The 70,552-nt window shown below is 47.0% G+C and overlaps 5 protein-coding genes across 5 annotated transcripts; 1 reads left to right on the forward strand and 4 right to left on the reverse strand.

Annotated features, from left to right (window-relative positions):
- Nucleotides 1-17,209: 17,209 nt before the first annotated feature.
- LOC136549541 (transcription factor bHLH74-like) lies at nt 17,210-19,397 on the reverse strand. Its single transcript, XM_066540848.1, has 10 exons — nt 19,115-19,397; nt 18,851-19,022; nt 18,663-18,757; nt 18,417-18,563; nt 18,264-18,329; nt 18,103-18,171; nt 17,942-18,004; nt 17,693-17,863; nt 17,544-17,613; nt 17,210-17,428 (listed from the first exon to the last, which is right to left on the reverse strand). Exons 1-10 carry the CDS (start codon nt 19,115-19,117, stop codon nt 17,409-17,411), a joined length of 876 nt encoding a protein of 291 aa, XP_066396945.1. The 5' UTR covers nt 19,118-19,397; the 3' UTR covers nt 17,210-17,408.
- Nucleotides 19,398-30,626: 11,229 nt separating this feature from the next.
- On the reverse strand, nt 30,627-32,518 carry LOC136549531 (F-box protein SKIP22-like). Its single transcript, XM_066540839.1, has one exon. It carries the CDS (start codon nt 32,433-32,435, stop codon nt 30,852-30,854), a length of 1,584 nt encoding a protein of 527 aa, XP_066396936.1. The 5' UTR covers nt 32,436-32,518; the 3' UTR covers nt 30,627-30,851.
- A 2,492-nt stretch (nt 32,519-35,010) lies between these two features.
- LOC136467532 (zinc finger BED domain-containing protein RICESLEEPER 2-like) lies at nt 35,011-37,879 on the forward strand. Its single transcript, XM_066466278.1, has 2 exons — nt 35,011-35,446; nt 35,592-37,879. Exon 2 carries the CDS (start codon nt 35,669-35,671, stop codon nt 37,877-37,879), a length of 2,211 nt encoding a protein of 736 aa, XP_066322375.1. The 5' UTR covers nt 35,011-35,446; nt 35,592-35,668.
- Nucleotides 37,880-48,326: 10,447 nt separating this feature from the next.
- LOC136467539 (uncharacterized) lies at nt 48,327-50,045 on the reverse strand. The gene is made up of 5 exons (XM_066466290.1): nt 49,713-50,045; nt 49,480-49,568; nt 48,726-49,020; nt 48,455-48,538; nt 48,327-48,410 (listed from the first exon to the last, which is right to left on the reverse strand). The coding sequence occupies exons 1-5, from the start codon at nt 50,043-50,045 to the stop codon at nt 48,327-48,329; spliced, it is 885 nt and encodes a 294-aa protein (XP_066322387.1).
- Nucleotides 50,046-61,909: 11,864 nt separating this feature from the next.
- LOC136503426 (AP2-like ethylene-responsive transcription factor CRL5) lies at nt 61,910-65,804 on the reverse strand. Its single transcript, XM_066498511.1, has 9 exons — nt 65,496-65,804; nt 64,865-65,408; nt 64,244-64,326; nt 64,087-64,095; nt 63,884-63,972; nt 63,718-63,791; nt 63,589-63,639; nt 63,408-63,484; nt 61,910-62,803 (listed from the first exon to the last, which is right to left on the reverse strand). The coding sequence occupies exons 1-9, from the start codon at nt 65,797-65,799 to the stop codon at nt 62,169-62,171; spliced, it is 1,866 nt and encodes a 621-aa protein (XP_066354608.1). The 5' UTR covers nt 65,800-65,804; the 3' UTR covers nt 61,910-62,168.
- Nucleotides 65,805-70,552: the final 4,748 nt, after the last annotated feature.

A 70,552-nucleotide genomic window follows, 5' to 3' on the forward strand; every position in this document is an offset into this window, starting at 1 on the left:
CACTCCTATTTTCCCTAGCCTGCATGCACCGGATGATATCCTGCTCATTCTGGTACCTCCACTGAGCCTCCTTAGCTTTTGTCTTCTTCTTGGCATCCACCACCTCCTTTGGGGCGGCTTGCTGAGCCACGCCCTCCGGCCCCTTTGGAAGGTGCGACCGGGACTTGTAAACTCCAAGTCCCCACGAAACAGGCGACTCAATCAAAAAATAGGAAAGCAAAGGGAAAAGAACATGGGGTAAATAGAGGGGAGCATACCAGTTTGGATACCATCATGGAGTTGAGAGGTTCGGGCTTTCCATCAAGGGTCTCTCTAGGCTTCAGCTGCAGCACCCGATCAAGGCGACTCTAAACCTCGTCGTTCGGTAGCCCTTCCGACGACGTACGATCAGGGTCCGTTGGGCCATTGTACTTCCACATCGGCCGCATCCTCTCTGCCATCGGAGTGACCCGACGGCGGAAGAGGGTATGGAACACCCGCACCCCATCAAGGCCACGCCGCATGAGCTTCTAGAGCTCTGCCTCAATAATCTCCACCTTCGTTTTCTACCAGTTGGCGGGGCCCCATGACCAGCTCTCTAGCTTCTTCGGCCTCCCACCAGTGAAAGGCGGGAACAGCGCCTCCGTCGGGTTCCTGATGTAGAACCATTCCCCATGCCATCCCCGATTGGAATCATAGGGGGTATACATGGGGTACGAGCCCGACACGCTCGATTTCTTCTACAGCGTGAAGCCGCCCACCGGTGCGATCATGAGTGGCTTCCCCTCCGACAAAGCTCGCCCAAAGAACATCCACCAGAAAAGTCCATGTGCGGGTCCATCCCAAAGAAGGCCTCGTACACGATGATGAATCCGGTGATATGCAGCACCCTAGTCGGATTGAGGTGATGTAGCTCTAGACCCCACTCATTGAGGAGCCTGCATAGGAACCAATGCGTGGGATATCCTAACCCACGCTCATGGAAGGCGAGGAAGGAGACAACCTCATTGGCCTGAGTTTGCAGGAAATCCTCCCTCCTAGGAGCCCTCCAGTGCGCCACCTCCTTCGGCGGTAGAAACCCCTTCTCGGCAAAAGCATCAAGCACTGACTCCCTCACGACGGATGACCTCCAGCTTGACATTGCACTCTAGGTTCGCAAATGGATCTATGAGTTTTCTCCTCTCCCTCGCTCTCCCCTTTTCTCTCCTAGGAACCGCCATGGCACTCAAACGCTCTTGGCAAGAAGGAAGATGAGAAGAGGTGGCAGATGAGGAATAGGCGAAGGAACAGAACATAAGCCCTCTCAATTCCCCTACTTAAAGAAAGAGGCACAGCAGGTGCAACGATTGGGGAAAGGTGAAATGACAGGGGTGAAAACCCCTCTCCCATCCCCCATTAAATGCAGATAGGATACAATGGGACGCACCCTGACCGATGGGACGCACCCCACCCAATGGAACGGTGCCTAGTCAGACGAGACGTAGTCTGGGTATGGCCCACCACTACCGCATGCTGGGCGCAAGAAACAAGGTGCCACTGCGCGCAGGCGGCCCTCCGCCTTCCTAGGCAGGACTTGGAAAAGCCCAATGATGGGATCTCCGCCAGGAGAGACCAATGGGCTTCCTGAGTCGATCGGATGGCTCAGGAGAACACTGAGAGACAGGTAAGGAGCAGAGGGACGTCCCATGTGGGTCATGCCGACTCTATCACAAACGATAAGCGTGGATCCCGATCGGACATATCTGATAGGAGCTCCTCAAAACCCGTCACTCCAAAACATCAAGGTAACATTGCCAACACCTACTATTTCTTTATATGAGCATTGATTCATCCATGCACGCATTCATTCATTCCATACATCCAAAGCATTGCATATGTAGTTAAATGCATCACAACCCTCCGTGTTGCGTCACGAAGTAGTAGTTGCCTCATTCAACATGAGCAATGACCAACTAGGGTTCGAAGGCTGGCCCGCGAAGGGCTTGAGGCCGCCTCATGTCAAATAGAGTCACGGGAGAAAATGTAGATGGGCCCCGAGCAGCCCTTGCCCAGTTTGCCCCAAAGCAGACAGGGTCATCTTGACCTTCTCGTTCGATCCTAACCTCGCCAAATCCACAGAATCTCCATCAAGGGGAGGCCAGCGGGCCACCCGAGTCGGTCTCCGGAATGACCTAGGCATCTGTCGGGTTGCAGGTTAAGGAGCAGTGGAGTGCCACTTGAGGGCTATGCCGACCCCGTCACGAACAACGGACCCAAACTTCACCCCAACATACCCATTAGCAAGCTCACCGAGTGCGTCACTCGAGCCATCGAGGCAAGCGACGTTAGCTCAGCCCCTCCGGTTGTGAGAAACCATGGACGAGGTAACGCACAAAAACTCAACCGACCCCTACCAAGCCCAACGGGGTTCAGGGGCTCAAGATGCCCAATGCCTTGGCCGCGTCTGAATCCGTGACTCCGACTCGCCCGATCCCTCGGCGCACCTGATGCCTCGATGACACGTCTGACACCTGGATTCAAAGCTTCGACTCACCCGATCCCTCAGCACACCCAACGCCTGGATCTGCGACTTCGACTCACCTGATCCCATGATGCACCCGACGCCTGGGTCCGTGAGTCCATCTCATTCGATCCCCTGGCGCGCCCAACGCCCCGGTAAACAAAACTCCGTCTCACCCAGTCCCTCGGTCATGACCAAAACGCCCGGGACCACGCTCTTGGAAATGATGGAACTGGAAAAGGGAGGCTACACCCACCAAAACAACACATACTCACGCCCGCTGACAAAACCCCCAGACGATTCTACCCGAATCACCCAGGGGCTCGGGGGCTACACCCGCTGACGAAACAAAAACTTCCTCCGCTGGCAATACAAAAACCCCCAGACGATTCTACCCGAATCACCCAGGGGCTACACCCACGGGTACGCTCGCACGCACCTACCGTTAAGACAAAAATCTCCTAGACAATTCTATATGAATCGTCCGGGGGCTCGGGGGCTCCTGTTGGGTTCATAAACCCGGGGTCTCTCATGGACCGGCTTCCCTGCAAAAGCTCAACCCAGCAGACGACATTGCGAAGGACGCGCAACTTCTAGGCCAGCCCAAAAACCTAACAAACATGACAGAAGGGCGAACCGGCCTCTGACCGAAAGGCCTGGCCAAAGAGGAATGACGTCCGCTTCTGACTCTGGCCCTCCTTTCCGACCGGAAGGCATCGCTTCTGACTCCGACCCGCCTCTCCGACCGGAAGGCCTAGCCAAAACACCGCTTCCTACTCTGGCCCGCCTCTTCCATCGAGGATACACCTAACCTCTGCTTACAGCTCTTCTCCAACTGGCATAGTTGTAGCTGACTGGGACCAACCGACCGGGGACGCCCACTCGGTAAGGACCAGAAAACGGGCGGAGCAAGTAAAGCAGGATGCTCAAAAGTCAACAACAATACCGAGGACCGTACCCTACACACCTACAGGATAGTACCAACAGGTATGTCAGAACCCAAGCAGTGTTGTGGGCACCGATATTTGCCCTACAGTGTTGTGGGCGCCCGCAAAACTCCCATACCAAATGAGCACATTAAAACCCCTTGCATACCTCTAGGCATCAACAGTATGACAAGCACCGACGTTTGCCATACTAGAAGAAGACGACGCAACCTCCCACATGCATCTGACATTAACAGTGTTATGTGCGCCTACAATCATCTTGTACCCGATGGCGTGGGCAACAAGACTTAGCATAGGTACACTCCATCTCTCTCACTTGTAAGACCATCCCCTTCATCTATAAAAGGAGATGCGCTCTCTCCCAACAGATAGCTCTATCAGTTCACTCACACACAACAACAGAACCACTAGATTCAAACACTCGAGCACACGCTCGAACACTTAGCGCATAGCGGAGCTCCCGTAACTCTCGGCCCTTTAGTCCGGAGTTCGACCGGGCCGCTTGCACCCCCCATCTTTCTTCCTTCCGTTTGTAACCCCACAGCAAACTTCGAGCACCTAGGCTCAGGAATAAAGTCACCGACCGACTCAAACTGGACGTAGGGCACGTTGCCTGAATCAATATAAACCCTGTGTCATTGAGTGTTAGGCCACATCCGATCACAACGTACGACAAAACTACAAATATTTACGTGTTGGTCACTTTATGCACCGACAATGGTTCTAGTACAAATAGAAAACATGTTCTAGGTATTATTAGTTTTAATTTATGGAATTCAAATAGAAGAGGAGAAATAGTCACAATAAGAAATACAGAAATATCTCACACAATTGACATCAGTTTAATTAATATGTATATTTGTCTAGGATACCGCTATCTATACAGTAACAAAGCCAGAAGTTTTTCGAGCTACAGATGATCCTCACTACAAAAAATATTTAATGCTTCCTCAGTTCCGACCAATCTGCATAATATATATATATTCGATGTAGTTTTTACATCATATATACATGGCCCCGTTCGCTTGTCTTAAAATTCAGCTTGTTCGGCTTCTTTTTTCAGCTGGAACAGTGTTTTTTCTCACAACAATTCAGCCAGAATAGTGTTTTGGCTTGTTTTTTCAGCCAAGCTCCGGGTCAACTTGATCGGCACGGGTGTTCCTTAGCATCATTTGGTGTGGCTCAGCATGACTTGATGTCTCATAGTACCACTTAGTGTCACTTAGGTACCACATAGGACCATGAATCATTGAAATAAGTGGATACACAAAATCTGTTAAGATGTTGCATTGGTGTATTAGGTTGTGTATTGTGTTGGAGTAATAGGGGACACATCCAGGGTCTATGACCATCCCTAACACAATATATTCATTAGTTGTCATCGTTCAAGTTAGGGTTTGAGGTTTTGCTTAGAATTATCTTTTATTGGACAATTTGTCGTTCATCGGATTGTGGAACCGTGACTTGTGAGTTTAATCTATATTAGCAATATTTCAAATTGTGTTCTTTATTGTTCTTGCTTGTGCTATTCAATTTATATTAGCCTTCATGGCAAGGTTAATCAGACGATGCATGGTTAATAACTAGAGGAGGCGTGGTGTTGCGATTGCAGGGTTTGAGTCTTTGTAATCCAAAGCCAGATTGTGTATGTCAAGTTTTCATCAAATCCAGTTACCTCCACCTGAAGATCGAGCATCCCATTCCCGTCAATTAAGTTGACACAAAGTTAAAATGACCTGTTTTCTTTTTGAGTGATTAATGAACACAAGTTACTGTTAGGCATGTTACTTTATTTAGTCACGATATCTGCCGCAATGATTTTCTTGGCCTCGGTTATGAATTCTATGTATTGATTGCAAAGGATATTTTTTGAAGTTTAAGGATTCTACGGAACTCAACTTTGTTGGCCAATGTTTTTTTTTATTTAACCAATTTAACTTCATTGTCACGGCAAGTTGAACTCACGACAGGGAGTTGCTAGCCTTTTTTTTTAACAAAAGCAGGAGCTCTGCCGCTCAATTAAGACGAAAAAAATATTATGTTCAAGAAGGCTAGCCTGACGAGATACCAAACAAGCCACTTAGGGGCTAATCACCCATGTGACGCGGCCGAGCACAATTGCACAAACACGACACACTGCCATAGGTCATCATTACCGAGCATGGAAGCAATGCTGCCAACGGCTCCGATTTCCCATGGCAGGCCACCCCTACTGCCCCACCGACGGGGCCGAAGCAAACGGCCGCAACCGGTTATCGTTGCTAAGCTCAAACCCCACAAAGAGCAGCTCCGACTTCCAGACACGAACCTGCACCTCACCATCAACGGTTCGAAGCTGCAACGATCATCCAAATGCAACGCCTTCAGCAAGGAAGGGGCGACGGTAATTTTTGCCGTCACACGTCCAAAGTGGACCGGGTTTTTACCCTTGGATGACAGTACTAGAGGGGGAAACGCGACGCCCCCAACAAGGAAGTGGCACCCACCGGCGTTACCGACGCCAAGGCTTTCGCCCAAGAACCCTCTAACACGAACGTCGGGCCAAGAGCCGGACCCCTGCCAGCCATCACCACCTTCGCCGTTGTCCTGCCACCCCCACTGAAGCCCCTTCAGAGTTGCTACGCTGCAACTACTAAAATGAACATAGTTCTCTCCTGAGTCTGGACTCGACAATTTATATTTGGGGATACAAGTAGTTATAGAGCTCTATGCGAACACAAGGTTGACAAGTACCCTTGTATGTTCGTTTTGTGATGAGTGATTGTCAATGTGATCCACGAAGTAGGTTGAGTGGTGACTAACCCTACCATGACGAAAGCTATGTGTGCGACATGTCTTTTGGCTTGTGTTTGTGCAGGTGTGGAGCTCGGATGCGGTGGTCGATGGCGAGGTGAAGGTCAAGGAGGACGTGCCGTGCCGATAGACCGGGAGCGATGAAGGACGGACGTGAGGCTTAGACCGAGGGACCCAGAGGCCGGGTGACTAGCTGCGGTGGCTGACACTTGGGACATCGACAAGTGCAAGAAGACATGGAGTGACGGTGTTGACCGGGTCAAGACAGCAGATGCGTGAGTCGAGTGAGGCTCAGGAGGACTTGGCGGGCCGGCCGGTCGAGGACGGCGGTGACACGCGTCGGATGGCGGGGGACGCGTATGGAGTACGCTACTCGCGGACGGTTTGATGGTTTGGACCTCAAAACCATCGGATGGACGGTTTACGGGTTTGGGCCTCAAAACCCGAGTGGAGGTTCCGAGGAGGGACGGACGGCACGTGGCGGCATCGGGGAGTTCGCGTCGAGGCGAAGCTACCGATGAGAAGGCGCGGTGGCCGTCGGATCAAGATTACACCGGGTTGGACAACAACGCCCTTGGGCTTAGCGGTTCAACTCATTTGTATCCAGGGGCAAAACTGGGAATGTGTAATAGCCCTGTTAAATAGGATGAGGGAGCCCCCATCTCCCTCACCTCCTCCAGTTTTCATTTTCTCCTTTAGGGTTTCTTCCTCTAGTTTGCTTCCATGTATGAGAGAGGTCCACAACTCAAATTGTGACTTGGTTTTGAAGGAATCGGTGGCCGTAACCACCGTATGCCCTCCGGGATTCATGATTTAGTTGTGTTCTTGATGTGATTTTGGTGTTCTTCACGAGCTCCTTTTGTCCCTTCTTGTTTCCCCTCTCGTTTCTTTGTTTTGGGATGGTTTTGGTTCATTCTTGTTGCCTTGGATCGATCAATGACATGAGTAGAAGCTTTCCACCGAAGGAAATCCACTAATTCATCACGAGATCGCAGATCCGAGCAATTTTAGTTCTTGACCTATTTTTTGGGGGATTCTTCAATTCCTTCGATTCATGGAGCTAGAGTTTGTCTCAGGCTATGATCCTTTAGAGGTTGCCTTTCTACTCGCTTGTGAACCCTTGTGCAAAGTTTCAAGTCATTTGGAGTTGATTTGATCAAGTTATGGCTTGATTTGATTTTTCCCGAGAAACTGCTCGCTCATACCGGACGCGTCCGATATGATCTAGGACGTGTCCGATATTTCTCACTTTGGAGTTTTGAGCTGAAATTTGATGGAGATCTTCCCTTGGTGTCTAAAGAGCTATGGTTAAAATTTCATGATTTTTGGACACCGTTTGACGGGGTTTTGGATTTTTCTCTTTTGGTCAGCTTGCTGCTGAAAATACCTGACGTGTCCGAGATCATACCGGACATGTCCGAAAATACCGGACGTGTCCGACATAATACCGGACGTGTCTGATATTTGCAGGGGTAGTGCTGTTCTTTGCTCGTTTGGGCTCCGATCTGTGTTCCGTTTGCTTTGTGGTGACCCACTGTATTCTGAGGGAGCATCCACCCTTCTCTAGGGTCGTGGTCATCAAGTCTATCGTGTATGTTTTTTGGGGATTGAAATTGGGACAGTGGTCGAAGATTTCGAAAGAAATTTGAGGCTCCCATTCACCCCCCCCTCTGGTCGCCGTTTCCGGTCCTTCAATTGGTATCAGAGCCGGTTAAGGATCATTCCACCTTAATCGGTCCGTGATCCACGAAGGCGACATGGAGCGTGGTTCTGGCAAACCATCGCACTTTGATGGGTCCAACTATCCTTATTGGAAGATCCGCATGTCTGCGCATCTCAAGGGGATTGATTGGCTTATCTGGGAAATTTGCGAGGATGCTACTTACGTTGTGCTCCCTGTTGCGGCCCGTACCACCCAGGATCATAAGGATCGGCACAATGCAAATAGCAAAGCTCGCAGTGTGCTTTTCTCGAGTCTTTCGCTTTCTGAGTTCGAGCGTGTCTCTGATTGTACTACAGCTTGAGAGATCTGGGTGAGGCTTCAGAGCTATCACGAGGGGACCGCATAGGTCAAGACCAGACTCTACGAGACGTACAAGCGCGAGTACGAGAACTTCTCTCAGTTTGATGGCGAGTCCATCGATGCCATGTTTTCTCGCTTTCAGACTATCGTCAACAAAATGAAAGCGAACAAGGCCAACCTACCTTATAGTGATCATGAGAGGGCGCTCAAGCTTCTCTATGCCCTTGATCGAAAGTTATGGGATGTGAAGGTGTCGGCGATCATCGAGTCGGCCAACTATGACACCCTCACCGTCGATGAGCTTTTCAGCAAGCTCAAGTTCACAGAGATCGACTACCAAACCCAAGCCAAGCTCAAGAATCCTTCTGCACCAACCATGGCTTTGGTCTCAGGTAGTGGTTCAAGTTCATTGACTAACCCTTCACAAGCTTCTTTCTCTTTGTCGTGCTTGATGTCAGTCACAGAGGAGCAGCTAGAGTCTCTTGGGGATGATGAGTTGGCACTCGTCATCAGTCGGTTCTCTCGGTTTCACAACAACCGTTTGAACCGCCGACGCAGTGGTGGCCTAAAGGAGGGATGCTATGGATGTGGAGATCCAGACCACTTTGTCGTGCACTGCCCCAAGAAGAAGCCCTTCACCAAGAAGTACGACTCCGGCAAGCGCAAGGATAAGCGCGACTACACCTCCGGCAAGCACAAGGCCAAGGGTGGCTTTGACAAGGAGGCGATCAAGAAGGCATACCGCAGGAAGGCCAAAGCTCAAGAATGTGCCTTCCTCGCCTCCCTCAGCGACCTCGACGATGACTCCGACGATGATCACTCTTCTTCTCCCTCGACCGACGATGAGTCCGAGAAGAAGCGCGAGGACAAGCTCAACGGTCTCTGCTTTGTTGCCGGTGCAAACCGTGGTGGGTTTTGCACTATGGCGGTTGACGGTGGAGCAAAGCTCAAAAAGGACGTCGACGACAATGAAAATGAGGTACCGCCCACACTTGACTCACTTATGCTTGAGCTTGATACTATGAATGATACATTGAAGAGTCAAGATAAGTTGCTTAAGCGTGCTGCCTGCGAGAGAAAAGAGTTTAAGGACCAGCTAGAGGTTGCTTTGAAGGAGTTGGAGCTTGCCAAGAGTGGTGTAGTGGTGTTAGAGGAGGAGGAGTGCTATGAGTGCGCTATACACATGTCTAACCTCTCTGACTTGCAATCCAAGTATGCTGTTTTGCTTGATGAATGTGATGAGCTGAAGTCTCGTTCTGGGTTGCTCGGTGCATGCAAGTCCTGCTCAGGCTTGCAATCTGAGTTGGTAGAGAAGGTTGCCAAACTTGCTGAGTTTGAGAAGGCCAACTCAGATAGCACCACCACTACATGTGTTCGATGTGAAGCTTTGGTGTTGGAGCTTGAGTCCTGCAGGCACGACAAGATGGGAACCAAGGAAGAAAACACACAACTTCGGTCCATCTTGAGATGGGTGTCGTGCAGTGAGCCTTAGTTGGGCATGATGGTGAGCCAGTTTAGGCGGGGAACTAACTCATCGAGAGTAGGCTTTGCTATAGGTGGGAAGGGTGAGCATGTCTATGGCAAGGTTGGTGAACATAGTGGTTTGAACCCAAGTGAGAAACCCACCAACACTCCCAAATTGATCAAGATCCCTCCACCAGAGTCTACCAAGCCTATGATCAAAGATGGTGTGTTTGAAGAACCACCAAAAGCTCCACCATCCAAGCAAGTTTGGGTTCCCAAACCGAATCACTTTCGGAACTCACTCGATACTCTACCCAACATCTCTAGTGCACCCCTTCCTAAAGCCAAAAAGCCTCAGAGAGTGAACCACATCCACAAGAGAGTGAGTCAACCACCATCCAAGAGAGAGGTGAGGTACCACTATGACTATTGCCATAGAGATGGTCATTTGGCTGAGTTTTGCTTTAGGAGGAAGAGAGATGAGCGGCGCGAGAACGAGTTGAACAACCGGAACATGTACCATCCTCCCCATGGCGTACATGTACCGCCTGTTCAGAGGCACAGTGTTAGGCCTAGAGGTGCAATGCCTCAAGGTGCTAGGCCTCAGGTGGCGAGACCACGTGGTGGTCATGCCCGGCGTGGCCCAAGTCATGATCTATATGACTCTGGACCTCGCGACGGTGGCTTTCAGTCCCACACTCCTAGAGGACCATGTTTTCCCCCATGTGGTGATCACTTCTCTCCAATGGGACATGGCATGTATGGTGTTTTTCCTAACACTTTTCCAGGGCAAATGACTCAACACTGGTATTCTCCTCATTTCACTAACCCCAGTGTTGTGCCATTTGCTCACCCCCTGTCTTTCTATTGATGCAGAGCGGAGGCCTGGAGAACACGTGGCTTGTTGATTCCGGCTGTTCGCGCCACATGACCGGAAGTTCCAAATGGTTCTCTAGCCTCGACCCCATGCAATACAAGGAGTACATCATATTTGGGGACAATAGCAAAGGTAAGGTGCTGTCTCGTGGGACCATTCGGGTCAATGAGTCTTTTATCTTGAAGGACGTTGCTTTGGTTTCAAGCCTGCATTTCAATTTGCTCTTTGTTTCGCAACTCCTTCAAGATGGGTTTGAGGTGCGCTTTAAGACTGGACTTTCTCATGTGCTCGATTCTCAGGGACATCTAGTTTGTCAGATCGTTCCTTTCGGTCGAGTTTTCAGAGCTGATTTCTCTTAGTCTTTCGGTTCTTCTCACTGTTTGGTTGCTGGATCTTCTTCTGATTTGTGGAAGTGGCATAGGAGACTTGGTCACTTGAGCTTCGATCTCCTAGTGAGGTTGAGTTCTCTTGACATGATCCGAGGATTGCCCAAACTTAAGTTTGAGAAGGATCTGATATGCCATCCCTGTCGCCATGGAAAGATGGTGGCTGCTTCCCATCCTCCAGTGACTCAGGTCATGACCACGAGACCCGGTGAGCTACTCCATATGGACACTGTTGGTCCGGCTCGGGTTCGGTCAGAGGGAGGGAAGTGGTACGTTCTTGTGATCGTGGATGATTTTTCTCGCTATTCTTGGGTGTTTTTCATGGAGGGCAAGGACGAAGCGTTTTCTCATGCTCGTGACTTGATCTTGAGGTTGCAAACTGAGTTACCAAAGAATGCCATACGAGCTATCCGTAGTGACAATGTCACTGAGTTCAAAAACTCTCAGTTTGACACCTTCTGTGCTTCCTTGGGTCTTGAACATCAATTTTCTTCGCCCTATGTCCCTCAGCAGAATGGTGTTGTTGAGCGCAAAAATCGGACTTTGGTTGAAATGGCCAGGACGATGCTCGATGAGCATAGGACTCCTAGGCGTTACTGGGCCAAAGCCATCAACACCGCCTGCCATGTTTCAAACCGCATTTTTCTTCGTGCTTTCTTAAAGAAGACATCCTACGAGTTGCAGTTTGGGCGTCCACCCAAGGTGAGTCATTTTTGAGTCTTTGGTTGCAGGTGCTTCATTCTTAAGCAAGGTAATCTTGACAAGTTTGAATCTAGATCTTCGGATGGTATATTCCTCGGTTACGCTTCTCATTCACATGCGTACCGTGTGCTTAATCTTGAGACTAACCGTGTCGTGGAGACTTGTGAAGTCACCTTCGACGAAACCATGCCCTCTTCTATTTCTGTCTTTGAACGTGAAGGTGATGAAGAGATGGGTGACAGCATTTTCGTTAAGGATGACGATGACATCGATTGGGATGATCCCAAGCCATCTCAACCAGCTGACCCGATCGAGCCAGCTTCGACCACTTCGGCTCACGGCCCCGAGCCCTCCACCTCTACTTCATGGGGTCCGTGCGAGCCGCTTCCTCAATCGACTAAGGAGGCCCCATCTATGGATGAGGGGGAGGCGACTTCATCTTTGGGTGCACCTCGACATATCCAGCGACGCCATCCTCCTCAGACCATGATCGGTGACATCGACGAAAGGGTAACGCGTTCCAAGTCTTATCATATTTCCCATTTCGCTCATTCTGCTTTTGTAGCTTCTTTTGAGCCTTGAGATATTGGACACGCACTATCTAATGCCGATTGGGTTAATGCTATGCACGAGGAGTTAGAGAACTTTGAGCAGAACCAAGTGTGGGTTTTAGTTCCACCTCCACCAGAGTGCCACCCCATAGGTACAAAGTGGGTTTACAAGAACAAGCAGAGTGAGGATGGGGTGGTGGTGAGAAACAAGGCGAGATTAGTGGCTCAGGGTTTTTGCCAAAAAGAGGGAATAGACTATGAAGAAACCTTTGCTCCTGTTGCCCATCTAGAAGCCATTAGGATTCTTTTAGCATTTGCAGCTTCGAAAGGGTTCAAGCTATATCAGATGGATGTAAAGAGTGCCTTCTTGAATGGGTACATAGAGGAAGAGGTTTATGTGAGGCAACCCCCTGGCTTTGAAAATCCAAAGTACCCCAACCATGTTTTTAAACTCCACAAAGCCTTGTATGGTTTGAAACAAGCCCCGAGAGCCTGGTATGAGCGTTTAAAAGCTTTTTTGCTTGATAAGGGTTTTAGGATGGGTTCCGTAGATAAGACTTTGTTCCTCCTCAAGCAAGTCACAGATATCCTTTTGGTTCAGATATACGTGGATGATATAATCTTTGGTGGCTCTTCTCATGCTCTTGTTGCCAAGTTTTCAGATACTATGAGCAGGGAATTTGAGATGAGCATGATGGGTGAATTGACTTTCTTCCTCGGGCTGCAAATCAAGCAAACTCGTGAGGGGACGTTCGTGCACCAAGGCAAGTACACCAAGGACGTGCTCAAGAAATTTGATATGGGTGAGGCCAAGCCTCTTTCGACGCCCATGTCAACCACGACGGCCCTAGATGAGGACAAGGAGGGAGAAGCCGTGGACCAGAAGGAATACCGAAGCATGATCGGGTCCCTGCTGTACCTAACGGCGACGAGACCAGACATCTAGTTCGTAGTCTGCTTATGCGCGCACTTTCAGTCTTCACCGCGCACGTCTCATCGTCAAGCCATCAAGCGGATCCTCAGGTACCTTCGTTTCACACCCGAGTTTGGTCTTTGGTTTTTAGCCTCCTCTCTTTCTCTTTGTGGGTATTCTGATGCGGATTATGCTGGTTGTCGTGTTGAGAGGAAGTCCACTTCGGGGACTTGTCAGTTTCTTGGATCTTCTCTTGTGTCTTGGTCTTCTCGCAAGCAGTCTAGCGTCGCCCAATCCACCACAGAAGCTGAGTATGTTGCTGCTGCTGCTTGTTGTTCCCAGTTGCTTTGGATGATAGCTACTCTGAGAGACTTTGGGTTAGAGTTTAGGTGAGTGCCTTTGTTTTGTGACAGCACCAGTGCCATAAGTGTAGCCAAAAACCCAGTCCTTCACTCAAAGACAAAGCACATAGAAGTTCGCTTTCACTTCTTGCGTGACCACTATGAGAAAGGTGATATCGATCTGCACCACATTGATACCCAAAACCAGCTCGTAGATATCTTCACCAAACCACTTGACCAAGCCCAGTTTGCTCGCTTGCGAGGGGAGCTTGGAGTTTGTTTCCCTTTTTAGAGGAGGGAAACTTTGGTTGTTGTATTCTAGTTTTGCTTTTCTTTGTAGTTTAGCCTTGGTTTTTGTTTTTATATCATACTTGCATATCATATCATCATGTATCATATTGCATCCTGAGCTTCATCCTTATAGTAGCTAGATTGACACTATGCTCTTGTTGGGGATGTTATGGATATACATGATGTGCTTTTGGCTTAGGCTCCTCTTGATCAATCGATGCATATTATGAGCTAAGCTTGTTTTCCAAACTGTGAACTTGATTAAAACTTATTGAAACATGAAATGTGTTCACCACTACTTGTGGCACTAGCATGTGTAGAATGTGTCGAGATCTTTTTCTTGCTTCATATATATGCTTAGTTGCTACGGTTCATACCTTGAGTTACACACTTGCTTGAGAAACTTGAATTTGTGCGAAAACTTGAAAATCAAACTAAGTGATTTGAAAAGATCGGGATGGGTCTGTACTATCCTATGTCAGAGTATCGAGACAGCTCCAAATTGCACTCATTGGTGAACTTGAGCTCTGTAATGGATACCGAGATCATTGTCTTAAGCTTCTGATTGCCTTTGGCATAGGCTTGACATGGTCGCTAAGTCAGGTTTTGATAGCACAGATAACCTCCCGCACACACTTGTCTGACAAACTTTGGTAATAAGCTGCATAACTCCGATAAATTTCAATTGGTGTCTAAAATTTGATCAAACCACAAGTTTGTCTCATGACATGATGTGTGAACTTTGTTTAGGGTAGTTCACTTTGCATACATGTGTAGCACAAGGTCGATCTCCTGTCTATTTTTGCTATGTGCTCCTTTGGTGGTGAACCCTCTTTTAAAATTGCTCAAACTTGATCAAAATTGCTTAAATGCCATATTTCGTCTCATTTGGTCACTTTGAGCATTTGCTAGCACTTGTATGTGTTGCTATATATACATGACAGCATCAACTAGAGCCTCTTTTCAATCTACTTACTATAATCTTGAAGCTTCTGCATTCATGCATTTCTGCATTCATAGCATGATTTGAGGGGGAGATGCAATCTTTGGGCTCTAGCTTGATAAGTGCATGTGTCAACAAGGGGGAGAAGTTTTCCACACTCACAATGACACAAGGGGAGAAATATTCAGAAAAGGGGAAGAAACTTCCAATTTCACCTAAAGTTGAGATATATGCATTCATTTGAGAGAGATTGCACTTGTTCAGGGGGAGTTGCATTTGAGGTGTTTTGCTAGATGTGTTGAGCCTTTGCCTCTTCTGGAGGGTCTAGCAGTTTTTTGGTTTTTCGAGCTTTGCTAGTGGTGTTGAGCCCGTTGCCTCTTCTTGAGGGCTAGCTTTGTTTTACTTGGTTGCGTCGAGCCGTTGCCCATGTCTTTGGGGACCAAGTTTTGCTTATTTTCAAATGACCCGGTTCTTGGCTTTTCTTTGGCTTTTGGTCATTTGGGTGAGTTCTTTCTTTTCTCTTCTTCTTCTTTTTCTTTTGCTCAAGTTGTTCGTGTATTAGTGTTGACAATGCACTCATCAAGGGGGAGATTGCGAATACAAGGTTGACAAGTACCCTTGTGTGTTTGTTTTGTGATGAGTGATTGTCAATGTGATCCACGAAGTAGGTTGAGTGGTGACTAACCCTACCATGGCGAAAGCTATGTGTGCGACATGTCTTTTGGCTTGTGTTTGTGCAGGTGTGGAGCTCGGATGTGGTGGTCGACGGCGAGGTGAAGGTCAAGGAGGACGTGCCGTGCCGACAGACCGGGAACGATGAAGGACGGACGTGAGGCTTGGACCGAGGGACTCAGAGGCCGGGTGACTAGCCGCGGTGGCTGACACTTGGGACATCGACAAGTGCAAGAAGACATAGAGTGACGGTGTTGACCGGGTCAAGATGGCGGACGCGTGAGTCGAGCGAGGCTCAGGAGGACTTGGTGGGCCGGCCGGTCGAGGACGGCGGTGACACGTGTCGGATGGCGGGGGACACGTATGGAGTACGCTACTCGCGGACGGTTTGATGGTTTGGACCTCAAAACCATCGGATGGACGGTTTACGGGTTTGGGCCTCAAAACCCGGGTGGAGGTTCCGAGGAGGGACGGACGGCACGTGGCGGCATCGGGGAGTTCGCGTCGAGGCGAAGCTACCGATGAGAAGGCGTGGTGGCCGTCGGATCAAGATTACACCGGGTTGGACAACAACGCCCTTGGGCTTAGCGGTTCAACTCATTTGTATCCAGGGGCAAAACTGGGAATGTGTAATAGCCCTGTTAAATAGGATGAGGGAGCCCCCATCTCCCTCACCTTCTCCAGTTTTCATTTTCTCCTTTAGGGTTTCTTCCTCTAGTTTGCTTCCATGTATGAGAGAGGTCCACAACTCAAATTGTGACTTGGTTTTGAAGGAATCGGTGGCCGTAACCACCGTATGCCCTCCGGGATTCATGATTTAGTTGTGTTCTTGATGTGATTTTGGTGTTCTTCACGAGCTCCTTTTGTCCCTTCTTGTTTCCCCTCTCGTTTCTTCGTTTTGGGATGGTTTTGGTTCATTCTTGTTGCCTTGGATCGATCAATGACATGAGTAGAAGCTTTCCACCGAAGGAAATCCACTAATTCCTCACGAGATCGCAGATCCGGGCAATTTTAGTTCTTGACCTATTTTTTGGGGATTCTTCAATTCCTTCGATTCACGGAGCTAGAGTTTGTCTCGGGCCATGATCCTTTAGAGGTTGCCTTTCTACTCGCTTGTAAACCCTTGTGCAAAGTTTCAAGTCATTTGGAGTTGATTTGATCAAGTTATGGCTTGATTTGATTTTTCCCGAGAAACTGCTCGCTTATACCGGACGCGTCCGATATGATCTAGGACGTGTCCGATATTTCTCACTTTGGAGTTTTGAGCTGAAATTTGGTGGAGATCTTCCCTTGGTGTCTAAAGAGCTATGGTTAAAATTTCATGATTTTTGGACACCGTTTGACGGGGTTTTGGATTTTTCTCTTTTGGTCAGCTTGCTGCTGAAAATACCTGACGTGTCCGAGATCATACCGGACGTGTCCGAAAATACCGGATGTGTCCGACATAATACCGGATGTGTCCGATATTTACAGGGGCAGTGCTGTTCTTTGCTCGTTTGGGCTCCGATCTGTGTTCCGTTTGCTTTGTGGTGACCCGCTGTGTTCTGAGGGAGTATCCACCCTTCTTTAGGGTCGTGATCATCAAGTCTATCGTGTATGTTTTTTGGGGATTGAAATTGGGACAGTGGTCGAAGATTTCGAAAGAAATTTGAGGCTCCCTTTCACCCTCCTCTGGTCGCCGTTTCCGGTCCTTCACTCTACCAGCTATTACAACCAAATAATCAGGTGGAACCACACGCCACCAAAGCACTAACTCAGTTGTGTCAGGAATTCCAGACGATCATTGTACATTATTTTCTCCACCAGATCGCAAAAATTTCACCGAACTCCTTTGATTAGTTATTAGTTATTATAACTGTACATATGACGGGTGGACACCAGAATTCCTCTCCAAAGACCAAAGTTAACTAGCTCATCCCAAGAGAAGCCGTGCCACCATTGCAACTTGAAAAGGCACACCAGTAGCAACCCAACAGACTAACGTGTCAAGATTTTCAGAGTTGTTCACCATTAAACTGCCGACTTGTCACTCCACTTTCATCGAATCTGCAATGTCAAAATGGATCTTGAGAAATCTCACAAAATTTTGCACAGCTGCAGGAGAAATGCAAAACATAGCAATGAATGAGAAGCTGAAAAGGCACGAAAAATTCTATGCTACCAGCAATGGTATCTGAAGCGAAAGCATTTGGAGCAATGCTGCGAAGTTCCTCGTTCCAGATAACTCCTCTCTGCCATGGTAGAAAGTAGAAACTACTATTAATCGCATAGGAAAGCATTTGAAGCTGTTCAAGGACGTCGAATGCAAACCTGAGGAAATGCAGATAACTGGGCGTTCCTTGTCACATGAACATTTGCTGGATTAGGGATGATCCTGTGTGAGTAACCTTCTTCAGATGCTCTGTACAGATTAAGATGCACATTGCTCGCTTGCAGGTTGTATCCTGGAAAAGCAGAGCTGGCATCTTGCGTGCAAAGGATCTGTAGTGACAAGGATTGAGGAAAGATCAATCTAAAGGCATTTTCTTCGTCAACCCGAGTTGAGCTTTGCAATCTTACATCTTGCAGGTCGAGGTCACAGTTGAGCTCTGGGCTCATCGCTGAGAGTTTCATCGAAAGGAACTGAACAATCCAACACAAACATGAAAATGAAGATTCAGCCATTGGCCTAGAGAAACCATTGAGTAAACCTCCAAATCATAGGTTTTCAATACACTAACCTCAACCTGCCGCTGCAGAGATTGCACATAGTTTATGATCTCATCAAGCATCATGGCCTTGCCTGTAATCTGCCTTGTCATAGGAAACATGTCCCTATTGGTTAGAACACACCATAACCACATCAGTATGAGCATAAGCATCTGCTTGATGTCATTCATACCTTGTTGCAACCCGGGACAAGGTCTTGAAGAAGCTTCATCCTTTCATTTATCTTTTCCCTTCGAAACTGCATTTCGAATGGGCATGCTACTGTAAGCAAGAGACCTGGGCATTGCAGGAGCATTGACTATGTTGCTCAAGAGATAAAAAATACTCTTTCTGCAAGGCTGTGGCTGTTGGTGGCTTGACCACGCTTTGCCCGGACATGCACGTAGTCCTCTCTCTTGGCTCCAGCATCACCCGCCTTCTCATCAGCGCACTCCATGCTGACTTCTCGCTGCAACAATGCACTGGCTTCATCCTGCAGTAATACATTTACAAGTACAGTAGAATGAAATAGAGGGAATGAGATATGGCGCAACCAATGAGACAAAGGAATCATAGCTTCTAGCTTCCTTACTAGAGAATGTAGTGATGAACTGTCCTCTCCAGAACCCTTCCTTTTGCCATCCTTTAAACACTTCCCTGTGTTCATATTTCTACTTGGTTGAGCATCTGGGAAGAGTTGGAATGTGGAATGTTATAAGTCAGAAGCTTCACAGATTAACAGCTATTGTTGTTAAGAAAATGAATTGAGAATAACTATACCTCCAGTAGAATTGTACAGCTGACCCCCCTCTTGCATGCCTACATTGTTCACTGGAAAGACGATAGGCTCATCAAAATTCATGGTATGGTCTAGTGAAGCAAGCAGATTAGTTCCGATTGCGAAGCACTGCTCTTCCTCTCTGTCAGGGTCGGTGCGTGGAGGGGAATACATCTGCCAAAGAATCAATGATTGATCTTGTCACATTGCAAACCGAAGTGGCTGAACGGACATATATAGATCTTGCCATGAACGTATGTACTCACCATCCTGCTCTGATACTTGAACTCAGTGCGATGTTGCAATCATTTTTGGGAATGACTAGTGATCTTCTAACTTGCCAGGTCTGCCAACTGAAGGAGCTTTACTTAAAGGGTGGAGTAGATCGGGAGCTGGACACAGTCAATTCCTTGCAAGGCTCAACAAGGAACAACTAACCCGTGCAGCCTTACATAAAGATTGTCCAAAGTGAAAAGGCTAACTAAGCCTGGTGCAATAGACAAACGCAAGGGCAAAAGCGGAAACCGATTCCTGGAATAGACTTGCTGGTACTAGTACTACTAACAACCATGCACCAGCTGGATCACATCCAGAGGTCAGAATAAAGAGTGTTCTGGGTGAAGATCGATTGCAGTAGGTGCTGCAAAACTGAAGACCTAGCAACCAACCCAAGGATCAGATGCTAATGCCATCCAGTGTATGTATGGGCCAGCCCAGAATAAGGTTAATTATTAGGCAATCAACCGGGCCCATTTGAGTTTAAACCCTCTGAAACATTGCCTCTATTAAAGTTCTGTCCTCCAGATTTTTTTACCAACCCAACTCATGAGCGTAAAGTTTGAGAAAGTACTCAATTTACTTGCTGAAGGATATAAAGAACTCTTCAAGAATTTACTTGAAGCATGGACTAGTTCTAGTATAAGAAGGTGAAATGGATTCCACAATTCGGCATAATTGCATAGATGCTGAATGCAAATTCGAGCTAATATAGTTACTAGTGGTTGGACACCAATAAGAACTCCAATTTCTCTCTCTTTCTTTTTTCCTCATATTTGCAAGTACCAATGTACAATGCCTAAACAAAGTTAGGTAATTGCTGTTGCACACACACACCTACAGAACGAAAATGTGAGAATTCAGAGACCGTAGAATCAGATCCACAGAACAAGAAAGAGGACAACAGCTAAGAAAGTGTGACCTTCAAATCACAAGGGGAACCACTGAAGCAGTTTAGGGACTAAGATCCAGTTATCAGAAAACGAAAAAGTTAGCTGGTTGTACTCCTGGGGCCAAGCCACCAAGGTAGGGGATTGCTCAAAACTTAACAGCGCGTACTGTCCCTCCAATCACAACCATCAAAATTTAATGCTGGAATCATAAATGATGGGTTTACAAAGGTTAAAGTCATAACTCACTAGTTCATATCCTATTGTATAGCATGGCGCTGTAAGAATCACCAGGTGATTCAGAAACAAGTTCGGCCAAGATGAAAGGGGTCAAGAAATGCTGGTGCTTGTCCCTTTTCTCTGAAGCAAAGACCAAACAAAATATGAGGCAAAAACACTCGGACGCAGAGCAGAAATCATTTGGTAGAAGGTTATTGTCACTTAATGAGTTAATAGTTCTCTTGACATAATTCCTTAAAAAGAATGGGTGAGACAGAGAGAAGTGCTTGGACTGTTAAAAAAAGACAGAGTACTCACGAAGAGATGAAAGCAATTTGCTATCTTCAAAGAGAACATCATACTGCAGTGGTAGTAGCAAAGAAAGAAAAAAAAAAGATGAAATAAGGTACTATGCACCTGTACTAAATGCAAATGAGATGTTCGGTTGGCTGATTTTTTTTTTTTAGCTGAAGCAGTATTTTTCTAAAAAAAAAAAACCGATATAAACAGCGAAAACTAGTATGAACAGTACTTTTTTTTTTTTTAGTCCAGCAGCCGAACAAGCTGAAAACTTCCCAAAGAACATGCCACAGTACATATAAAGTACTACTAATAATAAAGGAAGATTTCTTGTTACCAGAGGTGAGAGCTGCAGCTCCCAGCTCCCTTCGATCACGTACCGTTTAGTTCCACTTTATGTTGCAAAAATTTTCCCGTCACATCAAATCTTTGGAACGCATATATGAAGCATTAAATATAAATAAAAAATAAAACTAATTACATAGTTTAGATGAAATTCACGAGACGAATCTTTTAAGTCTAATTAGACTATGATTAAACACTAATTATCAAAATAACAACAAAATGCTACAGTACCCTTTCGCCAAAAATCTTACAAACTTCACTGTTACTCAGCAACCCTTTGCTAGAGTGAATAGCGTTCACCATGAATGGGCGTGCGTACATGTGGATGTGGCCACAACTGAAAACAATGAATAGCTGGAGTTGGGGACCCCACCCCCCCCCCCACCCCCCACCCCAACACGCATTCACACCCGTCTCCAGTTCTCGGCCAGATTTTCACCGTCTTTTTTTTTAAATAAACACCCAGTAAACATAGCAGCAACAGCAAGCTCACAAATACTTTTCCCGTTGTATTATTGCTCGTTCTACTGCTCAGTGTCCTGAAGGTGAGGGCACAAGCAGTTCATCAGTGTCCTGTTTCACTGAAAGGCCCCTCAGAATATGGATGGTGCCATCGCTGCTAGAATTGGCCCGCTTCGCTGAAAAACAAACCGAAACACGGTTTCAACTAATTTGATGTGAGAGAAAAATACTGTTCCGACTAAAAAACAAGTTGTAAAGTACGAATTATAAGACAAGCGAACAGAGCCGTTAACCGAGCAATTGTAGTCCGGAGATGGGGGAGCTGGTAGGGGGCTGGACGCCGAATAATACAGTCAAAGCGAAGACCTGCACGGAGCAGGGCCGCAGGGGCATCCGATTTTTTTTTGTTTTCCAACACTTTTTTTTTTGAAAGATTTTCATAAATACGCTTCTGACAGTATCCTTTCAAAAAATAGGCATTGACCTCGGCGCCATGACAATTAGCGTCGAGTTTACACGTCTTTGGCACCAATTGATTTGGCGTCGAGGTCCAGGGTCATTTTCTTCATGTCGTTGACGTGGTTGCTTGTGTGGCGTGGACGTGGCATGAGCTCAGCGCCGTGGATCTTGGCGCCGTAGATCTTGACGCCGAGCTCGGCGCCAATTACTACGGCGCCGAGCTATGGAAATTGATAAATTTTAATTTTTACCATGACTTAGATATTGAGAAATGTGGCTAACTCTAGATTTTTTACAGTGACTTGTTTGATCACTTAAAACAATCTAGAAATACTTAAGATAAAAAATAATCTAGGGTTTATGTTCATGAACTAGCCTAAAAATACTTCTAAGTGTTGGATCAATAGTTAACTCTTTTTTCATGATGTTGTTTTGACCAAGGTAAAACTATAGTTTCTTTTTTAGATATGAAGTTTGACCTTTAATAGAAGTTGTAGTTTGAGTTGAGTACAACAAACTTTGCTTTTGGACCTAAACCTAAATCAGTCTTTAACACCGGTAGCGAATTGACGCTGTTTTTGCCCCTCTAAATCTTTCTAATTCCTTTATCGCCGGTAGCGAATTGACATGTTTGCGACATTTTATCTTCTAAATTTGTATAACAACTTAATTTGATACCGTACTACGAGTTTGAATACTCTCTGAGGAGATAACAACAAAAACAAGTCTCGTTAAGTTTGGACTTAGCCACATTAAAAAAATTAGACTTAGCCACGATCATAAAATCTAGATTTAACCATATTTCGACGTGCTTACAGGTGAGGTGTGTTGCGTCCGTGCTTGCATGTCTACACATGCACATACGGTTCGTTGCATGCACCAATGCATCTCCGGTTAGCAATGCAATAGAGGCATAGAGCCGAGCCCTGCATCGCCTCGTCGTACTGCAGGAGCCGAGCTCTGTACTGTGTCGTCCGGACGTGCTGTAGTTCCATTTGGTCAGGCAAATTTTTTTATCTTAAGTATTTCTAGATTGTTTTAAGTGATTAAACAGCAAGTCACTGTAAAAACTCTACTGTTAGCCACATTTCTCAATATCCAACCTGGACAACATCCATGAGTTCTTTTCTGCCATCTCGTGTCTCAACCATCTGGAGTCCTTGTCAGTGTGACTCGATAAGAACATGGATGGTCTGTTTCCTTCTCTGGATGACACAATTGCTCGGCCGCCAAAGACCCTCAGTTATTGCTTTAAGCTGCACGGGCATATACGCATACTACCATCATGCAGCTGGATCAAGGAGTTTGTCAACGTCCAAAACTTGGACCTTGAGGTAACCTTACAGGAATAGCATGACATGCAGGTCATCCTGTATCATTTAGTACATCGTACCAATGGGCCCATGAAATGTCTATGTATCAAGCCAGTTCAAGATGATGCGCTCCATATAGGCATTAATGATGAGCGAAAGTTCGCTGGGTTACGACTTGAGGTCCTTGAAATTGTTTGCACCACAAACTTACAGGCAACTATTGGAAATATACAAATTTGGAAGATAAAATGTCGCAAACATGTCAATTCACTACCGGCGATAAGGGAATTGGAAAGATTTAGAGGGGCCAAAACAGCATCACAATTCGGCCATGTTAAAGATTGATTTAGGTTTAGGTCCAAAAGCAAAGTTTGTTGTACTCAACTCAAACTATAACTTCTATTAAAGGTCAAACGTCATATCTAGAAAAAAAAACTATAATTTTACCCTGGTCAAAACAGCGTCATGAAAAAAGGAGTTAACTAACACTTAGAAGTTTTTTTAGGCTAGTTCATGAACATAACCCGTAGATTATTTTTTTTATCTTAGGCATTTCTAGACTGTTTTAAGTGATAAAAAAACAAGTCACTGTAAAAAAATCTAGAGTTAGCCACATTTCTCAATATCCAAGTCATGGTAAAAATTAAAATTTATCAATTTTCATAGCTCGGCGCCGTAGTAATTGGCGTCGAGCTCATACCACGTTCGCGCCACGCAAGCAGTTACGTCAACGACACGCAGAAAATGAACATAGACCTCGGCGTCAAAGCAATTGGCGCCAAGACGTGTAAGCTCGGCGTTAATTGTCGCAGCGTCGAGGTCAGGGTCTATTTTTTAAAAGGATATTGTCAGGGAGTATCTGTGAAAATCTTTCAAAGAAAAAAAGACTGAAAAACAAAAAATTCGGCAGGGGCATCCTGCTTGACAGAGTTAGCCGGAAGAGGCCTATCGTCACCGAATTGGATTCTGGTTCCCACTGTCCGGGAACCCGTAGTGTTTGTTGGTGCTCATGCAGGACTGCAGGTGCAGCACCGCGCAGCATCCATCGTACTTGTTCCAAAATTAATCCAAATGAATATATCCAACTGAAGGAATATAGATTCTACCTGGCTGCTTGTTCGCTTGTCTTATATTACGTACTTTTTAGCTTGTTTTTTTTAGCCGAAACAGTGTTTTTCTCTAACAACAAATCAGCCGGAACAATATTTTGGCCGAACGAGCATCAGGAATGTGTTTGTATTTTATTGTCAAGTAAGATTTCCACAAGTATTGGTATTTTACACAAGATAATAGAAGTGGGGAATCACATAGTACATATCCAAATGGTTCAGATTTGTCACTGAAACAAAGAACGCTTATCAGCTTCCATTTGTCCTCTAGAAATCACATATCCACTTGACTAATGATTCGTGTTTTTCCTAAACGTCGACCTAGCGATCCAGCAATCACCGTTGAGACTAACAGTGCAAATATATAGAAGGTACAGTAGATTAAAACAATAAATTGTCCATGCAGACAATGATGTAACACCAACATAATACACAGTTACTCCCCTCACTCTCTGAATAAATCAATTACTCAAGTTGTCCCAAACTTTTAAGTTTGATTAAATCTATAAAAGAGTTATGACACCAAATTAGTATCATTAAATACACCATAGATTATATTTCTATAATATGCTCATTTGGTGTCATAAATATGTATACTCTTTTCTATAGATTCGGTCAGACTTTAAAAAAATTGATTTAAGACAACCCTAACAATTTATTTATTCATGGACAAAGAGATACTTTTGTATAGCTGCCACACCTAGTGCAATTTTGTGTGCAAGCAACTGCTGCTGCTTAAAGCATATTATACACCAACTAGAAATGAGAATCATAAACCAGATCAACAATCATAGAAATGAGATCTCATGGCAGTAAAACATTTACCCAATCCAGATTTATAAAGTGTTTCCTCCCATGCCCTCCCCCACAATCTTTTCAGTGCACCAAACCAAAAGCAAAGAGTTCTCACTGAAAACTGAAGCCTTTCTTGGGCTCCGAGACGCCCCGTACATCTCTGATTTTAGTACTGGCGACGGTGGCTCAGAGTCCCAGTTAAGATAAGTGATCAGAAAGCTAAATCTCATGACAGTCATTTCACGGTTTAATTAATAACATAATAGAAAAGGGCAAATGAGGCCAATAGTCAATAGGACATGTGCAAACAATGCAGAGTAGATGCACGCGTACAGCAAAAGAAGTGTCCTTTCTTCCTGTGGTCAATGTAAAGTTCACCTTAAAGAATTTTGCAATCTTTGGTCCCCCAATGGTGGAGGATGATCTATGTAACATGGTACAAAAGCATCAAGCAGAAATGCTTCACAAGTTCAACAAATTATGATCAACCCACGCTATCCCCAGTCTGATATGACTGAATTGCATAATAAAATGGATAAGCCACAACTCATAAGCACCTGCAAGTTCAGATTAACTTTACATTATCTTGGAACTCAGTAACACAAAAATAAACCTGTAGCATCAAAGTGAAAATTTCGCTCAAATGAATATACAAGACCATACTTCCACAGTCAAGACAGTATCTTCAAAATTTGCCTTGACCAGTTCAAACAATAAATAAACGTATTATCAACTTTCTGAATCATCCAAGTGAGAACCATGAGGAGAACAAGGACATGGAGGTTATAGTTTCATAAAGGAAATAAGAGGCCAGTCTCATATGCATATGTCACAAACATGCATCTACGACCCAGAAAATAGACAAATAAATAAGTATACAAGGATAAGAAACCATACTAACCATGACAACACAAGTGAAGGCAACACAACAACAACAACAACAACAACAAAGCCTTTAAGTCCCAAACAAGTTGGGGTAGGCTAGAGTTGAAACCCATCAGAAGCAATCAAGGTTCAGGCACATGAATAGCTGTCTTCCAAGCACTCCTATCTAAGGCTAAGTCTTTGGGTATATTCCATCCTTTCAAGTCTCCTTTTATTGCCTCTACCCAAGTCAACTTCGGTCTTCCTCTGCCTCTCTTCACGTTACTATCCTGACTTAGGATTCCGCTACGCACCGGTGCATCTGGAGGTCTCCGTTGCACATGTCCAAACCATCTCAACCGGTGTTGGACAAGCTTTTCTTCAATTGGCGCTACCCCTAATCTCTCACGTATATCATCGTTCCGAACTCGATCCCTTCTTGTATGACCGCAAATCCAACGCAACATACGCATTTCCGCGACACTTAGCTGTTGAACATGTCGTCTTTTCGTAGGCCAACATTCTGCACCATACAACATAGCAGGTCTAATCGCCGTCCTATAAAACTTGCCTTTTAGCTTCTGTGGTACCCTTTTGTCACATAGGACACCAGACGCTTGCCGCCACTTCATCCACCCTGCTTTGATTCTATGGCTAACATCTTCATCAATATCCCCGTCCCTCTGTAGCATTGATCCTAAATATCGAAAGGTATCCTTCCTAGGCACTACTTGACCTTCCAAACTAACATCTTCCTCCTCCCGAGTAGTAGTACCGAAGTCACATCTCATATACTCAGTTTTAGTTCTACTGAGTCTAAAACCTTTGGACTCCAAAGTCTCCCGCCATAACTCCAGTTTCTGGTTCACTCCTGTCCGGCTTTCATCAACTAGTACTACATCGTCCGCGAAAAGCATACACCAAGGGATGTCCCCTTGTATGTCCCTTGTGACCTCATCCATCACTAAAGCAAACAAATAAGGGCTCAAAGCTGACCCTTGATGTAGTCCTATCCTAATCGGGAAGTCATCCGTGTCTCCATCACTTGTTCGAACTCTAGTCACAACATTGTTATACATGTCCTTAATGAGCCCGACGTACTTCGTTGGGACTTTATGTTTGTCCAAAGCCCACCACATAACATTCCTTGGTATTTTATCATAAGCCTTCTCCAAGTCAATAAAAACCATGTGTAGATCCTTCTTCTTCTCCCTATATCGCTCCATAACTTGTCTTAGTAAGAAAATGGCTTCCATGGTTGACCTTCCGGGCATGAAACCAAATTGGTTCATAGAGACCCGCGTTATTGCTCTCAAGCGATGCTCGATAACTCTCTCCCATAGCTTCATAGTATGGCTCATCAACTTAATTCCCCGGTAATTCGTACAACTTTGAATATCCCCTTTATTCTTGTAGATCGGTACCAATATACTTCTCCTCCACTCATCAGGCATCTTGTTCGATCGAAAAATATGGTTGAACAGCTTGGTTAGCCATACTATAGCTATGTCCCCGAGGCATCTCCACACCTCGATTGGGATACCATCCGGTCCCATCGCCTTACCTCCTTTCATTCCTTTTCAACGCCTCTCTGACCTCAGATTCTTGGATTCTCCGCACAAAGCGCCTATTGGTGTCATCAAAAGAGTCATCCAACTGAAAGGTTGTGTCCATATTCTCACTATTGAACAATTTGTCAAAATACTCTTGCCATCGATGTCGGATCTCATCCTCCTTCACCAAGAGATGCTCCCTTTCATCCTTAATGCACTTAACTTGGTTGAAGTCCCGTGTCTTTCTCTCACGAACCCTAGCCATCCTATAAATGTCCTTCTCTCCTTCCTTCGTACTCAAATGTTGGTAAAGATCCTCGTACGCTTTACCCTTTGCCACACTTACAGCTTGCTTTGCAGTCTTCTTTGCCACCTTGTACTTCTCTATGTTGTCCACACTCCTGTCATGGTACAAGCGTCTATAGCATTCTTTCTTCTCCTTAATAGCCCTTTGGACTTCCTCGTTCCACCACCAAGTATCTTTAGCCTCGCGTCCCCTTCCTTTGGTTACTCCACACACCTCTGAGGCTACCTTTCGAATGTTGGTTGCCATCTTGTCCCACATGTTGTTTATGTCGTCTTCTTCCTTCCAAGAGCCCTCTTTGATAACCATTTCCCTAAATACCTCTGACGTCTCCCCTTTCAGTTTCCACCACTTTGTTCTTTCAATCTTAGCTTGTTTATCCCTACGGGCACGCACCTGAAAACGAAAATCTGCCACCAAAAGCTTATGTTGAGAAACAACACACTCTCCTGGTATCACCTTACAATCCAAGCATGCTCGTTTGTCCTTTCTTCTTGCAAGGACAAAGTCAATCTGGCTACAGTGTTGTCCGCTACTGAAGGTCACTAGATGAGATTCTCTCTTTCTAAAGAAAGTGTTGGCTATCATCAGGTCAAAAGCTACCGCGAAGTCTAGAACTTCCTCTCCCTCCTGATTCCTACTACCATACCCAAAACCTCCATGAACTGCCTCGAAACCTGCGCTTGTAGTACCTACATGCCCATTAAGATCTCCTCCTATAAAAAGCTTCTCACTACTAGGTATAGCTCTAACCAGGCCATCTAAGTCTTCCCAGAACTGTCTCTTAGCACTCTCATCGAGGCCTACTTGGGGGGCATACGCACTAATTACGTTCAAGACCATATCACCAACGACAAGCTTGACTAAGATAATCCTATCTCCTTGCCTTCTCACTCCCACCACACCATTCTTAAGGCTCTTATCAATCAAAACTCCTACTCCATTTCTATTCGCGACTGTCCCTGTGTACCAAAGCTTGAAACCTGTATTGTCCACCTCCTTCGCCTTCTGACCCTTCCATTTAGTCTCTTGAACGCATAATATATTTACACGCCTCCTAGTCGCGGTATCAACTAACTCTCTTAACTTACCTGTAAGTGACCCTACATTCCAACTACCTAAACGGATCCTAGTTGGTTCGACTAGCTTCCTTACCCTTCGCACCCGTCGACTCAGATGCAAAGACCCTTGCTCATTTTTCACTACACCCGGGCGTCGATGTAGCGCGCCACTAAGGAAGCGACGACCCGATCTTTGGTCACTTGACACCATGCCCAGATCACGACACGGCGCGTCACGGGGGTGACGACCCGGCCCTTGCCCATTTAACACCATACCCGGGTTCCGATATGGCGCGTCGCTAAGAGGGTTACGCCCCAACGATTTTCTTTCGGGTTTCATCTCCATTAAAGTGGCTAAGTTTTTACATTGGCTCGCCACGCCTAACACAACCCTCCTCCTTTACCAGGGCTTGGGACCTGCTATGCTGAGACACCGTAGGCGCCCCACCATAGGCAACACAACAGCCCATAATTTCTAGAAAGAAAAGAGATAACCATCCAGTACTTGCAAGAATCATCTATGACGGCAGCAAAACTGTTCCCCAGTGAGATGTGTATCATACCAACTGTAACAAAACGAAATAATTTTACAACTCATTGGAATTGTATTTAGTTTTGGTTGGGGTTTTGTAAAACACACATGACGAAGACTCACAAGTGGTCCTCATCCTGTCACATAAACTTGCACTGTAGGTGTTGTGTGTGTGTGTGTGTGTGTTTTGTGTGTGTGTGGGGAGGGGGGAGGCTGCACCAGGGCGCAGGGCGACAAAAAAGGTCCAGCATCTCATAAGCCAATTACATAAGTGGGCACGATTTGTTTTCCCATTAAGTTAGGTGATAAGTATGTTAGTACTAAATTTTGGCTTTTAGGAGTACGTATGTTTAATCCAGCCATCCCTATATAGAGAGAGGCAGCATTCAGGAATAAGGGGGACAAAAGAAGTTACCTCCTCTCTATCGCTATATTCCCTCAACCCACCGCCACTATGGATAGATGAGGCTTGTACCTTCTCCCGTTGAGCAATTCACATCCACCAGACAACAGTACGCCAAATAAACAATTGTGTTCAATCATAAATTAATACAACATCACCCAGGTACACTCGACTAGTTACATAAACATACTCCTAGTATGTTACATACCACCCTCTGTCCCAAACTATAGGTCGTTTTGGCTTTTCTAAGTACATACCTTTTGCCATGCACCTAGATATATGATATGATACATAATAGAAGTTGTGTATCTAGAAAACCCAAAACGACCTACAAATTGGAAGGGAGGGAGTACATCCCAAATGATCCACAAGTCATTTATTAAAGGCTGTAGTAGTTGTCATTATCACGATGATTCTTCCAGGCATAGAATTTTTTTTTAAAAAAAAGACATGCATACACCATGTAGTGGTACATATTACCAATAAAAGAAAACTTAAAGTGTATCAGGTTGTTTGATGTTTTTAGCTCTAATGTCTTTATTATTACAAGAAGGCAGTTCTCGACACCAGAGATATTTCACTGTTTTAAATAAAATAAAAGGGCACCATAATAACAGACTAACAGTATGCTTCCATTATTTCATACAAGACTGATAACATAATACTATAATAGAAGAACCTGATTATTCTATTATCACTGTGCAGTAACCTGTATGTCAAAGGAAAATACCTGATATGTGGGTGAGGTGTAAAATTAAGGTATCAATGCTGTAGATTGCACATTTAATGCAAATAAATTTAAGCAGCATATTGAAGTTTAAAGCTATTATTATCTTAGCTAAAAATACATCTACCTATACATTCAACCAATAACTACGTCTAGATGATAAATCTGAGGATAGAACAAGGGTACTTTATTACTTGGGCATTGGATTACATTGGCGCAAAAAGAGACAGAAAAGATAGGATCTAAGATACTAAGGGGATATATGAGGATAAGAGTGCTGTGCACATGCATAAGTGTGTGACTTGATGATATGAACAAGACGGTCTAACCGTCTACGCACCCCTTCTTACCAAATACTCTTAACATATAAGTAAAACTCATTGACATGGCTTCAAAGGAAGTTATGGCGGTGACCATCAAGTATGCAGTTCGGGGAGATGTTCCTTCGTTGATTTCCAAAGTGACGCCCCACAGAACCAGGATTCCCAATAAAAGGAAGTCTGTCTGAGTCCCCACCAATCAATGGCAGCCTAAGTGGGCGGCTATAAGGACTATTTCCCCAGCCATAGTTCCAAAAGGTTGGGTTGGGCCTCTTCTGCCGTCTCTTATTGGCCTGCCAAACCTCTCCAAATATGGCCTTCGCAGTCTTGCTCACACCCCTAGAGCCCTGACCATAATGTTCAAACTTCGATACAAACTTCTTCCAAATACTATCATCTGATGCAAGATTCCTCATTTCCATGCATGTGCACTCAACCTTTGCAAGATCAACCCCAGGTAGAAACTCCAATATCTTAGTCTTCAGATCAGCAGGCAAAGCCATCAAGCATGGAGGCAAGCGCAAACCATTCAGTTGGCACAATGATATCATTAATGGCAGGCAAATCTCATCCTTCAGCACTCTCCACAGATCATGAACTCCCTTCTCATGCACTCCGCTCAGCTGATCGCTATCCAGATAAAGTAAAGGCTCCAGCCCTGGCAACTCCAAGCACAACCGGCACACCTCCGTCTGTGCCCCATGCACATACCAGTATACCATAACGAAATTGGCCATCAAGGAGTAGTTCAGCACCACCACCTTCCCCTCCTCAGTCACAGGTAACATTGCTGAAAGCTCTGGTATGGTATACTTGATGGTCAGTGGCTTCAAAGCACCCGACGGCCAGCCCTGAGGCAGTGAGAGGTGAGACCCCATCTGAGTGGCGGTGAGAAAGCCGACATCAAGCAGAGCTGCATGTAAGGCCGCAACCAGGCGACCTGCAGCGGTTCCCTCTGCGCCCCCTACGTTGCCCATCTCCCTCTTGAGATCCCTAAGCACAAAACTCGACCAGCTCTTCGTCGCATCGAAGGCCTCCTCCACCACCACATCCTGCGGACCGGAAGCGACCGGAAAGCTAGGGTTCACCACCACAGCCTGCACCTGTGACGAGGAAGAGGAACCTCCAGTAACAGGCTGCTTCGACCCCTTCCCGCGGCCCTTTGTCGCATCGAAGGCCACCTCCATCACCACATCCGGCGGACCGGAAGCGACCGGAAAGCTAGTGTTCACCACCACAGCCTGCACCTGTGACGACGAAGAGGAACCTCCAGTAACAGGCTGCTTCGAACCCTTCCCGCGATCGACAGCCTCAGCGGTCGACGCTGCAGTGCCAGAGCCCGGGCTAGGGTTCCGGGACAGGGCCTGAGCCGGCGGCGCTAGGGCCGTGAGAGGGGATAGGGTGAAGAAGACGAGATCACCGGACGCGAGGCCGAGGGACGGGAGCGTGGCGGCGGGGTCCGGCGAGACGAGCTCCTCGCTGCGGTTGAGGGAGAGGCGGACGGACTCGGCGGGGACGGGCTGCGCCGCGGAGAGCTTCGACGCGAGGAGGGTCTTCACGTCGGCCAGCGTGGCCGTGGGCGGCAGGTCCACGCGGTGGGTCTCGACGGCGGCGGCACCGCCGCGCGCCTCCATCGATCGCAACCGGAGCTTCATGGTGCGGGGAATTTTTCGTGGCGAGGGTGGATGAGGATGAGTAGCGTCGCGGTGGCACTTGGGAACGGGGGCGGTTGAGAACTGATATTGGGCCACAGAGAGATTGGGGCGAGGGCGACCTCGTTATGGCGGGCTAGAATAAACGAGTATGGACTGGATGACATAATAGGCCTTGGGTTTGGTGTGGATCGTCGCTATCCGCGTACACGTGCAGTGGGCCGTATTATTTTGGCCCAGTGCAGATTGGAAGTTGAGTTCAAGAGTTCAAGTGGCTTGGATCCACCGGTAGCCCAATGCGGAGGGAGGCCGGCGCATGAATATAAGCCCCCAATTTTTTTTCAATTTGATCCTTTTTTTAAAGAAAATTTACGTTTAGCATCCTAGGAGACGTAAATTCATCTTTGAACCCTTGGGGTCGGCGCTAGGACTCATGACTCTGAGGAACACGTCTCGGCGTCACAGATCTGGCTCCGAGGTGCCTGGCCGTGCACTAGTAGGCGTTGACGTGGCCGGTACCCGCTCTGTCAACGCCACCTAGGATGCCCTGTTGTGTAAGGCCAGACACCTCGAAGCCAAGATTTATGATGCCGAGATGTGTTACCTCGGAGCTATGAGCTCTGACATCGACCCTAGGGTCCAAAGATGAGTTTACATCTCTCAGGGTTAATCGTAATTTTTCTTTAAAAAAAACCAATTTATAAAAAAATTGGAAATATAAGCTGGGCCGGATTCGCTAAGGAGTCCGCAGACGTCAGACGCACCCGCGTGCCCTACGCGGCTACTCCTGTCCTGCGCGTCTCGAGGAACGACACAGGGGCAGTACCAAGCCGTTTGGTATACTGTCGTCATTCCAAGGCAGTACAGTACTATAGCTCGCTCACCTTCATCTCTTTCTGCGGAAACGTTAGATCAAAATGAATACACAGTCATTTTCAACGAGTTACGGAGATCGTATATGATCGTGAGTTATTACCGCTGATTGATTTGGTACGAGAGAAAAATACTATTCTGGCTGGAAATTTATGATCATTTACGATCAAGTGAACAGGCTGCATATCCTGGTGACCTGGCAAGATTGGAGTTGGGCGGTGCCCATGCCACTAGGGGGTGTTTGGTTCTTTAGTCGCTTATAAAATTCATGTCACATAGAATGTTTAGATACTGATAAGAAACATTAAATATAGATTAATTACAAAACCAATTACATAGACGGAGGCTAATTTGCGAGACGATTTTTTTAAGCCTAACTAACCTATCATTAACACATGTTTACTGTAGCACTCCGTTGTCAAATTATGAACTAATTAGACTTAAAAGATTCATCTCGTAAATTAATCGTAAGTTATGCAATTAATTTTGTAACTAATCTATATTTAATATGCAATGCATGTGTCTAAACATTAGATGCCGCGGGGAAAACAAAAGGAGCCTAAACTTTGATCCCATGTGTAGCCCACCCCGACTGCCCAGTGCCGAGACGTCTGCTAGCTCCTGGCCTCCTGCACGTTTGCTAGATCAGGCGTGCCTAGGCAAAGCTATACAGTACACGTAGTAGTACTACTAGTACAAGTATAGAGTACTGTACTATCTGGCGCCCGTAGCCTCTACCCTTTCCTCTGCAGTCTGCACTGGCATTTCTTTTCCTGCTGGCTGCTGTCACAGTTCCAACGCCTGACGGGGAGTCATGACAACAGACCAAGCTCACCGCGAAAGGAAACTCGCTGTTACCGGCGGGTTTTCAATAACGAAGTGACAAGCCGAGATTTCCGATGCACGGCAGCTCGGCAGCGGAGATGCGCGGGGCGGGACGGCGCTAGTCTGGAGGACAGAGGCATGCGAGTGCATAAGGGCTGTTTTTTTTTTCCGCCTCAACTCTTCAAGTATCAGCCGTAGCATCTAAACTCACACACCAACTCACACCACCACACGTACACAAACTCACTCACACACACCCTAGTGCGTAAGTTAGATCTATAGCTATATGAAGAGGCTACATGTGGCTGAGAGATATCCGAAGTGAAGTTATAAAGGCTTCGCACGTCACCCTAACCATCGTAGCGCTTCCACCTCTGAGGCTGGAGAAATTGGAAAAAAAAACTCCGGTGAGAATCATGCGTCGAGCAGCGCTCGAACACGAGCGACGGCTTCCGCAACTGGAGAACCGACCGACCGAGCTATGGCTCGTTCCCGCATAAGGGCTGTTTGGTTGGCTGATCATCTGCCCTCTTGAATCTTGATGCAAGCTCAAGTCATTTGATTGGCTGAGTTCTTTCTTGAGCCAGGCTCGATGCGTGCACAACGCCCTGCAGCCTGGCCGCGGGTAAAGATTAGCATGCAGCCCGCGTGCTTTCGGCCCGGTCCGAAGCACGGTTGCATGGCCCGGTCCGAAAACGGCCCGGCCCGTACGCGACCGTGCCTCGTGCCGGCCCGGTGCCCGCTGCAGGCCGTGCTTGGGCTGTCAACAAGGCACGCCGTGCGGCACGGCCCGGCCCGTTTTTCTAGGGTTGGCCCGGTAGGGCCCGGTAAGCCGGGGGGCTATATAAGCCAGCCGGCCGTCCCCCCGCGCGGTCGCGCCTCATTTCCCTCCCCCGGCCGCCGCAACCGTTCCCCACCGCGAAACCCTAGATCCCACCCCACCTCGCCTGCTCGTCCCGCCTTGCGCCGCCGCCCACCGCTCGCCGCTCGACGCCGGCAAGGACTCCAAGATCCACCGCTCGCCGCTCGTCCTGCACTCCGACAAGGTCTCCACCGCCGGATCTTGGAGATCTTGGAGCTCTCCCTTCTGAGCCGTCTCCACCGCCGGATCTTGCTCTCCTTTCTCGTCATCTTCCTAGTCTCCGGCCGTATCCTGAGCTCTCGTACTGTCTTCTTCCTTCTCCCTCCCTCTCTCTCTCTGACCGGCAAGGTCTTCACCACCGTGCAACTTGTTTGTCACCGTCTGTCGGGGAGTGGTGCCGCTGCCGCTCGTCTTCTTCTCCGTCTCTCCGGCGCCGGGCTCCGGCTCCATGCAGGTAAGCTGATCTCCACGCCTCCAGCCCTCCACCTCCACTCTAACCCTAGATCTAGCCCGTAGCCTTGAATCTTGATCTATTCTAACCTCTCTGCTCTCTCTCTCTCTCTCTCTCTCTGACTCTCTGTTTTCTTTTTGCATTGCAGGTCACCGGCGTTAGCTGGTGCCGCTAGATCCGTTGAGGAACGGTGCCGAGAGCTGAAGAAGAGGCTGTGCGGTAGCCATGGCCGGCTCTGGTGACGACGATGGTCCAACCATCAATGACGAGCTCAGGTCGTTGGGCCAGATCCCCGACGACGAAGACGACATGGGCGATGCTGCTCATCTCTTGTTCGGTAGGAGTGCTCCTCCGACCAACCGAGATGATGGTGCTGATGGTGGTGCGCCGGCGGCTAGTGCTGCTGCTGGTGCGTCGGCGGCGGCCCCTAGTGATGCAGCTTCACTCGCTTCGTCCACCACTGGTACTGGTAAGCGGCGCTCCCCTGTGTGGGCTGACTTCGAGGAAGTCAAAGAGGTAGTGGATGGTGAGCAGGTTGTTTCTGCTATTTGCAAGCTTTGTCGTCATCGTTTGTCTGGTAAATCTGCTAATGGCACTGGTCACTTAAAAAGACATCTAATATCCTGTAAAAAGAAAGTTGATAGGGCTAATGCTGTTCAAAGTAGGCTTGCTTTAAACCCTGATGGATCTTATAGAAACTGGGAGTATAAGCCTGATGTTGCTAGGCATGAGCTGATTCGTTTGATTGCTAGATTGGATCTGCCTTTGTCTATTGCTGATAATGATGCTTGGGATGATTACATTCAGCGTGCTCACAATCCTAGATATAAGAGGGTCACTAGATTTAGCACAGCTAGAGATCTGTCTAAGCTATACAATGAAAAAATGTTGCACCTTAAAGCTGCTGTTATGCCTGGTGTGTCTTCTGTTTGTTTGACATCTGATATCTGGTCTGGTAATGCTAAGGAAGATTATATTGCTGTTGTTGCTCACTACATTACTTCTGATTGGGAACTTAAGAAATCTGTTATTGGTTTTAAACTGATTGAAGTGAGTCATAATGGCATTAACATTGCTGAATGTATCTCTGGTGTGCTTAGAGATTGGGGCCTGCTTGACAAAGTTTTCTCTGTTAGTCTTGATAATGCATCTTCTAATACAACTGTTATGCTTGCTTTGACCCCTTTGCTTGATGGTTACCTGGGCTATGATGTTGATCCTTCTGATCATACTAAAAAGGTGTATCATGTTGTGCATCAGCGATGTGCTTGCCATATAATTAACTTGATTGTTAAATCTGGTTTGAAAAGGCTTAAACCTTGCATAGAGATTTTTAGAACTGCAATTAACTTCCTAAATTCATCTAATCAGCGCATTGCTCAATTCAAGGAATACTGCCAAGCTAAGGGGATGCGTCCTCGTAAGTTTTGTTTGGATATGGATGTTAGATGGAACTCAACCTATCTTATGCTTAAACATTTAATGCCATATAGAACTGTATTTTCTGTGTTCATTAATCTTCAGTTTGGCTATCCTCTGTTGGTTGAACAGCACTGGTACATTGCTGAAAAGGTGTTGCAGTTTCTTGAATTGTTCTATGATTCAACTGTTGCTCTGTCTGGTGTTTATTACCCTACTAGTCCTTTGGTACTGCATCACATACTTGAGATTGCTAGCCACCTGCATGACTATGAACATGATTCTAATCTATGTAATGTTGTTGCTCCAATGAAGGCTAAATTTCTTAAATACTGGAAACATGTGCCACTGTTATATGCATTTGCTTTTGTTCTGGACCCAAGGGCTAAGATGAGAGGTTTGCAGAATGTGCTTGACTTGCTTGCTCAGAGTAACAATATGAGTTACATTGATTATCTTGCTGAGGTCAAATTTGAGTTGCATAAACTGTATGACAAGTATGAATCTAAGTTTGGTGCAGCTAGGCCAGCTAGGACCACCCATCCATCTGGATTGACAGGTAAGAGGAAGCAGGCATGGGGCAAAATATTTGGAGGATCAGTTTCTTCTGGTCCTTCAAGTACTGCTGGATCATCTGCTGTGCCTCCTGGTCTCTCTGAGCTCACTGTTTACCTTGACAGTGACAATGTTGTGGCCTATGATGATGATTTTGATGTCCTGAATTGGTGGCATGAGCATAAACTAACCTTCCCAGTTCTCTGTACAATGGCTAAAGATATTATGTCTGTCCCTGTTTCAACAACTTCTTCGGAGTCTTGCTTTAGTCTTACTGGCAGGATCATTGAGGAGCGCCGACGTCGATTGGGACCAGACACTGTGGAGATGTTGATCTACGTGAAGGACTGGGAGCTTGGTGAAGAGAAGGGACAGCATACAGTGGAGGATGAGGAGTATGAAGACTACTTCAAGAATCAGTTTCTAGATCATGACTCTGGTGCTAGTGGAATAACCACTTAGGCAGTTAGTGAGAGTGAGGCATTGAGTCTGAGTGAGAGAAGACATTTGAGACACTTGGTTTGTAATAACTTTGAACAATTGAACCATTCAATAATGAGCTGGCCGTACTCTTTTCCTTTGTAGGGTTTTATCTCACGAGGTGTGAGTTTTACCTACAAAGGTTTTTAATGAGGCGGCATTGCACGAACAGCTCAAGTTTAAACATATTTGGCTTCCATTTGCTCTATTGTGAACTGATGAAATGTGATTATGTGAACTTGTGACTTGTGAGCTATAGCTATGATATCAAGTATGAAATGTGAATTCTGAAATGTTTTTGTGATTTGTGAACTTGTCAATTGTGAAAATGAATTTGATACATGTCCTGAACTGTAGATCTGTTGAAATGAATTTGAAAAAGGTGTTTTTTAAACAGCGGGCCACGGGCTGGCCTGATGTCTTAATGGGCCCCGTGCTGAACGGGCTGGCACGGCCTGTAAATCGGCCCACGGACCGTGCTTGGGCCTGCAAGCAAACACGGTGTCCCATTGGGGCACGGCCCGGCGGCACGCCGTGCCAATCAGGCCCGTGCCCTTACGGGCCGTGCCTAGCCCGGGCCCGGGCCGGGCCGTGCCGGGCCGGCCCGTTGCTCAACTTTAGCCGCGGGATTTTTGGACGGCCTGTCTCGTGCGGGCAGCGTGCGAGAGAATCGCAAATTCGCAATATAGACGCAAGTGTAGATCAAGGCAATCATGCCTGTATGGCCACAGTTTGGGAGAGGAAATCTGGCTAGCAAGATGTGATGCACGCTAGCTGAGAATAAAGCAATACATGAAGGCGAACGACCGTGGCCCATGCGCCGGGGAAGAAGGGCCTCCTTAAGTTTATGCCATACCAGCTTTGTGATCGATGCTGAGAGCATCAATTGCCATGCCATCTCAACCTCGATGCCTAGAGGCTTTTTGCACATAGCGTTAACACTCCGTGCCTATGCATGTAGTGGTCCCACGCGTCAGAATAATCACAGCATACACAGGCTTGAAATGTTTCTTTAATCTGGATAGCATCGAGGCTTCTACTTGACTCGTGCTGAAATTTTTCGTTTTGGCATCGTTCTCTGAAGTGGGTCTACCCGAGGCTTGAAACCTCTCCATCCCTTTTCCGCATCGATCTTGGCCCAGTTGTGGAGCCTAAGGGTGTGTGTTTGATAGGGAGAAGCGTTTTAGATTATCGGTAGAATCACTGCCAAATGGTACAAAGAGAGACATTTCAGAATCATTTGGAATCGATTCTCGTTTTTTATTAGTCTAGAGAAAGGATCAAAACCTGATTTCTTCTGATTCTGGTTCTAATTTCAAGGATACAGTGAGCTAACCAAACGGTTTCATGAGATGATTCTGAATCAGAAGAGCAATGTTTCTATAGAGAATGAAAAGTTTTTTCGAAGAATCTGCATCCATGCCAAAAGCCCAGCTCGCAGCTTCTTTCGTAGCTAAGCCGACTAGAAAGCTCACGTGTGGTGGGGATCACTTCGGCCATCTTGTGTGTGTGTGCAAGCGAGCTCTTCCGATTTTCAAGTTCCATCGTTCTTGGTTGTCCCCGGAGGACATTTTGGTTCGGGGAACTGGATACTCTCCTATATTTTAGTCGGTGATTAACAAAGCTAGAAATATTTGGCAATGTTCACCAAAGCCTTTTTTTTCTTTTTTCCAAATGATCTGTGAGAGGGAAGCTAGTTTTTTTTCCTCCTCCGGCTCTGTCTTCTCGACAATTGGAGCATGAGCTGAAACCGAAAAAACCGGCAAAATAAGCTCTAATATAAAAATGGTTCATACTCCTCTAAACTTCTTGCAGGAACCATTTTGCCATTTTGGCACCCACTGTTGGCACGGTTTCATGAGCAGAAACTCGGAGGGGACAAACTTGCTGGTCGAGCAGGCACAAAGAGAAAGGTCAAGGACCTGAGTGGCTGAATGACAGGCCGGGGGCTTGTCACCGAACTTGGTGCTTGTCCGGAGGCGTCCGGCGTGAGGAGAGCATTGATAGACGTGACGTCTGGTGATAATTGATGCGAGACCAGTGAGGGATACGACGAACGAATCAAACAAATAAGGCAAAAAAATAAGAATAAGAAACAGTAGATCGGGGACAAATAATCTTGCGAAAATAACAACTTTTCAATGAATCGGGAACACGCACGCTCGAAGCGTATCATGAGAAACATGAAATTCCATTCAATGAGTAATTCAAAGGAGAAATGCATTTTCGAACATAACGTCGTTTTTCCCGAGCAGGCAAAAGCAGCCCTGATCAAAGCAAGCAGTTGACCGAGACCGACCGGGCTCCAAAGCTTGCGACTGCAAAGAAAGCAATACCGGTAGACTGCAGTGCTATGGACTCGTCCATTTCGCGAACTGCTCTGGGCTGCGTGCGCGTAATACGAACTGGAGTAGGAGTACGAAACAGGTGCACGCGTCCAAGTAGTACTACAATCATTTCGGTACCACCATCACGGCATCACCTGTATAGTACCCGTGAGGCCGTGATCATTTACCACTACTAGCTTGTGTTAGTGATGAAGCTAGGTCAGGATCTGGTCCTCACTCCTCAGGCCTCTTTTGGAATCAAGGAAGCAAAACTCAGGAACGGAAAACCCCCTACTAAAAATTCGAATGACAATTAAAATCATATTCCTATGAATTACCTATCTAAGAAAAAGTTCAGGACCCCGAAGAGATTGGAGTTCTCAAAATTAGGCCTCAGCTAGTCAGCTTAAATTCACATCTTCTGAATCCGTCCTTGCCACGTTCTACTGTTAGCGCGCATCGATCTATCGGTTGCGTCAGCAGTCGCCTGCGGCGGACCACGGAGGCGCAGACAGCTAGGTTTACGCAAAGTAGTGTGTACTTCCTCCATAAAAAAACGTAATTCAAGCTCTGAATCTAGATACACATCGTTTTAAAGCTAGAACTGTGTTTTTTTACGGATGAGTAGCGATGAACTGACGATGCAAGTGAACTGTACAGTAACGTAGAACGGATTATGCATGGATACACCCTCGACATGACGCAGCAGACTGATACACGACGACAGCGCTACGGTTTTTCTTTCTCTTCTCCAGAAGAAAACAAGACACGCTCACGCAGACGCAGGCAGCAGGGGCGCAGCTCGCCTCGTCCGCGGCCGGCGGAAACGCAGCCGGAAGGCGCAAAACGACACAGCACGCGCTGCCCTGTCTGCTGAGGTCTGCCGATGGCGGAGCAGGCTTCCCCTCTTGCTGTTAGTTGATCTCTACCGATAGGCCCAACGGCCTATTGGACTCTATCTCTGCTCTCTGATCGGGGGAGCCTAACCCTAATTCGGTTGGAGGGCCCCTGTCGCACAGCACACATAAAAGGAAGGTAGGGGTGAGGGCTCGGACTACGAGGTTGACTGGAGCCGCCATCCCACCTACAGAAACCCTAATACCGATCTAAAGAGCTGCTGCCAGCGACGGGATGTGCCCCAACCACCGCCGTCGCCCCTGCAGGTCTACACCGGCACCTCTGCAGCCCCACTGTATCGCCACCTCTCCTCTTCACCACCACGCCGAGCACTGGCGTCCGCGAGGATGCATCCACGGCGGCATCGGCGTCCACGCTGCCGCTGCGGTGAAGCTTCCGCAAGGTCGAGGAGCCTAACTACGGATCTACGGGTTACACAAAAGGTACTCACGTAGATTCTAACAATGGTACCAGAGCCAGGTTACAAGTGTGTAACCCTAACCCTAACCGGGTAAAAGCAAAGAAAAGGGACCGGGGGTGGCGGATTTCATTGGAACCCGGTCACCACCGCCACCGCGCAAGGGGGAAAAGACCAGATCCGTGTTCGGATCAGAGAAGAATAAGAAAAGTAAACAAGATCCATTCGGATCGTAGAAAAGGAAGGGCCCTCGGCACTTGAACTCTAACCCTAACTGGGTTAAAGAATGGATGAAAAGAAAGAAAAGGTTTCGGCCTTAAGATGAACAAAGCCGAACCCTAAATCCAAAAGAGAAAAGAAAGAAAAGAAAACAGAACCGAACCCTAGATCCATTCGGATGTCAAAGAAAAGAAACCCCAGATCCAAACCCTAATACCCCATTACCGGTTCGGATAAAAGGAAAACGAGATCCAAATCGAAAAGAAGGGGACGGAACCGTCCTTTCGCCGACGCGGGAGAAGTGCCGAGCGGGGGCAGTTGCTCGCCGGCTCGGTCAAGGGGGCGCCGCGGCCAGGCCGCTCGACGGCGGCGTGCTCACCCGTCGGGGAGCACGCGCGCCGGCGAGGGGGCCGGCGACGGCGCCGTGGCTCGCTGCTCCACCTCGGTCACTCGCCCGGTTGTCATCGCTGCGGCTGAGAGAGGAGTGGAGAGCGGCGAAGAGAGAAAGAAGAGAGAGAGAGAGAGAGAGAGAGAGCGGCGAAGAAAGAATGAGTTAGGGTTTTGGAGGGCGCGGCCGCGGGGGGTTTTGTTCGCCCTATCCGCGCGCGCGACCGTCCGATCAGACAGACGGCGCAGATTCATCGGGCCGGCTTTCAGCCCAGGCGGGTGCGCGCGCCAGGCCGAAATCCCGGCCCAGGCCCAGGTTGCGGCCTGGGCGCGGGGGAGCGCGCGGGAAAGGGCGCAAACGGCTGTGGGCCGTGTGCCGTTTCTGATGCTATGGGCCGAAACAGTAAACCATGAGCCCAGTTTCGTTTTTTCCTTTTTCCTAGAAAATTGAAAAATGCAAATTGGCTCAAAAGAAAAATAGAAAAAGTATTTTTTACCATTGAGTAAAATTCAAGAAAAAGAGAGTTTTTCCACACTCAAAGAAAAGTTGTTTACACTCCAGTTATTTTGAACCAATATGGTATTTAATTGGAGAAAAATAGATTTTTCCGCTGCTAAAGAAAAAGTATATTCTCCAGTTTATTTGTACCAATGTGGTATTTAACTGGAGAAAAGAAAAGTTTTTCCAGTAAATCTTTATTTCCTGGAAATTGATTAATGGATTAAAGGAAATAGAAAATTACAATTTTGCCTGTGAGTAAAATTCAAGAAAAAGAGAGTTTTTCCACAGTCAAAGAAAAGTTGTTTATACTCCAGTTATTTTGAACCAATGTGGTATTTAATTGGAGAAAAAGAGATTTTTCCGCTGCTAAAGAAAACGTTGATTCTCCAGTTATTTTGAACCAATGTGGTATTTAATTGGAGAGAAAAAGAGATTTGACATGATTATGATGTTGTTATTTTCTGACCAACGTTGATAATAACAATATCATAATGTTAATGATTTATGCATTAATTCTACTTCTGCCCAACGGTGATGTAGAATTAGTGTATAAGAACATATGTTAATTTTAATGATTTATGCATTAATTCTACTTCTGTCCAACGGTGATGTAGAATTAATGTGTAAGAACAGTTGTAAAAGTTAAAGACTTATGCATTAATTCTATTTCTGCCCAACGGTGATATAGAATTAGTGTATAAGAATAATTATATGTTTTGATTTTGACCAACATTGGAATCAAGGCATGCAAATGGTGTTATTTTTATGTTAACAAAAGTTTTAACCTGGTTTTCATCTTATCTAAGGTGGACTGGGTAGTCACCTCACCGTGTTCCACTAAGTTTGTGGCACCGGTGAGGGAGACAAAAGAGAATGAAGCCACTTGGTCAACTAAAGAAAGAGATTTTAAATCCCAAAAGATAGTCCTATGACTGTTGTGTATAGGAAGTGGGTCACTGCCAACAAGAAATGTTTTGGCTGTGATAAAGAACATGATTGAACCCGCAATTGTGGGCTCAATCCCAAAGTGTGACACGGTCACCGAGTACCTCGATAGAATAAAGAGTCAGTTCACTGGCACTTCAAAGACATGCTACTCAGCTGATAAAGCAGCTGGTGACAGAGTGTTACTCTGGAAATGGTGGCATAAGAGAGCTCACGATGCGTTGTCGAAATTATGGCACTATCGTTTAGGCCATATTTCGAGGGGGAGAATAGAAAGAAAAGTTAAGAATGATATTCTTCCTCCATTAGAGCTCTCAGACTTAGAACAATGCAGACTTAGAACAATGCAGAGAATGCATAAAAGGAAAGTATATAAAGAAAAGTAAGAAAGATGACAAACGAAGCGCAGAAATTCTACAGATTATTCACACAGACATCTGTGGTCAGTTTCCTAAAAAGAGTGTGGATGGAAATGATTCGTTCATAACATTCACAAATGATTACTCCCATTATGGCTAAATTTATCTAATCAAAGAAAGAACAGAAGCATTGGATAAATAGGCAAAAGTTGGAATCCAATGCAATTTAAAGATAAAGACAGTCTGGTCTGACCGTGGGGAGTACTACGGTCGGCATACCCTAAAAGAATGGCATAGTAGTCCAGTATTCTACACTGGGCGAACCTCAGCAAAATAGAGTAGCTAAAAGAATCAATCGTACCCTGATGGATATGGTGGGCAGTATGATAAGTTACTCCACCTTACAGTTGAGCCTGTGGATGGAGGTGATAAAACCGCCATTCATATTCTCAATAGAGTATCAAGAAAGTCGGTGCTCAAAACACCGTATGAGTTGTGGACAGCAAGAGTATCCTCACTTAACCACTTGCGTGTGTGTGGGGAGCCCTGCTGAGGCTAAAGTATTTAACCCAAACATTGGGAAGTTATATCCCAAAACAGTAAGTTGCCATTTTATTGGCTACACAGAAAAGTCAAAAGGTTTTCGTTTCTACTGTCCAGAGAGACATACAAAGTTTATGGAAACGAGACACGCTGTCTTCCTAGAGGACGAATTAATGAGGGGGAGCATGGTTGCTCGAGAAATTGACCTTGAAGTGAAGCAGGTGTAAGCGCCCACTTCAATGATTCATGAGCCAATTTTCTCACTACCTGTTGTAGCTGCATCGACAGTGCAAGATACTATGGTGCCAACACCTGTTGTTATTCCACCTGTGGCAATAATAAATGAAAATGAGGAACCTGTTCTTCAGGATCCAATAGAACCAATTGCCACATATGAGGGGGAGCAACAACAGCCTCAAACAGAAGATGCGCCAAATGTGGAGGCCCCTAGAAGGTCTCAAAGAGTTAGTACAACACTAAAGAATTTCAAATGGAGGATTATCAAAGCCTCGTTTGAAGAAGCCATGAGTAGTGATCAGTCATCAAAGTGGCTTGAGGCCATGGAAGATGAATTGAAATCATTGAATGCCAATAAAGTTTGGGACTTGGAAATAATTCCTAAAGGAGTCAAAACAGTAGGCTATAAATGGGTCTACAAGACTAAACATGACTCTCAAGGGAATATAGAGACATATAAAGTGTGACTTGTGGCAAAAGGCTTTATGCAAAGAGAAGAGATTGATTACAATGAGACCTTTTATCCAGTCTCATGTAAAGTTTCCTTCAGAATCATAATGGCATTAGTGGCACATTACGATTAAGAATTACATCATATGGATGTAAAGACGACATTTCTCAACAGCGACTTAGAGAAAAATGTTTATATGGCACAACCGAAAGGTTTTGTCATGGAAGGAAAAGAACGAATGTGATGCCGCCTAAAGAAATCCATTTATAGATTAAAGCAAGCTTCAAGACGGTGATACTTGAAGTTTGATCAGACAATAAGGCATTTTGGGTTTGAAGAGAATGTAGAGGACAATTGTGTCAATACAAAGTTTAAGAATGGGAAGTTTATCTTCCTTGTCCTGTATGTAGATGATATCTTACTTGCTAGTAGTGATGTCAGTCTATTACTGGAGATAAAGAAATTTGATATGAAAGATCTTGGTAAAGCTTCGTTCCTTCTAGGGATCGAGATTCACCAAGATAGAAGAAAAATGGTATAAGGACTGTCACAAAAGGCATACATGGAAAAGATCTTAAAGAAATTCAGTATGCACAAATGTAATCCCTCACCTGCTCCTATAGTCAAGGGCGATAGACATGGGGATTTTAAATGCCCCAGGAACCAATATGAGCTCAATCGATAAAGTGAAAGTGGTTCCATATGCTTCAGCTGTCGGAAGCTTGCAACATGCTCAAGTATGAACACGCCCTGACTTGACATTTGTTACCGGGTTTTACTTGGCAGATTCTAGAGGAACTCTGGAATAAAACATTGAAATTGATAAAGAAAGTCTTGCGTTATTTATAAGGAACGAAAGGCCTCATGATGACATATAGAAGATCTGATTCACTCCACATGGTGGGATATTCAGATTCTGATTATGCGAGAGTGAATGCATATCCAGACGTGGATTTTCTATCATCTCGCAAAGGGGAGCTATTTAATGGAAAAGCTCAAAGCAAACTGTCACTATATCGTCCACAATGTATAACGGTTTGTAGCATGTTATGAGGCAACGGGCAGGTGAACTAACTAACGAAGTTCATACCCGGTTTGAAGGTGGTTGACGACATCTATGGACCACTTAAAGTAATACAGCGATTATAATCTGGCAGTACAGTATGCTCACAACATAAGTCAAGTGGTGCTGCCAAACACATTGACATAGAGTATTATGTTGTGAAAGATAAGTCCGGGATCAAGTCATAATTCTTGAGCATATGAGAACAGAAAGGATGCTCGTGGATCCGCTTACAAAAGGCTTACCACCCAACATGTTCAGAGGACATGGTGTTCAGAGAACATGTAGCTAGCTTGGGTTTAAGGGAAAGCCTAAAATATTCCTGGACAAAAGAAGGCCCAAAGATAAGTATCTATTTCAGAACAGAGTAGTGAGTTGTAGCTGTTAAGTCTATCGGCAATGGACCGCGACGATGAGACATGCTCTATGAGCTAATCTGTAATGGAATGAACAAAAGCAAATGATATGAAAGTGAAAGATGGAATGAGATCAAGGGGGAGAATGTTAGTTGATCTCCACCGATAGGCCCAACGGCCTATTGGGCCCTATCTCTGCTCCCTGATCGGGGGAGCCCAACCCTAATTCGGTTGGAGGGCCCCTGTCGCACAGCACACATAAAAGGAAGGTGGGGGTGAGGGCTCAGACTACGAGGTTGACTAGAGCCACCATCCCACCTACAGAAACCCTAATACCGATCTAAAGAGCTGCTGCCAGCGACGGGATGTGCCCCAACCACCGCCGTCGCCCCTGCAGGTCTACACCGGCACCTCTGCAGCCCCACTGTATCGCCACCTCTCCTCTTCACCACCACGCCGAGCACTGGCGTCCGCGAGGATGCATCCACGGCGGCATCGGCGTCCATGTTGTCGCTGCGGTGAAGCTTCCGCAAGGTCGAGGAGCCTAACTACGGATCTACGGGTTACACAAAAGGTACTCACGTAGATTCTAACACTTGCTACCCCGTTCCGCAGCAGCCAGCCCGAATTTTTTATTTTTTAACCCATTTTTTTTTAAAAAAATATATGGAAGGTAAGATTTTAAAATCTAAACCCTTAGCTCGGCGCCATCGTTGCTGACGCCGAGCTTACACGTCTCGGCGCCAACGTTGCTGTCGCCGAGCTCTTGGGCTCGACGCAGACGTAGCGGTGACATGGCAGGTAACTCGGCGCCATAGATCTTGGCGTCGAGCTCGAAGCCATGATTACTGGCGCCAAGCCTGTCTTACGTATGAGCCATCCTTTTCTTTCTCTCTTGCTCTCCCTCTCTCTCACCGTCAGTGACTCTGGCCGTCGGAAGTCCTGACGTGAGTCAGATCTCCCGACCCAAGTCGGGAGTCCCAACACCTGGATTTTTGCTGGCGGCTGTCTGCGCTCGTCGGAAAGTCTATTTTTGTTGTCTGAAAAGTCTAGATTTGTTCACTCTTACTGAAAAGCCTAGATTCATCTACAAAGCGTATGTACGATACGATTGGACTATACAATGTACGATACGATTGGACTATACACGTTCTAATGAATTTATATTTAATCTGTGTACTACATTTGTGTCTTTTTAGCAGTGTAGTATAATTAATGATTCACGAAAAAATTCGCAAGAGTTTTTCTTGTATCAGGAGCATCCACAGTTATGAACATAGACATCATTATATAATCCAAACATTTAATCGTCCAACGAGCACAATGCAACCACAACGAACATCACAATCAACATAACATGTCCTCCATAGTCTAAATAGTCCACAATGTCCATACAGTCCCAAATAGTTACAGAAAAGTAACTACAAAATCCATAATGTTACATACTAACATCTACCACAAACCCTCACTGCCTCCTAGTCTTACCCTTACCCTTATGACCAAGAGCGCTGGTACCTAGAGTGTAAGGGTCAGGTGGACGGCGTCGCCTAGTGCCTGAAGGCTGTGTAGGTTGAGTCAAGGGAGCGTCTTGGAGCTGAGAGGGGCCAAGCTCCTCACGCCTCTAGTCCACGTCGTCATCGTCGTCCTCGTTCCCTGTAGCTGCTTGGCTAGAGGAACCTAAGCCTCGTCTGCCTGCGAAAGGAACGTACACGTCTTGCGTCGTGTCTATCCTGCAACTACAACGAGCAACCGCACGGCGTAGCCGACGTGACAACCTCTGTTGTACAAAATTAATTTAACTGAAATAATCTAACATATTAATAATATGTTTGAAAGAATATTTTGAATCTTACGTCTAGGAAGCTATGCGTGTCGTCGTCCCTAACTCTCGGACGAAAGTGCTCAATATCTTCAACGGAGCATTTGAGGGTATTATCCTGCAACAAAGTTCTCAGTAATAATACTTCTGAACAGATAGCAACATGTTTTATTTTCTTTTGTACAAGAATCTAACATATTATAAAGATGCTATGGCTCGAAGGTGGCAATAACAAAAATAGATACCTCTAACGTATAATGTAATGGTATACAACTAAACATAGAAAAATAAGGCGATTGACTTACCACTCTATCCAAGATTGGTCCTGCCTGCACCTGTTTTCCTGTACGAGTAGATTGGTCGTACGCCGTGTCTTCATCGTCGGAGGACTCGATGTCAGCGTAGTCATCTTCTGTCCATTGTTGCCACAGCCTGCAACATGTCGCACGTTGGTACCAAGCTTGGTACCGCCAGAACTTACGGTTCGTGTGTGGCTCGTTGTTCTCGTCCATGTTGTCGTGCACCTCCTCCCATTTCTCAATGTAGTTCTGGTGGTGCTTCTCCCGATCAAAAATATTTCTGTTCTTCTGACGATCCAACCTGCACGTATGTCATCGTTACTTGAATCCATATAAATGTCACCATATTAATAGAAATGGACCATCATGAGACATTTAAAATAGCAAAACACTTACTTGTGTAAGTCAACGCCAGTCGAGAATGGAGCCGTTGGCCAAAGCCGTCTCACTCCAAATTGGCATGCAACTCTATTTGGCAGGTGGAACTCGACAACATAGAAACAGATTAGAGGGCATCTCATCCTATAGAAGTCATCGTCGAACCCACACATGTTGCTCAAATGAAAAGGAAGTGCCCCCTCTCCATCGTACGACTCCCACGACACCTACAACATGTCCAAACAAGATGTTAGATGGTATACTAAACCATTTCAAATCAGCATGGAAAATAAAATTTACTTACACTAGACGCCGTGAGCGTGTCTAGCTCGTTCCTAAACTCAATATAGGCCTACTATAACCTCGCGTGCGGAACCCTAACCTGGTCCCAAAGGTACACCCACGTCGGTTGCTAACGTGGAGGCTGACCTGGGAACCACTCATGATGAGCCAGAACCTCAGGACGGCCAACTGGTAGATGAGCCCACATCCACAACTGAAAAGCAGGTACACGCATTCACCAAGTGACGTTGTGGACGAAGTCCGACGACACCCCTCGCACAGCTACCGGTAAAGAAAACCCAAGACTACAGAGCCCCAGCTGTGCTAACCCACCTTGTCCCATTCACTGAGATAGTGGACCCACATCCACAATGCAGTGTCACCCGTGGCGTCGGGGAAGAGAACGCAGGTAAACAGGTGTAGGATCCATGCCCTACAGTAGTACCCAACTGTCTCCTCATCTGCCTCCTCGGGGCACTGTGCGAACTCTTGCCGGAGCCAGGAGATTAGAACTCCAGAAGTACGAGCCCCTTGATCGCCAACCTCACGCCCAAGGAAGGCCTCTACTCGTGCTCTCCAGCCTTCTAACCTATACTGCCCCATGACTGCATTGCCATGAATCCTCAGGCCTAGCATCTTCTGACAGTCCTGGAGCATGACTGTCATCTCCCCTAAAGGTAGGTGGAAGCTGTGAGTCTCTGGCCGCCATCTACATTTTAGACAAAGCAAGATTACATGTCAAAAAGGCAAGCGCATGAACAAATGGTCATGAATAGAGGCAATGATTGAAGATAAAACCTGTCAACCAACACAGTTATGGCCGCTGTGTTGAACTTGAGCAACCCACGACGAACCTAAAAAGAGATGACATCCAGGTCAGCTCTTTACAGGAAAGGTGTGTACCAATCGTCGTACTGCATGTCCAAGAACCCATTGTGGGTTCTAGGATGAAGGAGCGAAAGGTCCTGCATGGAATAAAATATAGTCTCATGTTACTTCACGAACACATGTACGCTCACAAAAATTTAAACAAAACGTATAGATTATTACCTGCCCCTCCGCTATGAGACGTCCTCGTACGTCGGGTCGAGCAGGTGGAATTGCGCCATCCTACAAAAAAGTCCATAAATTAGAAATTCAATATACAATAAAACATGAACTTAGAAATGTACAAGTAATTGACACAATTACATACATAAATTGAGACATACATAATTAATTAAATGAATACGATAAATATGAAATAATGAAAACAACCAATAGTCACACCTTACTAATCTACCAATGGCAACTGCGTGAATTGTGATAGTACCTAACAAGTACTTTATAACTACAAACTAAGTAAATAAGATTATAACTATGTATATATATACAGTGTACTCACTAAATAGCTAGATCCTATTTAGTTAACTAAATATATAACTACCTATCTAAGTAGCTATCTAACTATATGTATGTACCTATGTATCTATGTTTCTATCTATCTACATATCTATCTCACAAAATCACTAACTAAATCAACTACATGAGTCATCACATTAACTAGTAAATAACAAATGCTAGAAGTATTACACTACAATCAAAGCTAACTAAGTACGTACATTGTATATTCACAATTTTTACCTGTCCGACGATGGAGTCGCGGACGTCGACGGAGTCGCAGCGGACGTCGGGTGTGGGTGAGGCCGATGAGCTGGGCCGACGGTGGAACAGTCGGGCGCTACAGGGGCCGAGTCCAGCGGTGGCGCACGGTGAGCACGGGATGGTGAAAGGTCCTCGTGTGCTTTTGATAATTGAGTGACAACTTTAGGTGGACTAATTGTGTTTATATGAGATACACAAATGATTAGTCTACAAGTACATGTGTATGAGCAACATATGCCATGAAGGTAAAAATGGTTTGGAGATGTTGCAAAGCTCACACATGTGATGATGAAGGAGCTTATTGCACATGAGATATGACATTGAGTCATGTGATCAAGGTGGAGAAGATCAAGACAAGACTTGGCTTGATGGACCGGTTGCAAGCGTGAAAGGGCAAGTTGAAGGCTTTGGAGCGATGGACCATGTGGCGGTGAAGCTTGAGCAAGACTTGGCGCTGATGGACGAAGGCAAAGGTGAAAAGCAAGTGAAGTCAAGATCAATGAACCAATATGATCACGTGATGATATGAAGTGGATCATATCATTATTGATCATGTTGGTGCATGTGTTGCATCAACATTGGAGGAGGTGGAATGGAATATGTAAGGCAAAGGTATAACCTAGGTGTCGGTATTTCGAACAAACACCAACTAGTAAATTTATATTTGGTGCGTGTTAGGCTCGGATGGTGTACTAAAGGATACAAGGTTTATACTGGTTCGGGTAGAATGTCCCTATGTCCAGTTTGCTGCTGCTCATGTTATTAGTACCAAAAAGGTTCGTAGTAGGGGGTACAAACGGTCGAGAGAGGGACATGTCCCAAGTTTCTGATGGAAGGGTTGAAAGGATGCCAAGAGCTCGGTTGCTGCTTGGCTGTGTTGTGTGTGGAATCCATCCGTCCCCTTAGTGGGGCATCCTGCCCTCCCTTTTATAGACCAAGGGGGGAGCAGGGGTCACAGATGGGAGAAAGAGGAAAAAATCAAAGATAGAGACGGTCCTTCGAAGGTGCCGGGTCTTCCTTTTCCCTTGAGCCTGCCCTGCTGACATGGTAGACCACGCCAGGGATAGCATGTTTTGCTGATCCTAATGGGGCCGGGCTCTAGCTTCGTTTCAGCGAGTGGTCACGTCCCATCCTCCCCCTACGGACAGTGCGGTGTGTCTGGTCACCGAGCTGTGACTCTATGGGGAGTAGATGGGGAAATGACTATACTCCTATTACTATTGATGATGTGAGTTCCTTCTTGGATTATAGTGGTTGTCGTATGCTCATGGTAGGATCTACGCCCGAGGGCTGATGGCGGCACCCACAACACCGTAAGACCAAAGTCGGCGCCTACAACACTGTTCAGGCTCTGCCATGCCTGAAAGGGCCTAACACGCCCGTCCCGTCATATCCTGACGGTACTTTTCTGCATGCATGCAGGGTATGGTCCTCGATACTACAGTTGACTCGAATCTCCTGTCTTACCTCATGCTCGTCATCATGAAGGAGCAGGGCGCAAACATCGGGTGAGGCAGAGCCTGCCCACAGCCATCGGGTGAGGTGGAGCCTACCCTCAGACATCAGGCGAGGCGGAGCCAGCCCTCAGCTATTGGGTAAGGCGGAGTCTAGCCCTTAGGGGTCAGGCGAGGCGAAGCCAATCTTCCATCGTCTGGGCAAGAAGTGTAGTAGCATTCTTGTCTAACCAAAAGCGTTAACGTTCGATGGTTATTAGCTCCACCTCATTGGGTATCCCGGTATTAGGTCCCTGACACTAGGGCAATTCATTTCACTAGTCATAGGTGTGTAGAAAAGTTGGTGACTGGGTTTAGGATAGATGGCCATACTATCAATTGGGGCAAACTTGTTTGCATATCGGTCATCTAGTGCCACTCGTGTGATCTAACTTTGTATCATCGCTAGGGTCAAGTGGCATGGCAAGTTGAGTGTCTAATCCTTTGGGAAATGATTTTGAATATGCAAACACACATACACATGGTGGTGTACACTTGGTGGTGTTGGCACATTTACAAAGGAGATGAAGTTGGAGTTGATGTGGATCAACTCAGTGATGAAACGGAGGCGAGAAGGGTTTGAAACTTCATCGGCGGAGTGTCTGCCCATAGAGTGCGGACAGTTCGACGGTGTCATCGGTGCCCTGTACAGAAAAGATAGGGTTTCGCAAAACTGATCAGACACTGGCCTCGGTAGGACCGGTGTGTCCGATCAGTGGCAGCAGTGAGCGCGTAGTCTCGGTCTCGTGACCGAACGCTGGCACGAAGAGTGCTTAGGGTCTGCATCCAGTCAGTGCTAACATATGGTGACATAGGCGGCACTAGAGTTAGGCACGCAGGCATAGCACTGATTGGACGCTAGTCTGCGTCCAGTCATGGTGGACTAGACGTGTCCGGTCACAAAACAGAGGCTCGGGGAGCTATCTGGAAATGACCGAACTCAAGCGCAGCAACGTCCGGTCATTCAGTGTGCAGCGTCCGGTTGTAACTTAACCATTGAGATCGGGTGGCTCTAGTTAAATGCAGAGCAACACATGGACGATGTAGAGCGACCGGACACTGGCAGGGTGCGTCTGATCGATCTGATCGGAGCGTCCGGTCGTCCCGAGTTTTGCCCAGTGAAGGGGTAACGGCTAGTTTAGCCCGTGGGGCTATAAATAGAAGGGGGTCTCGGGCATGGCCAGTGCTGAGCACCTTAGGGGACTTTGTGTCCATGCTTGTGAGTGCTTGGGAGCCCTCCATCTCACATATACTTGATAGTGATCATTCGATTATGTGAGAGAATAATTCTAGTGCGATTACATCGTGAGGTTGCATCGAGTGGCACTAGGTGATTAAGTTAAAAGGCGGTGATGCTTGTTACTCTTGGAGGTTGCCACCTCCTAGACGGCTTGGTGGTGGTCTCCATCGAAGCCCACGAGAAGCTTGTGCGGTGCTCCAAAGAAGAGCTTTGTGAGGGGCATTGTGCCCATCCCACGGGAGCCACGAGGAGCAACTCTAGTAAAGCGTGTCATTGAGCTACCCTCACTTTTAGGGTAGGTTCTTGCGGTGCCCGACATGCGGGCTTGGCGGGTGATGCCAATTAGCCGCCGAACCACCAAGTGAGCAGTCGACACAACGGGGACTAGCGTGTTGGCAAGCATGTGAACCTCGGGTGAAAAATCCCCGTGTCAACCATGTTCTTTCCGTTGGTTTGCATCCTCATTACACAAGCTTGTAATTACTTTCATGTACATTGTGCTTGTGTAGTTGCTCTTGTATTTAGTTAGCTTGTGTAGCTCACTAGTTACCTTCTTGCTTGTGTAGTATAGAAGTAGCTCCCTTGTATGGCTAATTTGGTTTGTATAACCTTATTAGTTACATTGCTTAGTTTGTGTAGCTAAGTATTTGCGCTCTCTAATTTGGTATTGGTTGCCTTTTTATTGAGCATTGCTAGTGAGCTTAGGTGGCTTTGTGTTTTTGCTTATTAAGCAAGTGTAGGAGCTCTCTTGTTGCTTAAAGTACTAGTGGCATAGGTTTTTGTGATCTTACTTCTAGAATTAGTTAGGTGAGCTTTAGCTAGTCCAACACCTTTGTTGCTTAATTAGTATCTTTGGAAGGTGTTAGAGAACATTGATAGAGGGGTGTAGTCTTGGCTAGACCGATAGTTTTAATTCTACACTTGTTTTGGTTAGCCGACACGATTAATTTTAGAAAAAGACTATTCACCCCCCCTCTAGTCCACCATCTCAACCTCACAGATGGTCGGCGCTCCACACGGTGAGGCCAGCACGGTGAGGGTGGGCGGCACGGCGGGCGTGGGCGACACGGCGGGTGACGCCGGGTGCGGGCGGCACGGCACGACATGGGCGCAACGTGGCCACGACACGGTCACGGCACGGCGGGCATGGCGTGGGCGCGGCACGGCGCGACACGGGCACGTCGGGCGTGGGCGCGGGTGGCACGGCACTGGCGAGGCCGGGCGCTTGTGGCATGGCACGGTGGGTGGGCGTGGGGTCCGACACAGGCGAGGGCACGGGCGTGGCACGCGGCGCTGGCGCAGTGACTGCCGCGGCCGTGGCCGAGGGCGAGGAAAGGGCACGGTGTCGACAGAATATCATCGGTAGTCCTCCGAGGGATATCCCACGAAGGTTGATTGATCGGTAGAGGAGCATGATATCAAGAATAAGAAGGCAACAAAGACACACGAGTTAGACAGGTTTAGGCCGTCAGTATGACGTAATACCCTACTCCTGTGGTCTGTTGGTTTGTATTAGCTATCGTATGATATCGCGTGACTGTAGATGTATCTATCTTGTTCGCTAGGAGATCCCTACCTCTCCTTATATAGTCTGGAGGGGTAGGGTTATAAGGAAAGTATCCTATTTGGTACTATACAATATCTTGCGGTGCACGCCGAGCAGCGCCGTGCATGTCTTGATCTTGTGGGTTGGGCCACCTCTGATGGTGTGGCCCATGTCTTGTCTTATGGATACTAGGGGCCATACTCCCACAGCTAGTCCCCGTGCCTGATAGTAGGTGACATAGTCACATGGTGCCAGGGTCAGAAAGTACAAGACCAACTAAGCAGGCAGCCAGTCCCCGGGTGTAGCCTCGAGACGAGAAAAGCGCACATTCACCGCAAGGTGAAGTGTGCCCACTTAGTCTTCGAGTCTGCTGGAAGATGAAGAATAAATCTTGTAGCAGGGTTAAAGAAAAAGAAGTCTGAAAGCCTACCGACATCGTCTTACATGCGCGTATCAAGACCCCAGACGTGCTGCCCAAGATTAGCACCCTGATCCGAATAGCATGGAGCAGCTTGATAGCACACCAATGAGACGTAGCAAAATCCGACCACCAAGAGCATTGTCTGAGCGCCATGGAGTCCCCGACATAGATGGCGATGTTCGAGCACTGAGGAGTCCCTAATGTAGCTGGCGACGTCCGAGCAGCGAGGAGTCCCCGACGTAGGCAGCGATGTCCAAGCACCGAGGAGTCCCCGGCGTAGCTGGCGATGTCAGAGCACCGAGGAGTCCTCGGTGTAGGTGGCAATGTTCGAGCACCGAGGAGTCTCCGACGTAGGCGGTGATGTCCGAGCACCGAAGAGTCCCCGACGTAGGCGGCGATGTTCGAGCACCAAGGAGTCCCCAGCGTAGGTAGCGATGTTCGAGCACTGAGGAGTCCCCGACGTAGCTGGCGATGTCGGAGCACCGAGGAGTCTCCGGTGTAGGCGGCGATGTCCGAGCATCGAGGAGTACCCGGTGTAGCTGGCGACGTCCTAGCAGCGAGGAGTCCCCGGTGTAGCTGGCGATGTCCGTGCACCAAGGAATCCCCGACGTAGGCGGTGATGTCCGAGCGTCAAGGAGTCCTCGGCGTAGCTGGTGATGTCCGAGCACCGAGGAGTCCCCGACATAGCTGGCGAAGTCCGAGCACCGAGGAGTTCCCGGCGTAACTGGCGACGTTCGAGCATCGAGGAGTCCCTAGTGTAGCTGGCGATGCCTGAGCACCGAGTAGTCCCCGCGCGTAGCTAGCGATGTCCGAGCACCGAGGAGTCTCCAGCGTAGCTGGCGATGTCCGAGCACCGAGGAGTCCCCGGCGTAGCTGGCGATGTTCGAGCATCGAGGAGTTCCCGGCGTAGCTTGCGATGTCCGAGCACCGAGTAGTCACTGGCGTACCTGGCGACGCCCGAGCACCGAGTAGTCCCCAGCGTAGCTGGCGATGTCCGAGCACCAAGGAGTCCCCCGCGTAGCTGGCGATGTTCGAGCACCGAGGAGTCTCCGACGTAGCTGGCGATGTCCGCAAGGTGAAGTGGGGTGAAGTGTGCCCAATTAGTGCCCGAGCACGAAGAATGCGAGCCCTGAGGAGTAACCGACGTAGCTGACGATGTCCGAGCACCAAGGAGTCACCGCACGTATCTGGCGATATCCGAGCACCAAGGAGTCCCCCGCGTAGCTGGCGATGTCCGAGCACCGAGGAGTCCCCGACATATCTGGCGATGTCCGAGCACCGAGGAGCCCCCGGCGTAGCTGGCAATGAAGCACGAGCGACGAACAGTCTGGTCAACTGATCTGCTGCGAAGTGAGTATTAAGTAGAAACGACTGGCAAACAGTCTGATCAACTGGTCGGCGACGAAGTCTATGGACCTAGCGGTTCGACTAGTAGATCAGTGGAGAAACCCGAGCACCAAGTGGTCCTATAATCCTGTAATACAAATATGTAGAATGGGTAGTACATGATGTACAAATATATGAACTCTGGAGAAAAATCAGCAATGGCGATGAAATAGCGTAAGTAGCTTGGCGATTAGTTGGTGTGAAGTTGTATTTAATATAAACCGCCTAAACAGTTAGTGTGTAGCTGAGTCTCTAGTCCTAGCTAGCATGTTAACCATAATGCGGAGCGCGGAGTCCGTGCACGTGTAGGAGGAACAGGCGTCGCTAAGGAGCCACTGCCGACCACCCATAACGCAGAGGGTAGACACTCGTGCATGTGTAGGGAGGAGCCTGAGACAGGGCCGTCTCTGGAGGCGTCCGAGCATCAACAGGACTGTTTCGGGGGTTCAGAAAATCGTTTGGAGAGCAAACATAGAGAAAACAACCCAGAGAAATATTATGGCGATTAACGAAGATTAGAGAATATTTAGAAAAATATTAAAGCGTGACTTAGCTTTAGACAAAACGTCTGGTCGGTGTGGCAGCAGGCGATGTAGGGCGTTATCTGGTCAGCGAGAGGATGGCCGTCTCCAACCTGGTCGACGAATCAGCCCCTCAGGGCATCTTGGTAGATGGCGACGACGTTGGTGAACCCGAAGGGTAGGGTCGTAACCCCTGGAGTTTCCCGAGCAACCTCCGATAGATCTGAATCGGAGGGTGGTCGGCGCTGAACGAACGTGTCCAGAGCTGATTCGACGATGGAGAGGCAATCGGTGAGCTTCTAACCAACCTGATCGATGGATGCGATCAGATCATCGTTGTTGATCTGCCTCCTCTGGTAGCGAGAAAAGCGGGTGGCGAGTTGTCGATGAAGGCGACCTCGGAAGCGGTTCCGAGATCGGATCTGCAATCGTAGGTGTTGGGTTGATCGGCGCAGAATCGATCTGCACCGGCTCAATGAGCTCTCCGACTCCGTCAGCGTTGATGATCCACGAGATCAATCCGACCGTGAAGATTTGGCCTGGCTGTGGGAGGGACGAAGAGCCTACAGAAAAAGCCATCTTGTTCAACAAGGAAACATCCCGCAATCCTCTACCTGGCGCGCCAACTGTCAATAGAATATCGTCGGCAGTCCTCCGAGGGGTATCCTACGAAGGTAGATTGATCGGCAGAGGAGCGTGAGATCAAAAACAAGATGACAACAGAGACACACGAGTTAGACAGGTTCAATCCGTTAGTATGACGTAATACCCTACTTCTGTGGTCTGTTGGTTTGTATTACCTATCGTATGATATCGTGTGACTGCAGATGTATCTATCTTGTCCGCTAGAGGACCCCAACCTCTCCTTATATAGTCTAGAGGGGTATGGTTACAAGGAAAATATTCTATTTGGTACTATACAATATCTTGCGGTGCACGCCGAGCAGCGTCGGGCACGCCTTGATCTTGTGGGTTGTGCCACCTCTGATGATGCGACCCATATCTTGTCTTGTGGATATCGGGGGCCATACCCCCACACGTGGGGAAGGGCGGTCGGACGTGGGCGAGGGCGCGCGGGCGCGGGCGGCCGGGGGCGGGAGAGGGCATGGGCGGCAGCGGCGGCGGCGGTGCGTTGGTTCGATCGGGCGCTGGCGGTGGGAGAGAGGGAGAGCAAGAGAGAAAGAAAAGAAGAGCCCATACATAAGACAGGCTTGGCGCCAGTAATCATGGCGCCGAGCTGCCTGCCATGTCACCGCCACGTCTGCGTCGAGTCCAAGAGCTCGGCGCCAGCAACGATGGCACCGAGACGTGTAAGCCGAGATAATGGTTCAGATTTTAAAATTTTACCTCTAAGAACATATTTGTGAAATTTTTTAAAAAAAGCTAAAAAAAAATAAAAAATTCGGGCAGCCAGCCCAGGCCGCCCTTGAGTCGCTTCCCGCGCGTCGCCCAGCGCGCGGACGGAAGAAACGAGCGCAGCACGGCTCCGCGCGGCGCGTCACAGGCTCACGCAGTCCGCAGACGGCTACGGCCGGGTCGCCGGCGCGGCGCACTGACGCACGCACGCGGCAGGCGACTCTATCACCATGCACATGCACGTCCGTCCACAGTGCCCACTAGCCGAGAGATGCCAGTGCCACACGGTGACACGGAACGAGGAGACCCCTTGCGGGCCTGCCGCCTGCATGCCGCGTGCGCTGCGCCACCTCGGCCGACGGCTTCCTTCAGGCTTCAACGCGCCGCATGGGCGCGGGGTCCGCCCCGCCCGCGCCCGCCGCCCGACGCCCGCCTGACGGGCTCTACCTCCTGCGCGCCAGTTCCGGGCTTCCGGCGGGCACATGGGACTGGCCAAGCACCGAGCACGAGCAGAGCGGCGAATCTACGGGGAGCTAGCGCATTGCTTCGCTACGGCTACGCTCACTGGCTCGCTGGCACAGCGGCCCAGCGGACCGTGCTGTCGAATCTGGAGAGGCAAAAGCCAGGGCTCGCTCGCGCGCGGTGGTAGCCTAGCCTGGTAGGCGGGGGCGGCCGCAGCCCGCAGGCAAACAACGCTTCCACTGTGGACGCACTGTGCGTGCATAGCCCCCTTGGCCTATGCCGCCAATGTGGACGGGTCAAACCGTCACTTCCGGTTTCCTGTGCCGGCAAATCGCTGGCCATTGAGCATCCGCGGCGTATAGAATGAATATTGTGTCTATAAAATGATGTGACGTTTCTTGTTAATTTAATCATAATACATAGAACTAGGGCTTATATTTTTAAGCAGGTCTATAGTATATTAAAATATCGGCAGCCCTATCTTTTCACGCTTAGACTGACCGCACGGCTGAACTGCAAAGGGGCCGGTACGCCAGTGGTACTGGCTGCACAGGAAACCATTAAACCCAGCGCACGCGAGAGGCCACGCTAAACACGGTAGCAGCATTGTAGCAGCACTGTAGCTGCAAGAGAGAGAGTCGGTGGGAGAGAAGGAGGGGAATAAAATATGGAATAGTGGGTATAGAGTATGGGATAGAGATAATATAGGTGCGGAAGAAATGGGTATAGAGTAGAGAATCTCAATCACTAGGATAGAATATTTATTTTTAGAGATAAAAATAGAGGTGAACGAGTGCAGATAGCCTTACACCCGGCCACCCACCGGAGTCAGCAGGTACCTGTCTCATCTAGAGAGAGAAGATGATAGGGAAAAAAAGAGTATTTTATTTTATAGGAGCCAGTTCGATGGATGGACGCTGGGTCTATACAGAACTGATGCTACAGTGTATAGATACAGGTCATGTGCATCGACCCGACCTAGGACCCTCCACTGCATCAATGCTCCAGCACGGTAGCCGCATTACACACGGCACGCGGGCAACGCCCCAGCCGGAACAGCTCCCACCAGCTCTAATATAAAAAAACATATTCACTCCTAATTTTTTTTAAGCCAAACACTCTCCACTCCAAAAGGTCAGTTCTGCTTAAACCGAAGCGCCACTGAAATCCTGTTTAAACTTTTGAATTTTTCTGCCATACTTAGTCTCGGTTTCCCCGCCAAATTTTCAGACCCTATTGCAAAATAACTTTGTATATGTTGGCTTAGAGCAAGTATAGTAACAGACTGTAAGCTGGCTAAATACTGAGGTGAATGAGAGATGAAAAGAGAGAGAAGAGAAGCGGGCTGTAAACTTATAGTCGACTTGGACACAAGACCAAAGAAACTTTGTGAGAGTGACAAGTGAGCCATGTACTAAAAGTGAAAAGCTAAATAATACTTCCCTCCGTTTGTGTTTACTTGTCCGCAACTTTTTACTGTAGCAAATTTAACTATCTGTTTTTTCTTCCAAAAAATCTTAGATACTTCAATGTATATAACACTGATGAAGTATGTTCAATAAAGAATCATATATGTGAAAACTTTGATGTATCTAAAAAATCTTTTGCAGAAAAAAACGTAAGGTTAAAATTGCTACAATAAAAATTCGGTGACAAGTAAACGAAAACGGAGGTAGTATATGAGTTGGTTAAGAGAAGGTTGCAAAAAAACCTTATAGCTAGCGAGCCGGCTGTATTATTAACCTTACTCTCAACCTCACATAGATCTATATACGAGACGAGCTCTTGATTAAGAAATAACTTTTCTCTCTTGTTCATTAAAATATGAAATAATATTCTTTCTCTGTTTGAAATTATAAGTTTCGTTTATTTTGACATGTATCTAGACATCGATCAACAAAAAAGTGAAAGCCACTAATTTGGAATCTTAGGTAGCTAGGTGCCCTTGTAAGCGTGACAATGACTGATTGACTGACCGCATCTACAGCGGCATCCGTTCATCAAGATTCAGGAGCCAAGATGTTCATCACAGGACGCGCCATCATGAAGCCGCAAGTTGGTTGGGGCATGGAAGAATTGGCGATGGAATCTCTATCTATCGGCCTCTTTTGGAATGATTGGAGTCGGATTGTAGGTAGCCTTGCGGCAAAGCTCCCCTCGTATGGGAAGGGAAATGTTTATGATACCCATTGCCATCATGAAGAAGACAGATGCCATGCCATGCAGAGAAAGCAAAAAAGAACGTGAGGCAATTGGACCTGACTCTGAAGCAGCAGCGGTCAAAAGATCTTCATCTGTGTGCATAGCCAAGACAACGACCCCACTGACCACAGAAGAAAAACCTGAATGATCGTACAAACAAAGACGAGCCATCTCATTTCGTGAACCTTTTCCTTTTTCTCGCAACAGCAGCAGCCTTGTTTCATGTAACGTTCAAAGGAAGCCATACTAGTACATTCTAACCAATTTTGTCACCCAAAAATGGCTCAAAAGAACGCTACCACCGCCACTAGTCCACTACTACTAAGATTGTGCATAAGCTGTAAACTAATTAAGGCCTATCTTCTACTGCATTCCACTAGACCAGCTATCGTGGTAACTAACGAACCTTGTTCTTCCAGCTAGTTTACCTAACTTGGTGCTGCTAATCCTTGCTTCAGTCTACAAAAAACAGCAATGGCGAGCAAGATTGAGCAGCTACTATGGTCCAACTCCGTCAACTAGGCATCCGCCCAAGCGGCAAAGACAGGCAGATGAGAGACGGCGTTCGGCTGCTTCAGCACCTGGGCCACTGTTTGTGCCGCCATCGGCGTCCAGGGGCTCATGGTGGCCACGGCGCTCGGCTGCTTACCGTACAGCATGGCCAGGCCCAGCCTCTCGGGGCTCCCCTCCCTGGAGTTTCCCAGGCTTGTCACCTGCGAGGACGAGTTGGAGAAGTTGATGCTCCCAGTCGTCTTGCCAGGAACGTCGAGGTGATGATCATGCACTGCACACTCGATGTCAAGTCCAACGACGCCATGCAGGGAGGGATGAGACTCGCTCATGATGCCCCTCTGGAGATCAACTGCTTCTGGGCAATGCACAGCTTCCTGGAGAGAACCATGGAGCACCATCCTCCAGCCAGCGCCTGTCTCCTCAGCTGGGTTGAGCTCCCTGCCACCGTTGTGCATCATAGGAGCATTGTTCGCTGCCTCGATCGCCTTGACCTTGCGTGCTTCCTCCACGGGCAGCAGTGTGCTGCTCTCCATGATCTTGTCGACGTCGTATCTTGTTATGTTAAAGTTTGTCACCGCGTTCAAGCCACGGAACTTGATGGCAGCTATGTCGTACGCCTCAGCTGCTGCTTCTTGAGTGGCTGCAGCATATTCAGTAAGCGATGTAAGAACAAACTCAGCTGTAGGTGTGACCTATGAAAAAAATATCATGTACTACCAACTAATCTAGTTAGTACATTGGGAAACCAAGATAAGATCCTAATGCAAAGTACAATTTTCGATCAACTAATCTAGTCAGTACATTGTGAAACCAAGATAAGATCCTAATGTGAAGTACAGTTTTCGATCAGATTACTTTCGTGTCGTGCTAATACCATATTTTAGTTTAAGTGTTCAATGGAGTATTCAAAACAGTCAACAGGTTGCTTTGGTCAGGGGTCACAGCCTTAGGAAAAGCATAACTATCTGAAAAAGCAAAGAATGATCATCGAATGTGCACCCCACGGATTAAAGTGAACGCAAAGGCCATGCACAAAACTTGACACAAGCAGTAAAAGCTTATGTTCCATGTCTACCTTCTTCTACAGTACATGTACTTTGACGAGACAATTAACATAGTACAACAGACACCACCAAAGGATTAGTGCTAAAAGTTTCTTTTATGAGTTTACTTAACACATTACTTTATAGATAGAAGAATTTTGGCCCTACAAATCTGCAGTCAAATAGACAGATCTTTCTTACTGAAAGTGCCGAGGTATAGATCCTTGTTTCCAGCAACCCGTCCAATCCGAGACTGCCATCTTCCTTGCTGGTGATGCCTGTAATGCAGTTAGCATGTACATTGAGATGATTTCTTCTTGTACTTTAGTTGTGGTCCGCACTAAGGAAGCAAAATGTGGTGGCATAATCTGCCCAAACGAACCTTGTCACTCCTCGGTAGATGGAAGCGCCTCGAGAAAATCCACTGCTTCTCCTGTGATCAATAGCAACTTAGGAAATGCAGGAAGACATCAATGAAACAATGTAGTTACAATGCACTCAAAGCACTAACCTTCTCAAATGCGCAACATATTCTTGTCTTGTCATGCCTTTCATCTCCTCAAGTTCATCTCGATAGTTTTCTACCTGCCAAACAAAGTGTGCTAGGCCTATTACATAAATGAACATACAAGCTTCAATTTTCTCCAATGAAACTCATCTCCATGACACACACTTACGGGGAAATTGATGCTAGTAGCTGGACCCCAATATTTCAGAGCAGCCAGATCATAAGCCCTCGCGGCCTTGTCTTCAGTGTCGTAGCCACCTAATAATCAGATAAAAGAAATAACATTTCCTGTTTACGGATCTACTACACGCAGCTCGAAACAGCTTACTGAACAATAGAAAGCACGATTGGATAAGAAACGATTCTTCTTACCTAGATATACTGCGATGCACGGCCAATCACATTCAGTCATGGCAAACCCCAGAATCACCATTTCAAAAATAAAAAAGGAATCAAAATGTCAGAAAGGAGTCATAAGGTGATGGATAAGATTTGCTACATCGTTTATTTTGGGTTCTTAGCAATCAACCTTGTCTGCCTTTCCTAGTCTGCCCATCCTTTCTGCAGCTGTTGTCCCAGAGGTGGGCTTCATATCTCCCAGTCCACCTGTGCCTGCTCCAGTGAATCAAACACAAACAAAACCCTTCATCATTCAATACAAAACAGTGCGGTTCAAACAAAGAAAACTGTTTGGCCCATAACAAGAGAATAGCTGCCACATTAATAGGTGGAACTGCAGGGGGGCCATAAAGGATCAGAGCACCCAGCTTTAATCGAACTGAAGTATTCTACTACTAAGATCAGGCATTAAAAAGATTTGGCGTCAAGCATGAGTTGCTGGCCAACTGAACAACAAGAACAGCAGAGCATTTACTTTCTCTACATCGCAGCCACATCAATGCTGGAAACTAACAAGGGTACTGGTAGAACATAAGTCGAAGCCTCCAAATTAGGAACCAGGAGTAAATTGGCTTTCACAAGCTCAGAAATGTGCAAATACATACCAGATGATCAGTGCCGAAGAGAAGGAGACAACGTCAGAGTGTACTGAAGAGTTGCAAAGCATACAAACATACTACTGATGATGAAACAAACGACGCAACAAGAGATACGACACAAGGAAAAGCGAAAATCTGCGTAAGCAGATTACCTGGTGACTCCCCTATAACGGGAGGTTCTCTGCCCAAACGTGTCGATGGACTTGCGGTGCACCGGCTGCTGCTTGTGGCCTCCCTTGCCGGTGCCTCTCTTCCTCCCGACGCACTGCTCACCATCGCCATTACTGCGGCCCAGGGCAGCGGCAGCAGTGGCTACAGCGGGCATCTGGTGCTGCTGCTGCTGCTGCGGAGCCGCACTGACGCAGCTGCTCGACTGGGACCCGGGGCTCGTCATCGACAGGCTCAGAGGGTGCATCTCCCCGTTGCTGTAGCAAGCGCCGTAGCTCGTTAGGAGGAAGTTCTTGGCCGCCGCTATCGCCTCCTCCGTTGGCGCCGCGTCTTCTTGGAGCATCTCTGCTTCCGTCAGAGGCTGAAAGTTGTAGGGGACGAGCTGGTGGTGCTGGTACTGGCGGTAATCCCTGCTCGCCCCCTCTTCCTGGCCCTGCTGGTGGCTGTAGTAGGTGGCCGCCTCTTGCCCACCGACATTGCCACCACCCAAGAAGTCCTCTAGCTTCGGTGGGGACGACGGCATCATGCCTACTTCATGCCAAGACAAGAAGACCATAACGTTAGAGGTGGAAAGACTACGATTGTGTGTGTGAGAGAGAAGGGCACAGCAGAGACCTTCCATGTTGCAGAGGGTGCCGTCGGACTTGATGGGCATGGCAGGCAAATGGGAGTAGTAGACGCCGGCAGTACTGGTGCCATCGCCATACGCGCCGCCCACACAGTAGTAACCAGGATAGGGAGCGGCCATCGGTGAGAAGAGGAAGTTGGAAGTCGTGGCGTTGGTAGTACTGTAAGAGGAGATCATAGTACTGGAAGGAGGTGGAGCGTGGTGGGCACGAGCGGGTTCAGAAGCGGAGGGCACCTCCATGGCCGTTTGCGGGGTGAGGGAGAAGCCTAGCCAGTTGCTGCCACTAGCCATTTCCCCCACCAACCATGCACACGCAAGCCCTTAGCTTGTTGCTCTCGAGCTCGCTCTCCTTTGTGTGCGCTAGCGCTAGCACAACTAGTCTGTCCAATGCTGCTGCCACAAATGTGATAGCTACCAGGTGAACCGAGAAGGCCCCAGCCAAGACCCTGTTCGCTGGTTGGGTTCAGCCAGCCCAAACCAGTCAGTCAATAGTATTTTTTTCTCACAACAAATCAGCATCAGCCAGCCTAAACCAGCTCAGAAACCAACCAGCGAACAGGCCGAGTGAAACCAAGTAAGAGGAATGAGAGGGGCGTAGCAAATTGGTGGATAATCTGTACGTACCACCTGGCCTTGTTTGATGCGTACGTACCTTAATCTATATGTGTTAAAATGAATCGGACTAAAATTAAACTAAATTCTATTCTAATTCACTCGGATCGAAGTGGATATACATGCCTCCAAACAAGATATTATGTGTTTTTTTAATATCTAAGCCAGTCTCGGTGGAGATTTCATGTCATCGTTTCCAAGACATAGATTTTAAAACAGTGCAAACAAGTTTCATGCCATTTCTTTTCAAAAAAAGCTTCATGCCATTAAACTCATTTCATCCTATAAAACTTTTATCATCTCTCTTTCAATTAAACTATGCCATATCAGCTTATTTAATGTCAATGAAACTCTCATAAAACTTACATTGAGACTGACCTAAACGTATATGTGAAACTCTCATAAAACTTGCATTGAGAGTTTGAGACTGGCCTAAATGTATATCTGGTACTCATTTCATTCCAAATTTAAGTGATTCTGGTTTTCTATATTCATAGATTTTATTACTATGTATCTAAGACATTAAACTACCTCTGTTAAAAAATAATGCAATTCTTTATATTCTCGGTTAAAGTGTCTAAAGTTTGACCAAATATATAGATAGAAATGTTAATGCTTATGACGATAAATAAGTATATAAGTATATTATAAAAATATATTTCAAGATGAATCAAATAGTATGTTTTTAGTACCATGAATATTAGTAAATTTTTATGCAAGTTTAGACAAACTTTACATACTTTGACACAACACTGTTGTAGAGTTGCATTCTTTTTGGAACACATGTAGTTATAACAAAGCTATGTATCTAAAAGAAATAGCTTACAATTTGGAATAAATAGAATATTAAATAGCGAAATATCTCTCCTTCAAATTTGCATAATTCGCTCCCCCTGAGTATCTCTTCGCCCCTATGTCCGGTTCTATTACAAGGGTACTAGTACGTGATGGATAAGAGATAAGAGTCATAATTCGTTCATATATTGTCCAGTCTGTGATTTGAACTCGTGATCCATACTTGTAGGAGTTAAAAATAGCATGCGTCCAATAGCATTATATAGTTTGATTTCAAGATGTATTTCAAATAGATAACACAAGTTGTACGCTCCTTTAGTTTTAACCCATGAACATATTTGCAAGGATTAGAAGACACCTCAACCTATCCCACTGTGTATCTTATTCTTTCTCTTCACACTCACTCCGTGTACATGTTTTTTTAATCCAAATCTAATATCAGATCTTGTTTTCAATCTAAACCAGCGCAATCCAAATCCAACATGAGATTATATTTCGTAGTACACCGTGTGTTTAGCATGAAGTCTAATTATAAAATGTATTAGAATAGAAGACACAATCGTTGCATTGAGTTGTTGGCCATCCAAATATCTTTGCAATAAAACTATACTACATTCCATGCAATGAGCATGTTTGCTAGTGACTACAAAAATAAATAAAAAACTATAAATCCACCTTTTTGAATTTTAGATGACCAAAATTTACTCGTCGTATCAATGAGGTCCCGTTTGGTTGCTGCAGTCCCTTCTAAAATTTCTGTCATATCGAATGTTTAGACACATGCATGGAGTATTAAATATAGACTAATTACGAAACTAATTACACAACTTGCGACTAATTTGCGAGACGAATCTTTTAAGCCTAATTAGTCCATGATTTGACAACGTGGTGCTACAGTAAATATGTGCTAATGACAGATTAATTAGGCTTAAAAAATTATCTCGCAAATTAGCCTTCATCTATGTAATTAATTTTGTAATTAATCTATATTTAATATTCTTTATTAGTATCTAAATATTTAACGTGACGTGAATTTTCCATCCAAAACTCACTCACACAAACTAGCCCGTGGCCTTGTTTAGATCGAAAGTTTTTTCAACCTGACGAATAATATCACTTTTGTTTTATTTGGCAAATATTGTCCAATTGTGGATCAACTAGGCTCAAAAGATTCATCTCATGATTTTCAACTAAACTGTGTAATTAGTTATTTTTTTTACCTACATTTAATACTCCATACAAGCGTCAAAAAATTGATGTGATGGAGAGAGAGTGAAAAAACTTGGAATTTTGATGGGAACTAAACAAGGCCCATATGGAGATGCAAGAATTGTGAAGCTGCTGTTGGATGGGACGTGGGGGTGGCCGTGCCAGCTTTTGCCCTCTCTCCTATTCTCTTCTCTTTCCGTCTGTCATGCATCCCCCAGTCTTCTTGGGCGACCTTCTCAGCCTGGTCGGACCAGGAGAACCAAGATAGTGGAGGCCAGGCCTAGCGGGTGCAACAGGTGCTTGTTTGGCTAATTTTCCAGCAAACCCCGTCTCGCGCCGGTTCTTGTTTGTTTGCCTGGACTGCTGGATGTAGTGACCTTGGACAAGTATATGTGGTGACCTTGGACAAGTATATGTGGTGACCTTGGACAAGGACAAGTATATGGAAGAGTTAATTTCTTTGAGACATTCCATCGAGCACCTGGTTGGCGTCCATGGAAGAGCACTCTCATTCTCCACTCCCCCGCCTTCCCCGGTTCCCCAGCGGAGGACGCCGGTCCTCGTCTGAAGAGCACGCTCACTCCTGCAGCTCTTCCCCTACACCAGCAGCACCGCCACCTCCCACCCGCCACCGTGCGCCCCCAACTACAGCATAGCAATGGCGGGCAACGAACCCAGCGCAGGCCCAATCGAGTGGACGCGTCCGACGTGGCCGTCGATCTCGACGAGGCCCGCCCCCGCGTCAAGCCCGGTGTCAGATGGGGATGGAGAGGAGCGCCGCCGAGTAGCACGCGACGGTGAGATCTGCAGGCGCGGCGGGTGGCACGTGGAGCAGGCAGCGGCCGTCGCTGCCATGGCCGCCTCCGCTCGGGGGGCTCCGCATGGGCTATCCTCGCTGCAGCGCGTTGGGACGGGCCTCGTCCTCTCCGTCTCCGCCATGGTGGTCGTCACGCTCATGGAGAAGAACAGTCGCTGATAGAGCCGGAGGGGTGAGGGAGAAAAGACACCGAAGGTAACCGCATCAGACACGTGCGAACGCAGCGAACCAGGCCATTCCTGGGATGCAGTCTCCAGGCTGCTTTAATCACCGTGCGCACCAGGCTGGCGAAGAGTCCAGGTAAACAATAGCCTCACTCGTTTCGGCTTGTTTGGCTTATAAGTATCGTTGGCTGGTTTGATGTAAGAGAAAAATACTATTTGTTGACTGATAAACCATGGTTTATAAGTCAAATACGACCAAACGAACAAGCCAATCATGGCTCTAGGCTGCTTTAAAAGATATATTAAAAGTATTTTAGAATGGAAGGAGGACACGTCTCGTTTGAGTAGAGAAGTTGCCCATGAATTAATACTGATACATGAGCATCAAACCAGACCAAAGGGGCGCGTTTATATCGATTTTTTTTTTATTTTTAACATTTTTTATAAACTAATTTAAAATCTAACACTGTTTTATTTTTTTTTTCAAAACTAACATTTTTACCCGTGTCTATTTTTCTGCCGCGGCGAAACGCCTGTGCCGTGAGCATGCATGGTGGCACGGCGAGAGAGATGACATGGCGACAACTGGGGCGCTGGCCGGTGACGTGACAGGGTCTACCGCGCCATAGCCCACGGCGCGATAGTGACGCGCCAAGGCCCATAGCGCAGCAGGACTTGGACGCAGACAGAAGTCGAGCAACCTCAATTGCAATTGAACGGGAGTCGTTGTCGGTGCTGTAAACAATTACAAGTGTTTCCGCCACGCATTGAAACGAATATGAAGCAAATAAATAGAGTCCGTGCGCAAGTTGACACATAACATTTTCATTGGTTCATGAGTCTGCAAGTTTCGGACGACAATATTCGTTCGACATAACCAACTAAGTTCCAGGAGTGTAAGGATCCCTCGAACGCCTCTGTCTCTTTGGATTTGTAGGCAACACATTGGAAGTGTAGCCAACGTCGGTGTGGTCGCGTTGCCGGTGGTTACGACTCGTACCCTGCAAATATATGATATGCACGATTACTTATAATCTTTACGATCGTTAGTTCATGAAGCCTACGTATTTAAAGAAACTACCTTTGTTACTACCTGTGAGGCTCCTTGGGTACAAAACGGGGCACCACCTAGCTGAGACATGCCGATCTCGTTCTGCTGCTAAGGGTCCCACTGGTGGTGCTGTATGCGAAAGCCCGGAGGGTCATCGTCGTCCTCGTTTGCAGGGTCCTTCCTAGCGCTATAATATGGTGGTGTACGTACAGCGGAAGCGGCACCTATCACTGGCTGATAAGAGCCGGCTAGTGTCCTCAAAGATCTAGAAGACGTGGCACCCGACCGCGCCAGGTAATCAGGTTCCACCCAAGGAGTGTCCATACAGCTCAACTTCTGAGCTAGCTTCCTGCAGCTCCGCTTCACCTTCTGCATGAATAGACGTTAAAGTTAGTG

This window comes from Miscanthus floridulus, chromosome 1 (genome assembly GCF_019320115.1).
Source record: "Miscanthus floridulus cultivar M001 chromosome 1, ASM1932011v1, whole genome shotgun sequence".
Classification (NCBI taxonomy): domain Eukaryota; kingdom Viridiplantae; phylum Streptophyta; class Magnoliopsida; order Poales; family Poaceae; genus Miscanthus; species Miscanthus floridulus.

What these genes read in the sequence shown, in the direction of transcription:
- LOC136549541 (XM_066540848.1), bottom strand. An exon ending in CTCTGCAGCGGCAGGTTGAG is followed by an intron (nt 18,005 to 18,102) that starts GTTAGTGTATTG and finishes TGGATTGTTCAG; the next exon opens with TTCCTTTCGATGAAACTCTC. An exon ending in AGTTATCTGCATTTCCTCAG is followed by an intron (nt 17,614 to 17,692) that starts GTTTGCATTCGA and finishes CTACCATGGCAG; the next exon opens with AGAGGAGTTATCTGGAACGA.
- LOC136549531 (XM_066540839.1), bottom strand. Translation starts at nt 32,435, where the DNA reads ATGAAGCTCCGGTTGCGATCGATGGAGGCGCGCGGCGGTGCCGCCGCC.
- LOC136467532 (XM_066466278.1), top strand. Translation starts at nt 35,669, where the DNA reads ATGGCCGGCTCTGGTGACGACGATGGTCCAACCATCAATGACGAGCTC.
- LOC136467539 (XM_066466290.1), bottom strand. Translation starts at nt 50,045, where the DNA reads ATGACAGTCATGCTCCAGGACTGTCAGAAGATGCTAGGCCTGAGGATT. An exon ending in ATCTCAGTGAATGGGACAAG is followed by an intron (nt 49,569 to 49,712) that starts GTGGGTTAGCAC and finishes CTCATCTACCAG; the next exon opens with TTGGCCGTCCTGAGGTTCTG. An exon ending in ACACGCATAGCTTCCTAGAC is followed by an intron (nt 48,411 to 48,454) that starts GTAAGATTCAAA and finishes TTAATATGTTAG; the next exon opens with ATTATTTCAGTTAAATTAAT.
- LOC136503426 (XM_066498511.1), bottom strand. Translation starts at nt 65,799, where the DNA reads ATGGCTAGTGGCAGCAACTGGCTAGGCTTCTCCCTCACCCCGCAAACG. An exon ending in TATGTTGCGCATTTGAGAAG is followed by an intron (nt 63,640 to 63,717) that starts GTTAGTGCTTTG and finishes TATTGATCACAG; the next exon opens with GAGAAGCAGTGGATTTTCTC. An exon ending in ATCTACCGAGGAGTGACAAG is followed by an intron (nt 63,485 to 63,588) that starts GTTCGTTTGGGC and finishes ACTGCATTACAG; the next exon opens with GCATCACCAGCAAGGAAGAT.